Here is a 72,089-nt window from a genome sequence, read left to right on the forward strand (position 1 = left end):
ACCTGCAGTTATGTCGCGGAAATGAGAAACATGATTGTTAATGCATACTTGATGCTTGCGGTGTTTTAGATACAATTGTAATAATTCACGAAAAACTCTTTGAAAACCGTAATGGATCAGTTTTTTACACAAGGTAGTGCGATCAATTCGGTCGAATGCTTTGGAATAGTAAACAAACACACCCAGAGTGCACTGCTCACGCTCAAAAAGTTCTAATATTTCTTCTTTCTGTAGAAAAGTGCATGTTCTGTACAGAGGCCTTTCATGAATCCTAACTGAGCGCCTGTAATTATATGGCGTATACTGATAAAAGAAGTCATGCGTGTACGTATCAGCTTTTCGAAACCTTTTCAAAATACGGGAAGTATGGATATTGGTCGATAATTGGAAAATATATTTTTATCACCACCTTTATGTATTACAGTCACTTTCGCCTCTTGCATTCTTTTCGGAAAAATTCCTTCAATGAAAGAAAGGTTAAAAATGAATGTTAAGACTGGAAAAATTACGTCTATAACTTGTTTGACTGGTTCAATTTACAAATCATCAATATCACGCCAATAAGTATTGTTTAGCGATCTAAACACACTCACTACCTCTCCTTCAGTGGTAGGAGCTAAGAACGCACTTTCACGCGTCTGAGCCCTGTATGCAATCTTCGTTATGATTGCTGGTGCCACACAGAGATGTAAAATAATCGTTAAAAGAGTCAGTGTTCAGTAATGTCACGGAAGTGTTCAGTAATGTCGTTAAAAGAAAGGAGAGGGCTGTGATCTGGGTTGAGGTCCTCCCAAGGGACGCCTGGTGCCCGGTGAGTAAGGGCGCGGGCTGCCTCCAGGAGCCCATATGATTAGCAATGAGTTGGATCGCTGTCGCGAGTAAGGTGGCGAAGAATTTCGTTAACGAGTGGGGTGATCCAATCGAACTCAGTCACGACAGGCTCCGCGAGAGTCTGTGAGTATGATTAATTAGAGTCAGGTATGGGAGGGTGCGAGGGCGATCGCCATCTACTCCGAATGCTTTGAGCTGGGCTCTCTGAAAGAGAGGCCGCCCACCTGTTTTCCCTCCTGTATGAGAGCAGCCGTGTACCATTCCCCCTGGCGCGGTAGGGGCCTGCAATATCAACGCAGAAGATGTGTTTCTTTGAGCCATAGCGGTTGTGCTTGTACACACTTTTAAATAAATGAACTAACTGGCCCAAACAAAATTCAGCAATTAAAGTTTTGCAGTCGTCAACGCCAGAACATAGAACGGTAGTTTTGCGTCCCACTAAATAGATTTTTATTGCTGCATGCATTAGGGCTTGCATTTTGTAGCGGCGCATACACCGTTGCGATATTCACGTGTGAAAATAACGCACTGCTATTTATCAATTTTGTCGCAGAACCTTCTTATGACCCGAGGAACTCAGTTGGTCACCCACTTAGAATTCTGAACGAAGCTTCCAGTAAAATTAATATTGATCACAAGAAGATACCAGTATTACGGGCCTCAAATACATGTCGGTATGACAATTTGTAAAATTTCTTCGGAGCCTGCAAACCCGGCATCAAACCTGACCACGTGGCCGCGTTTTGATGAAGCTGAATAGCAAAGGCATCGACGTGCTATTCGATGTCAGTGCACGTTAAAATCAAATCAAATCAAATCAAATCAAGCTTTATCTTAACATCGTGATGTTGGGTGGGCACATACAAAAAGCCAAAAAGAGGCTTTCCACAAATTTCCAAAAAATTCCACATGTAGTCGAAATTATTCCTGAGCCCTCCACTCCGGCCTTTCTTTCTCTCTTTTTCTTTCATTGCCACGTCTTCCTCTGCCTTACGGCCCAATTGAGGTGTCCACCGAGATGAGAGACAGTTACTGCGTCTTTCATTTCTTCAAAATCAATTTTCTAGTCATTACGCAACAGTCAGCGCAAAATGAGCGCGGCCCCTCTCGCCTGCCCCGCCATGCCTTCCTGCTCCACTTTCCATCTCACTCTTACCCTTTTCTATTTTCCACCTCCGCCCCCTCCTCCGTCTGTTAATTCTCGCCCTCCCTTCGTCATCACCCTACTTTACCCTTCGCAATGCTCTTCTCTTTGCTGTAGCTCTGCCAGTTTGCCGTGTCCTTCGACGACAACGCGCTATACAGGAACGGGCGCCTGAGAGCTTCGCTGTAAAGTAAATGGCGACGGGAACCGAACGTACGTAACTCCAAACCAGACTTTTCTACCAGACCAAACTTTTCGCTCACAACGCCACCGCCGCCGACCACAACACCGAGGTAAGAGGAGGAGGTTGAAGAGGAAAGTGGAAGAATAATTGTCACCAAAACCAGAGTTTTAACGCTGTAGCATTAAATTGCCGCTTTCGGTGCACCGATCAAATCGCTGCTATCAAACTCACAATTAGCAGCACTCAAGTTCTCTTAACTTCCCCGTGAAACTTTGCATCGCCGAGAATAATTCAAATTCACTTGCTACACGCGATCACTGCTGTGAAAATGGGCTTGGCTACAGCTTATTTTATTCCTTGGTGTCCTTGTGGGCTCAAGCCTTGAGGAGGGGAGTGGAAAAGTAACAACAAATTCAAAAGCGGCTCACCACAGCACTATTCAATTTCTGGTTATACACTTCCAGGTGAAGCAATTGGAAAAGTATGCCGATTCATGCTTGCAGGAACGCGGTACCATTCGTTTGATTTCCGACGAACAAAGAACGTGCAGGAAATACAGCTTTCATTAAAAGAACACCAACCTTATGGGAAAGACAAACTTAGGAAGAGACATATCGATAGAGTGTCTACAAAACCGGGGCATAATTTCAAGATAGGAATACTGCACTGCAGAACCACCGTTTGTTTTACATAATCTGTTCCTGCTACTCTAAATGACTGGAACCATCTCCCTGTGTTAATCGCTGCCATCACCGCCAGAGAGAAATTCAAGGAAATCGCCGCCTATTCTGTATGCCTCACCTCTTTGTAAATCCCCCGGGTCCTAGCAGTATTGAAAAGAAATAAATAATAAACGGCTGTGATGGACTACTTTTTAAAATATAAAAGACTGACAGAATTCACAACTTGAAGGAAAAGACATTGTCAGTAATGCGTTCTTCACTGAAGTCGCCGTTGCAGCGATGTTTGAATTTTGAAGGACGAAGGAAGCACAGTTGTTTTAGAGTAGCTGGACTGCGCCAAAGAAGTTTATCTGGGCCGGGTAGCAATAAAATATTTATCTCACTGGGGGGCTAGTTACTTCAACAACCTGCATTGAGATAGCAAGAAAATCAAAGTTACGGAGACAACATTGCGCCCGTTGGTCTTTTAATAATTCTGATTAAGTAATTAAGTGATACCATGACCATTACCATTCAACTGACCGACGGCATGTTACCGCAGTGCAAGTCGTGCCAACCCAACATGTTATCCTCAGTGCAATCAAGATATCCCGAAATAATGTGACGACATCTGCAAATAGATGTCAGTTAGGTACACGGCAAGAGAAAAATTATTGAAAGAAGAAAAGAGAGATTAAAGTGGCCGCTTCGGGAAGTCCATTATGGACGAAGCTGGAGGAGATAAGGAAGTTGGTGTAACTGCTAGAGTTGCCAGCGGTGGCTAGGAAAATGTTCTAGCCATTTGGTAGATTGTAGGGATGAGAGGGACTAGACTTGAGAAAAGGGACTAGAAGGGACTTGCCGAGCTTGAGGTGGAGCTGTGTGTGGCATATTTTCAAACAGTTTTGAGAACCGAAGGGAGATGGTGTTAAGCTGATGGGTGAAGGAGTCCAGTCCCTTTTCACAAGAGGTTGCTCGAGAAAATAGTGCTGAGCTTTACTTCGAAAGACACTTCGAAGAATTGCTAAGGAAGCATGACCGCTTAGGCGAACACATGGGTGAATGAGCGGTAGCGCTCGCCTAAAATAGAGAAAAAATATTTTATTAAGGCGGAAGCCTTTAATGCCTCATCGTTGTAAGCAGGAGTTGTCGACAGAAATGTCACGCTTTTCAATTGGTCGAAACGGTCGTGACGTCACAGTGCGCGAATTTCAAACGGGGCCAATTGTACTTTGGCTAGTAAGCATGCAACCAATTAAAGGGATCGTATAGCGATGCGCCAAATATGTGGGACTGAGTTTAGTTAATTGCTTAATTACCCAATTAGCCAATTAAGCTTTCTAGTCAGGCCTGATAAATAAATAAAACCGAGTAGGAAATTGGTCGAGCTCGGGAATCGAACCCCGGTCTCCGGAGTGCGAGACGAGCACGCTAACAACTTCGCCATGCCAGCTTTTTTTTTTCTTTATTGCCTGTCTTTGGCTCATGACATTGCACAACGAAAATACACATAACGCTATATACGAGGGGGTACCCAAAAGAAACCGGACTTATTTTTGTTTGAACTTATTTGTTCACATTTTAAGCACAGACCTTCAATCTCCTTCAAAGTATTCCCCACTTGCAATGATACGCTTGTCGAATCTTTCATTCCATTTTTCAAAACATTATTTAAAGTCATCTTTTGTGATGCTTGACAGTGCCTCCGTCGTTTTTTTCTTCACCTCAGCTACATCAGCGAAACGCTTTCCATTCACCTATTTTTTCATTCTAGGAAACAAATAAAGTAGCACGGGGCAAGGTCGGGAGAGTATATGGGTTGAGGAATAGGGGTTATGCCATTTTTGGTCCAAAATTGTCGTAAAGACAGGGCTGTGTGAGCAGGGGCATTGCCATGATGGAACAACCAGTCATCCGACCGCCACAAATCTGGCCGCTTCCACCGCACACTGTTGTCCAATCTTTTCAAAACATCCAAGTAGAAAGCCTGGCTAACTGTCTGACCCTGCGGAACAAATTCTCAAGGGATACTCCTCTCACGTCGAAAAAACAAATCAGCATTTTTTTGAGGTTTGGTTTCACCTGACGAGCTTTCTTGAGGCGAGGTGAATTTGAAGTTTTCCATTGGCATGATTGTTGCTTTGATTCAGGATTCGATTCAGGAACACTTGAGTTGTCCGCATAGCAACGTCCTTGTACGTCTTTCTTAATATTTCAAGAGTTTCCATTCAACTTTTTCCGAGCAAAAATCAGAATTTCACCGGCGCACGCTGTTCACGAAAATCAGCCATTACAAAAACGACATTCACACAAAAGAGTCGTCACTCTAAAACTCTGCCTAAACTAGTCTGACCTCCTTCAACGACGGCACTCGGCCTACTGACTCTGGAATGTTCGTTCTATGCGCTCCTAGTGGCAAAACGCGGTACTACAGAAGCTTTGCCGAACAAAAAATTTAGTCCGGTTTCTTTTGGGTACCCCCTCGTACATACGACACTGTCGTGGTCAGCCAGCACGAGACTGGCTTCGTCAGCTTAAAATTCCCGCAACATACACAACGGCTCTAGTCTTGAGAGCCACTCGGGAGGCTAGCATGGACTGGTTTCTTGCAATCCAAAAATTCGCCATGCCAGCTCGATGGTTTGGAATGAACAAAGGCGCGTCAAGTGAATACGGTGTCTTCGCTCACTCCCATCTTCCGCCCTTCCCGTTACGGCGAGGTTCAGAGGGGAAGCCCTGCAGAAGAAATGGGACAAGCAAACTAACACCCTTTATGTGGACGCAGTAGGACCAATGAGTGGAGTCATGACTATTGCAGTCTCAACGCCTTCAGGGTCGATGGTGAACTGCGCCTCGGTAAAAACATCTAACCCCACTCACGCAGAGGAGGAAGCTATTGCATTAGCTGTAGCATCTAACCCCAACGACGTTGTGCTCACTGATTCCCAGAACGCCTGTCGCAACTTCACTTACGGATTAATTCATAAGTCAGGGTTGTCATTGCTGACTAAGCATCCACCCAACCAAGCCTCAGTCACCTGGTTTCCCGGTCACCTGGAACTACCAGGAGGAAACGAAGCCGCTCACAGGCATGCCCCAGCTCTTCTATACCGGGCGTCTCCCCCTGATGACCATGAAGGGCGCCGTGACCTGATAGGTTTAGCAGTGTATGCTGACATTCTCGCGCCATACAGAACAGCCAGAAAGGAGCACCCAACACCACACAAATCCCTCAATAAGTTAGAAGAGAACAAACACCCTTAGGAGACTACAAGCCAACACATACCCAACACCAGCTAAATTACACCAGTGGTACTCTACGCTGTACTCTCCACAGTACCCTAACTGTGGAGAGGTAGCTAACCTCTACCATATGGTGTGTGCATGCCAATTTAATCCCTTAGTCGACCCCATTCCCAACTCCTCGGAGGAGCAGTGGGAGGCTATTCTGCTCAGCGATGATCCTGACCGTCACCACCTCCCCCCTTCCCCTACCCCTTCCAGAGAGGCATGGGAGACTGCCCTTCTCAACTGCTCCTCGCTTGAGTCCCAAAGGGCTCTGGTGAAACGGGCTAGAGACGGGGCATTGTCATGCGGTGTCCCGGACTAGGGACGCCGACCATGTAGCGTGGCCACTCTGTGGCTCCCAAACTCTATTTCAGAAATTAAAAGTTTTCACCACCACCACCAGCACTGGCTGGTGGGGAGGGCTAGCGCAGCAGCAGCAGCCAATAGATTACCGGACTAGGCGGCCCACCTACATGTTGTGAGAATACTGAACAAATAAAGATGTTTTTTAATCAGGTGTCCACCGAGATATGCGAGACAGATACATTTCCTTTCCTCAAAAACCAATTTACCGACGAGCAAGGCATAGAACCGAACGGGCGATGGCGTTCTATGGACTCCCTGGCAGCGTTGCAAGACGCTGTCGCGTTCCACTCTTAGAGGCGAAGCTTATCATCTTAACCACACATCAGTGGCACAAGCAGCAATATCACGCTTAAGGCTTTCGCCTCACCGCACTTAAGGTCAACAAGGTGTACCCAACAGAAAAAACAACTAACTGAATATGTATCTCAAGAGAAAGCACAGAGAAACCCTGTGGCTGCGTAGAATTCCGAGCACGCCTGAATGAAAACTCGTTAAAAAGCGCGCGGCACCAGCGTTAACAAAGCGCACTTCATACTCTATCCTTACTGCACGCTTTTGTCTCTCCCCGTCTGCGTCGAAGTGGCAACGGCACTCTGTAAATATCTAGCCGGGGTAGGCACGGCGGTCACCTCTGTGCACGAGTAAGGAGCTTATAGTTTAGATACTTTCTAGAGGAGCGATGCCTTCAAGCAGGCTGGGACGAAGAATGCGGGGAGATGTTTAGACCGCCTCCGTACCACAGAGAGCTGGCGATTGCCTGTCTACGCGAAGTCGCTCTTTCCAGTAACAGGTTTTTCTCCGCCAGCCGCGTTGACAATCCGCGGAATCGATTAGTGCGGCCTTACAGATTGCGCAACGCGACGACTTTCCTCGCTACCGAGTTGGCAGCAAGTGGGCAGAGGGAAGCCGGAAGGAGTGGGATATAGGTTTTGTAAATTTTTTCTTTTTTAATTTTCTCGCAAAAGGAACAAGACACAGTTGTAAAACGTGGGAAAGTGCGATGGCCTCTGCATATTAACAATAGGGTGCCTTCAAATTCAGATAAATACTTTTAAAAGTTACTTTTCGAAAGAAACACTCCGATTTCGCCCTCCCATTTATTAGGAGCGGAGACCAAATGGGAAGAAAAGCTGAACTGTGAAAATTGCGATAAATATTTTTTGAATTATAATTTTAGGCACCAATGTTTGTTCAATGCGAAGCACGATTCTAGTTGTCTTCTTTCCCCATATTTTTTCCCGTTGCGGCAGCTAGAGCGCGAACTTTATGTTCTGTATGGTACTCACGTTTCACTGTTATGAGAGTACATGTTCGGAATCTCTTCTCTCTTTCCAACTCCACAGGTGCTTCAAAATCATTAGCACCTTCGACTGGGGCCTCAGATAGCCTAATTAGCTTTCTCTGTCATGCTTCACTGTTCATTGCGAACCAACAGGCACAATTTTTACTATCAAGGTATTCGTGGGTTTCACTTTTAAAAATTCATTTTTCTTTTCGCTAGGCCAAAAATTGTTTTGCAGTTTCTTTCGAATTCTTCCTCTGGAAAGAAAAAACACCTCTAAATATTCTTCGCACATGTGAACGCTTCGTGAACAGCTGTTTTCAACGAGCCAAAATATCTACCAGCAAAATGCGCGATGAAAATGACAGAATGCAAGAGGCACGTGCATCTCGCAATGTTTCTTTTCGCCTTATACCCCAAGATATTGCGCCAACTCTACCATTACATTGCGATTAAAGACATATGGCAGGGCTTGTACAATCACAAATGCTTAAACCAGTTTTTCTTTTGTGCAAACTATCCAATGTTTCACGTGCAGTCCTGTATTTACATGCTTAATGAATATTGTTTTTCAACAAAAAAATCTTTGAAAATTTAGTGGGCGTATTCATACGCGGGGTGAAATATTACGGAAGAAAAAAACTCAGCAGGTAAAAACCTGATTAAAGTAGGCTAGCGAAACAAATTCTTCATCCAGTATACAACTAAGCTTACAGATAAAAGGAAAACCACTTTCCAGCACAGTTTCCTAGTTAGACACCATAATCAACCTCTTCTATGCTGCTGCGCACGCATAACACGCCTAGCGGCCATAACTTCTCTTTCATTTCCGCCAGCTGCAGCTCGGCTGCTTAAGATATTAGATAGCAATTGCCGGGGCCGGCAACACTCTTTTGCTTCACTTTTTTATTTTTTAAATAAACCACTACCACCACCACCAGCACGCAGAACTAGACTCCACTCCAGCCCACCTCACGGTATCCAGCGCGAAGCCCCATCGTAACAAATTGCTACAATTCCTAACATGGCAGTTGGAAAAGAAATCTGACCAGGGGTGGTTTTTATTGATTCTCAGAAGCCTTGCGGGGCATTATTCGTCGTTTGTCACGAAATGTGAGGTCGAGGTCTTAACATTCAAGCGATGGCTCTTCATAGTACTGCGTACTAGATTCGGCGCGGAGCGTGCTCAGAGATTGCCAGTTTTCAACCACGATTTTCTGGCGAGGTACCGCTTTCGAAGCCTGCCTCTGCACCGCTACCTGACGGACGAGGCTGCCCCGTGCCGGCGCTGCTGCGACTGCTTACTGCTTATACGGTGCGGGAACCGTCCAAGTTGTCACCGGCTACCTTGTCAGTGTATCCTCGTCAGTGGTATCGACTGTACGCGACGTCATCGCAGCAACATTGTTTCCGGGACTGGTGAAGTTTACCTAAGCCGAAGACATGCCCAAACAAAAGGAGGAGACTCCACCGGCGCGCCGCACGCGTCGCCGCTTGCAAACGGGCACACACCCAGGGACGCACACCCAGCAGCAAGCATCGATGCGCCGTTCGACTCAGGCTTCGCCCACAGCCGGTGTCGTGCTTTGGTGTACTTGAAGTCCGCATCAGAAAAGCAAAACAGCCATGTTATCAGAAGGACAGTTTGAGCAGCGACAAAGCATGTCTGTGCAAGTAGCGAGCTTTTGGCTACAGCACCGCCGGTGAGGGCGCCGCACGACTTACTGCACCTGATTTCCATGGTCGTCGCTAGGCCCACTGCTCGTTTCGCATCGAAGCCGCAGCAGACGGCGCTTCGGACGTCGCCTGCGTATTATAAAAGGCCCACTCTTGAGATGACTTTGCTGTCAACAGCATCATCCAACAATAATCTAAAAATATGGTGCATTTCCGCGACACCTTCGGCACCGGGGCTGGTGGACGCCAGGCGATCATGACCGCAAGGGTGGGCAAGCGGCAGCTGCGAGGCGGTTCTCGCCAGAAATTTGCGCGTTATCACAGTTGTCACTTTTACCAGCAACTAGGCATTGTCCAGTGCTCCGCAAAAAATGATATATTTTTCATATTCCTCTCTACAAGGGTTTATTTACACCAAAATAAATCTTCACCTCATATTTATCACGCCGGCGCACGGGATCCAGGGTGGCCTGCCCGCCTGCTGGCTTAGTATACTTCACGTTCGTACCAGAAAAGACAAAACATCCACGCTATCGGAAAAGCTGCCTTCTATTTTCGAGCAGCAACAGCATGCCGGCGCAACAGGCCAGCTCTCGACAGCGATGTCGCCTGCGTGCGCGCCGGGCGACGTACAGCTCTGCTTCCTGGCTGCCCTGGTCGTCGCTAAGTCCAGCTGCTTTCGCATAGATGCCGCACCTGAGGGTTCTTCGGAACCGGTCAGCGCTACATATAATAAAAAATATTGCTCTCAACACCCTTTTGCTTTGAACCCATTTGATAATAAAATAAGATATGCCCACTTTCAAACACGCCTTCAGCTGTGGATCTAGCAGAAGCCAGGCGAGCCGCACCAGGCAGCAGCAGCAAAGCGGCTATGGGGTGAAATTTCCTTGTGTCGTAGTTTCCACTTCTACCAGCCACTCGGTATAGTCCAAGAATGCTTAGAAAAGATACATTTATGACGTTAGGCTCAAAACAACAACAGAAGAACGCGCACAAGCACAACACACCACGATCGAAGCAGACGAAAATAAAGAAAAACCGACGTCGACTCAACAAAGCTTCTTGTAGCGACGCTTATCTATTATGGTAACTAGACCAAGAGGAAACGTGTCTCATTATTAGAGCCAGCATAATTAATTTTCTCTAATGAATGATAATGGGCGCTCCGGTATATATTTAACTGCTTTCTATAATACACAAACAAGTTATCAGTACTAGAGCACTGCATGGGCCTCAGTCTGAGGCCCAAGCCCGGGCCGGGCCCAAGACCTGAAGCCCGAGCCCGGCCCAGGCCCACGGCTTCAAGCCCGGGCCCAGCCCGGGCCCGCTAAATTATCGCTCTAGAGAGCCCGGCCCCGCCCGTGAATCCCGGAGTGAAGCCGACCACGGGCCCGGCCCGGCCCGTTTCACAGTAACGGTGGAGGTATACTGCTCACTCTGAGCAAGTAGACTGCTACTAGACCGATAAGAAACTGGCCGACAAAGGTTCTGAAACCACAGTTTGGCTTGCAGAAAGGTTGTTCTTTTTAACCCAGAAGGAAGTAAATAAGAGCAGTGCTCGCCAGGCCCGTCTTTTGGACTGTGATCTCGTGTAGGTGCGCACAGATAAACTAGGATGTTCCGAGAGCCTAATAGAAAGGGCTGCATACACGCGTAATAGACTCCTTTGCATCCCCTCATGATTTGAATAAGTTATATTTTGCCGCCCGCGAAGTACAAATATTAAGGGTGCCTAGCAAGCAGTGGGATGACATTTTTTTAGTGAACGCGATCTCACAGGTTGTACTCATAGCCGAAGTGGTCGCCTTTCAGCAGAAACAAAAAGTTAAAAGGCTTGAGTATTTCACGGTGTGTGTTTGAAGACTATAAGCGTCCTAAACTAATATGTTCTTCCCGAATGCATTTCTAATAGTGTATCCGTATGTTTTGGGATGACGAACGATCAATGGCCAAATAAGACCGGCTGAATTTTACTCTTACTGACGGAGGAGAAGATGACGCATGAACCACGTGACTACTTACAGGGAAAAACACTCGTCATGACAACCAGGCTGAAAAAGCGAGGAGGGATAGAATAGATGTGGTTATGACATGGTATTTACAAACTCTCGCGAGCTTTTTGTGGATATTTCATTTACGAGGCGTTTCGGTCAGCTGATCAAAAAGAAAACCAAACGCGATTTAGTTTGTAAATATTCTCATATGAGAAAAATATAGTGTAATGTGGGGAGTCGCACAGGTAGTGTGGACGGCCACAGTCCTTGTTCCAGCAGTGCTGTTCAGCCGGCCGGCGTTCGCAAGCGCGCACCAGAGCTTGTTGGAGCTTCGTCAACTTCGTCTCCTGTCTTCTTCCTCTCCTTCATCGGCGCTAGCCGCTGGGGCAGCAACCCCCACCTCTCTTTCTTACAATACCCCCGGGATGAAAAGGCGCCATTCTGGCGGCCTAAGGGCACGAGACGATGGCTGGGTCGTAGTACGGCTTCAGGCGGTCTAAGTGCACAATTTCACGGCCGCGGCGGCGATGATCAGACGAAGGCGTGATGGGCTCCACGAGATAGTTAACTGGCGATGTCTGCTGCACAACGCGACAGGGGCCCTGGTATTATTTGCTCAGCAGTTTTGTAGACTGTACTGGGGCTGGAGGAGGGCACCCAAAGCCAAACCAAGGATTCAGGAAGATAGGGCGGTGGCAGACCGGGAGAAGCGGCGCGGGAGCTTTTCTGACGGTGCTGGTCGTGTGAAGTAAAAGAACGGGCGAGTTGACGGCATTCTTTGGCATGCGCAGCGGCCTGAGAAACGGTTGTAAATTCGGACGAATCGTGGCGGTAAGGAAGTACAGTGTCCATGATGGAGGAAGCCTCGCGTCCGTACAGAAGAAAATACGGGGAAAAACCAGTAGTGGCTTGCGTTGCAGAGTTGTAGGCATATGTAACGAAAGGTAGAACGCGGTCCCAGTCTGAGTGATCGGCAGAAATGTACTTGGCCATCATGTCGCCGAGTGTCCGGTTAAAGCGCTCGGTCATGCCGTTTGTCTGCGGATGGTACGAAGACGTCGTGCGGTGAACGATATGACACTCCCGAAGGAGGGCTTCCACGACGCCGGACAAGAAGACGCGACCCCGGTCGCTGAGCAATTCCTGAGGCGCACCGTGACGAAGAATGATGTGCTGAAGTATGAAACCGGCTACGTCAGAGGCCGTCGTCGTATTTTATAGGCCGTCGCCTACAAAATAAAAGCTATGTTTATGGGGCTTAAGGGCCCAAGGGAAGTCAGGCTGTGAGAGACACCGAAGCAGAGGGCTCCGAATCATTTCGACCAACTGGGTTTCTTCAACGAGCAATGATACTACAAAGTACATGGTTGTCATGCTTGCCGCCTAAATAGAAGTGCGGCTGCCGAGGCTAGGAGCAAACCCTGGTTTCCCGGCTCAGTAATCAAGCGCCTTCAGCACTAAGCCACCGCGACGTGGAAATAAGAAAATAGATAAGTCAATGAATAAAGCTCAGATTTTTCTCTGCGCGTACTATAACCAATATCTCATCCGTGTCGCAGCTCCAGTAACGCAGTTGTGTACTTCACTCTGCAATAGTGAATGAATAGTCGGACACCAGCCGTTTCTGTACTGACCAAAGCCCGGCCGGGCCCGCAACTTCAGACCCGGGCCCGGCCTAGGCCCGGCAAAACAAACCATGTCCCGGCTCGGACTGGCCCGCGGGCCGGGCCGGGCCCGGGCTTTCGGGCCGGCCCAAGCCCGTGCAGTGCACTAATCAGTACATCCGCTGATGAGGGAAGTATTAATATTTCTTTAGCCTCGTTACCATACATCTTATTTCTGCGGGTAAGGGCACTTTCCGTAAGGCTATCGAAAGGTGCATTTCTGAAACGCGGCTTGATCTTTCCATTACCTTTCACTTTCAGTAACCTTTCTGAAAGCCGCCCTTCGAGTTAAATAAAGTAACGGTAACGCCAGTTTGTGAATGCTTAGGAGGGTCAAGTGAATGTTTAGGTAGCCGTAGAGTAAACGCCATTGATGACGCGACCTGTACAGCGATCAGTGCAAAGTATGGCTAAAATTACGTGCCATGTACGATGAGTGCTATACATCACTGCTGTGCGTATAAAGCATAGTGCTCTTGTCCTATTTTAGAAACTTGTAGGACCTGGCGGTACCCCAACCACGAGTGAGCTGGAGCCACAAAATATCAACATTTTTACTTTATTCTGTTCCAGCGGCCAGCACTCAGGCAGCTGCCGGCATTCCACAGTGACGAGGAAGAATTACAGTGGCTCTGCTTGAAAGTGTGCTTTACGACAATTTTTGTCAGTGTCTCTACGATTTTAAACATGGCACAAGAGTTTATTCTAATATACTGGCAACTAATACACAGAATGTTTCACCTAAATCTTTACATAATTTTAAAAATAGGCTTTTGAGTCAGAAGAGCGCTTTTTTTGGCATAACATTGTCAGTGGTACCAGAATACAGCTAATACCTGCTAAGTAGCAGGCTGGCTAACTAATATTGAATAGTTAACTTTTTAACTAACACTACTAGACTCCTTAACTATTCAGAGGCGTGAAGCCCACCTCAAGTACTTTTCGTATCAATTTTTAAAATTGCGTTAAGGCGGTTACTGTCGGTGCTGTGGCCAATCAAATTTCGGCTACATCGCGCCAAAGTACACCATTTTCGAGAAACCTGCACGCAAAGCAACTCTTCCAGTTCAAGTAACTCGCCGAAATATCCAATATTCGTTGGGTCAGAGCGTCGAGGGCAACCGCATTTTCGAAATTATGAAAACTGATATGAATATTAGTAGTGGTGGTCTGCACACCGCTCAATAATAGAGGTACCTAACAGCAATAGTTAAAACGTTCAGTATTCACTATAAATTAACCAGCCTACTAGTTAGCACGGCTTAGCTGTATTATGATGTACTACACCACTGAAAATGCTATGAAGAAAAAAGCGCTCTCTTAACAAAAAATGCCTATTTCAAATATTATGCAAAGTCTTAGGTGAAACACCCTGTATAATGTAGCGCTGCGAACGGCGGCGCGAATGCACACCGGTTACCATTGACACCATCACATAGCGTCACTGCACAAGATCATTTTTTAAAAGATTAAGCGGGATTGCAACCGCGTTCACACAAGCAAGCAAGCTGACCGGCTGTTGTTACTGCATTGTAAAGACACAGCGCAAGCCGTGAGGACAAAGGGTGACAAAAATTACAGACTACACTGACCTTTGTTTCAGCGCACAAATAAATGTATAATTCATTACCACCTTCGCTTAGGCTATATGTTTTTGTTCTATTAAGGCGAAAGCCTTTAATGCCCCATTGTTGTCGACAGAAGGTTGTCAGCAGAGGTGTCACGCTTTTCGGTTGGTCGAAATAGTTATGACGTCAGAGTGCGCGAATTCGAAGCAATGAGGTGACCCACCGATAACTGACGTCCCCTTTTGGAGCACACGACAACTAATAAAATCATTGTCGTCCGCTACGACAGGGGCGCAGGGCATCCGTGGGTGACCACATTACACACCTCATTACAGCGAACAGAGCCATGGATACAACTGAACTCATCGAAGCAAAGAGAGAGTCGTGCTAAAGAAGCTAAGTCGGCAGTCAAAGTGTGTGGTTAAAATGTGTAGTCGAAGTGCGTAGTCAAGTAAAGCACTAGTACAGCACAAACAGTCTCGCAGTCAATGCCGAACAGTGCTCAAGGAAAGCCTTTCGCCTTGCAGCACTTTAGAGTGCCAAAGTGTCCTCTGAATTTTTTTTCTTTTTACTTACATTATATTGCGACACCCATGAAGAGGCCACGCCTCTTCTGCGTGGTCGGCATCATCGCTTTCTGTGCCCATGATGTCCCTGGACGGCGACGCTCCGAGGTCCGTCCCTAGCAATCTGTGGCAGGATTATAGGGAGCCACGGTCCTTCGCGGGCTCTACCAGCGACGGCGTCGATAAATGGATTCCACACTACCAAAGGGTGGGCCGCTACAACAAGTGGCTCTCCTTTGCTCTTCATCTTCACCGTAGTGGCACACTCGGGTTACAAACCTCGTCTTTTACTTTACTGATACTGCCCTACGGTGGCATGACAGCCACGAGGATTCTATCACGACGTGGAACAGCTTGTAGAGGAGCTCAAGTTGTGCGTCAGCGACTCTGTAGCGAAGGAGCGGGGTAAATAAGCACTTATGCAAAATGCTTAGCTTCCCGGTGAGACATGTGCGAAGTACATTGAGGAATTATTGAAATTATGCAATGTAGTTTGTCCTCGCATGATATAAGGGGACAAAGTAGGCCACTTGATTAAAGGATTTGCCGAAGAAAGCAAAAATTTGCTTATCGGCAAAGAAAGTTTCGAGTCCGTGCCTGAAGTCATACAGCATTGTCGCACGAAAGTGCGGGGTATTACTCCGCATTTTTGTAGCAACGCATTTTGCTAGCCGCGGTACGCGTGCCCAACTGCACTCAGTGTCAGCGATACAAGCGACCCACTAGCTTTGCATACGGACAGCTTCACCCTGTAACACCATTTGGAGGAACTTTTAAGCAAATGGGCACACATCTAAGAAGTGGGCACATATAAGAAAACCGCTGAAAAGTGGTTTGTGCAGAATTCCTTGCTCGGTATTGGGAAACAGCCGCCCTACCCTCAGCTACAGCCTACCTTGTGTCCTGGTTTATACTGCGATCCATTTTTCTCCGCCATGGACCTTCAAGAGTTATCAGTGACCTTTGTCGACAGTTCTCCGCCAAAGTCATGGAGCAGCTTCTCCCTTCCTGCGCTTCGAATTTTCGCCATTCATCAGCTTACCATCTCCCAACGAAGGGGTTAACTAAGCGCACAAGCAACAGTATGTTCTTTTTGCGTCTACTCGCCTCTGCTTATGCATTGCTCCACCCTGGGCCTTTAAGGTATATTTAATGATGACGGTGAGAACATAGCGCTATATCAAGAAAAGGCGCCTAGGTTGCCTGATTTCAGTGTAGTCGTTTCTATGAATAGAGCATGAAGATCAAAGGAATGAAGGGCGGGATGTGTATATGGCGATTCCGCGAAAAGAAGTAAAACCGGTAAATTCTTAAAGTTGGACGAAAACGTTGGTAAACGTGAAAATCTAAATTGGTATAAAAACAACAAAACATTTGTGATTGAAGACTTCATAGGAAGGGTCGAATATGGATTGATAAAAGTACTGAGTGACACCACAAGTGTTGAGTATGATGATCGCACACATGTCGCGTGCAGAAATTTCGGTACAATAACCAGCAAATATAAAGGAAATCGCAAAAAAATGCATGTGCTCTTAAGTAACATAAAATTTTAGTCAATCCTCGAGTGTGTCACGTACCTGTGATCACCTTTCGTCCTTGTGCCTTGTGTTGTGTTTTCACAAAGTTTGCAGATATAATAATCAGTACGGAACAAGTCCATACCGGTATCAATATCGAGATGCGGCTATCCAAGGGTGGAAGTAAACACATTTTCCATTTTACATTCATTACTTACTACATGGGCACGAATGTCCGCACTTGCCTGATCACTAGTAGCTACTAGAACTTAACTGCGACCCGACTGCTGGCAAATCGCAAATAAACCGTGGGTACATGCATTGATCTTGCACCCTTTAGTAAGCACTCCTGTCCCAGGCGATATTTCAGAGTTCCGATTGCTGGCTGTGTACTGAAGACAGGCGCCGACTACCCACAACAGCGCAACTCGTCTCGCGGCCCTGCGATCGTCAGTAATACACCCAGAGATGCCAGGAGAGGGCATGAGGTGCCGCGTCGTCTGGTTAAATACAGTTGCACCTTTACGTCGGCGACCTGGTGGCTTTCACCGCCGCAGCTGTGGAGCTCTTGGTGCAGTCTCGGAGCGCTGTTCTGCCAGAAGTCTCGGCTGGCGGCTGTGGAATTCTGGGATAGCACCGCGGATATGCAAGCGAGGCCCGACACCGAAAGAGTAATGAGAGAGATGCAGCTAGCGGTTCTCTTCAACGATCGTCACCGAGCGAGCGCCTTCTAGAGAAGGAGCAATGCTGTCGGCCCCGTGCCAATTTCTTGTACAGAGGGCATGACACTTGTCTAGAGCGCCCAGGCTGCGCGTTCCGCATGGTGAAAGGAGCTGCCAAGGCCGCGTGCGGTGACCAGGAATGCAAAAAATTAGAATTAAGTCGTGTGAGTTTAACTCGACATGCTTACCTCCTGACCGCTTTGAACCAAGAGTTACAGGTAGATATAGCGTGTTCAGCATGAAGCGCGCCAAGAGCACTAGCTCCGATGTTCCTGACAAGCGTTTTGCTCTCGCTACGATGGCGATGACCACCTGATCATTCGAAAACCGCAATAATAGCTGTCGGTGTAAAAAAAAAAAGAGAAATTCAATGAGAGGCATGAATTAAGTTGTGGATTTAAGATCGCCTTTTATCTGAAATTTTTGGTGGTGACTGCAGCGGTACATGCGGCTCCGTGCTGTTCTTTTGGCGCTTCGCGGTTTTCGTGCGGCCTGCTTCGGTTTCCTGTTGGGTTCTCGACGCCAAAGCTTTGCGGCATACTCTTCCTGCTTGTGTATGACGCGTCAGAACGCATAGTCTTGCCTGTGTCAAAACCTTAGAGCAGAAAGGCTTTGCTTTGGCGTATAAAAGCTTGTCTTGTTCGAGGGTTGCAAGTTTCTTTGGTTACAGGAACTTGAGTACTGTTCTTTATTTTATTCTACTATTTTTTCTTTTTCTTTTTGCAGCATGACACAAAATAATTCCCTTTACCCTAGCCGTTGGGACGTTCCGCAATTGTGCAGGAGTAACGTTACTGCCTCACAAACCAAAGGACAGTGGTTGGAATCTCAGCTAGATCATTTTGCTTTCCAGAGCACATTCATTTCTTCAAAGGAACTGCGTATTTGTGGCGGAATGATGTCACAACCCTGTAGACCAGTAAGGAATTGCGTAGCGACGTCATTACTATTGTACTTTGTGATCGATGTGGGGTGTAGGACAGGTGGTTTGACGGCACGACCCCCCTCGACCCATCCTGATTTCCTTGACACGGCAACAACAACACACGGTACTTCCTCAGCTTGCAGCATATAATCAAAACCGGCAAGGCTGTATTTCGCGTGCATTGTTTTACGGCGGAAACTTTCACGTGACACAGATTTTGTCTATTGAAACTGTGTACGTTAACCAACAGGAGGAGAAAGAAAAGGCAACAACAGAACCCTCCTGTATAAACCAATGGCTTTCAATGTCATTCAGTACGAAGCCAATCCGTTGTTCGGTCTGACAGGGAACACGCGGCCCTTGGAAAGATTCGCTGCAACTGCTCTGGAAATAATTTGGTTGCGCTCGCATCATGACGGACCACGGTGCAATTTTCTTGACATTGCTGCACAAGCATCTGGAAGCATTGAAAGGCATTGAAAAAAAACGCAGTACGCGCTTCAAAAAGGTAACTTCACCGTATGGGATAAGTCAAGATGTGCCAAGAATTCAGGAAAGCACTTCAGAAAGCCCGAAAGACAGATCCTCATGAATGCAAAAGTAAAAAAAAAAGAAACGCACACATGTCATGTAGCCAGGTTACTTAACATCTTTTTAACTTCGCGAAAACCAGCTTTGCAAGAAGTTCTTGTCTACTTTTCCTGCGACAATGTAGACGAGCTACGGAATAGCGAAATACGTTGGCACATCGCATGAAGTGGCAAGGATTTGGACAGAGGTGGTGATCTGTCAGGATTTCTTGACGCGGCCAGAATTCATCGGTTGCAACGAGGATACGTTGCTTGTGCATTTTGCAACAGCTCACTCGTCGCACTGGGAAGCCGTGCGACCATTTCAGCTTGCAACTAGCGGTCAGAAGAGTTGCTGGGACGGGTGAGTAGAAAACGAATCAGAAAGCTGTATAATTAGCCCTTGGTTAGACGCCCCTACTGCTGAGGAAAAAATCGCAATTACGTGCAGTTATGTGTGGTAGTGAAGTGACGGCTGGAAGACACAGCACCTACACGCAAATGTCACTGTTTGCGCGTCCTCCAGACATTTGTTCCCGGTAGTACAGCCCCCGTCAAAACTATACCGTCCACCGCGCATGGCCGCAGTGCGGCTGCAGGTCCGAGTGGTGGCATCTCCGTCTCCCAAGCGCGCTGGGTGCGAGGGTATAGAGGGGGAGGGTGAAAGGCTCTCTTGCTCTCAGGCGGGCGAGGGAGAGCAAGACAGTTTTCACCCTCACTCTCTATACCCTCGCACCAGGCGCGCTTGGGAGACGGGAACGCCACCACACGGCCCAGCAGCCGCTCCGTGGTCATGCGCGGTGGACGGTATATTTTTGACGGGGGCTGTACATGACGCACTGCATCTTTGTACGTGTGGATGGCGATAGGTGAGAGCTAGTTAATGTTATCCGCCCTCCATTTCAGACATTATATGACAAAAAATTGCTGGCGTTTTAGCATTGCTGAAGACCAAATATTGTGCGAAAGCACAGCTTTCTTTAGGTGGACACCAGTGCCACGTACCGTCTTTGTCAAAAGTAACCAGGCTGCATGGTTTGCTTCTAGCTTTTATAGTGGAGCCCTTGTGGCTTTCCTAAAAATCAAAAGGCGTTGTAAGGTAAGAAGACCCCCAGTCCTAACCTTTAACGACTATTTCAGCTTGAGGGAAGCTGTAAGGGCTCCACTCTACGAGCTAGAAGCAAACCATGCAGCCTGGTTACTTTTGACAAAGACTGTACATACCTGAAAACGCAATTGAGGCTTCCACTGCCTCAGGAAGCCAGTTATGCGCGTCCTCAACTTTTTCATCATTAATGCCGGTTTACCTGATGTACGCGGGCGGCTTATGCTCCAGTGCCGCGTTTCTGTAGCAGTGTTGCCAACGCCAATGCGTATTTCACTAGTGCAGTGTTTCTGCCACAACTTTGTTCACGCCAACGCATGCAGCGCACGTCTCTCCGTCACTGCCGCCACTTAGCTCAAAGCTCGAATGTTAGTTTGGTAGTAGTATTATCAGCGTCCTCCAAAGATTATCTGTTCACGGGTTCGAATCCCACTCGTGGATATTTATTTGTTTTATTATTTTTTACTTTGACTTGGCACAATTCCACAAACACCGCCAGAACGCAATCAAGGCAAGCATTCAAACATGCCGGATCTTCTTCGGGGCTGACACATCGGAATATTGCTTTCGCACGAATAGCTACTACGTTAGCGATTCCCGCGACTTCGGAGGTCCTGGGTTCGGCAGTCGTTGGTTCAGATGCCACCGGCGCCATGTTGTTTTTTTTCTTCTGTTTTCCTGAAAATTATCTTTAAACCATGAAATAAATCACTACTAATCTTCCACTGATCAACACCAAAAATAAAAAAAACGTCCACTATGCTCTTTGACTGTTTTTTTTTTTCATGTGTATCATAACAAGCCGCACATTTTCCATCACTTGTCTGCTCATTTCTTGAACAGTCGCATCGGACATATTGTGTCCTTTGTGATCAAAAACAAAAAAAAAACGAAGTTGCAGAAAGCCTGAATTCTCTGTGCAGCGTTTATTGAATAAAGCTTTTATCCTCAGCGGAGGAAAAGACATCTTGGCTAGCCAAAAATCGTTGCACTAAAAGGTAAGTCTGAGTACATAATTTAGTTAACTCGTCCTTTTAATCTACTCTGCAGTGGCTGAACCCATTAAGGGCTTTTTTCTCTCTATCTGTGCTGGTGAAAATCAACACACTAAATGTCTTGTGAAACTTGCCTCCACACGGGTTGTTTAAAAATTGTTTTTTGAGGAGAGGATGGGGCAGTATCTGTCTCAGTATCTGTCCTGCGAAGGGGATGAGTAAGGCGAAGGAGTGCACTCTGCGGCGCCTGCAGAAGACAGGAACTCTTCTCTGTCCTGCTGTCGCCAAACACTTCGATCCGAACGTAGATGGACGCTGTCCGCACTGTGGAGAGATCTGCCATATCGTTCACATGGTGTGGGCATGTACTCACCTTCACCCCCCCCCCCCCCCCCCCCCCCCGGAGGCATGCGAGACTACCCTCCTCAACTCCTTAACTGCTCTAAGTGGACTCCCAAAGGGTTCTAGTAAAGCGGTCGCTAGACGGGGCCTCGTCGTGCGGGTTCCAGGACTAAGGATACCGACCATGTAGCGGGGTCTTCTGACCCCCAAACTCTCTGAATATTAAAACAGTTTTTCACCACCACCACCACGGGCGCTTTTTACGTTCCGCCTCCATTGAAACGAGGCCGCCGCGGTCGGGTTCGAACCCGGGTACTCAGGCTCGGTAGACGAGCGCATTAACCACTGAGCCACCGCGGCGGCCAGGTGTTGTTTCCGCCCTCATTTCTCGGCGAAGCCGTACACGTAGCGACTGAATGGCAAGGGCAAATCCAGGTGAACTTCCTTCATGAGCAGCCTCTGAAAACCGCCGTCATTGAAGATACGCCATGTCTCAAGGTTCTGGCGGCAGCCACACGCGACACGTCTCGAGAAGAAGCTCGTCAGGTCTTGGAGCCGTCTTGCGAAGGTTCCATACGGATGGGCCACATGCTCGGCGAATATCAGCCGTCCGCCCTGCAATGCAGTAGACAGGTGAAATCTTAGAAACACCTTATAAGGCTCTCGCGCTTTGTGCAAACTGGGCGCCTGGATTATAAATATTCGACCGATCGTCGCAGCGATTAAGTCAATTGCCGGGGATATACTATAAGGCGACATGTTGTGCCATAATGAGTGATGTTATGGACGCCGCCTAGGAAGCAACCTCGGTCACATTTATTAAGAAACTGGGTGACGTAGAGATACGCGAGGCAGCTTCAGCGTCCGGCCGAGGCCACAGTCACCGGCCTTCTCTCTAGCGCGTGCTGGGCAGACTTGTTCACCATCGGTCTTTCGCTGCTGCTGGCCGCCCGAATCTCTGCAGTGTTTTTCGCTTTCGAGTCTCGGCTGAAACGACTTTGTTTAGCTGCCTGTTCTTGCACTCCATCGCTTGTTTTGTTTCTCACCTCAGTTTTTACCTCTTTCCTAGACCAGCGTCGTAAATTATGAAACCGAAATGCGAAATTATACGTTTTTAAGCGAATGTCATTCATTTACGATTAATCACATATTTATACGACCCTTCTTTTCACAGCTTATTATATTTGAAATGCGAGCGATAGCATTCAAGTTCTATTTTTAAGTTTGAAAAGTTTCAATCATATTACAAACAAGTTTAATTGAGAAAAGTTTAAATGTACGACTTTTGCTCGGGTTATTTCGCATAGAGAATATAATCAATTTTCATAAATACTTTTGTGCTGTTCACTCATAGATCAGGTCTGGAGTGCGGCCTGATCTCGGTGACCAGAACCGACAAAGCACTTGCCCACCAGAACATGATTTGGTCACCCTGGTGCAGTACTTCGTCGCAACCTTCAATGAAGAAAAGAATTAGCTCTTTGCCCTGAGGCCCCAGCGGGTGCGGACAAACTGACCAAGTCGGCGGTCATAACTGTGACGCAGCAGAGGGTGCTAAGAATCTCTGGCTCCGGACAGGCCGCCATTGGAAACTGAACCTGGCAACGTTTAACGCTAGAACCTGATCCAGTCAGACTAGCTTAGCAGTGGTGTTGGAGGAATTAGCGGGCATTAAATGGTATGTTGTAGGTCTTAGTGAGGTTTAGGAGGGCAGATGAGGCGTATACAGTCCTAAAGGGCGGGCCCGTAGTGTGTTATCGTGGATTAGCCGGCAGACGAGAACTATGTGTAAGATTCTTCATGAATTAAAATATAGCTGGCAACATAGAGGAGTTTTATTGTATTAAAAAGAGGTTGGCAGCTGTCATAGTTAGGCTTAATAAGAGGTACAAGCTGAAGGTGGTGCAGGCCTAAGCGCCTACATCAAGTCATGATGAGCAGGTTCTTGAATGCTTCTATGAAGATGTGCAATCGGCAATGAACAAAGTACAATCACAGTACACTGTACTGATGGGCGACTTCAATGTGAAGGTAGGCAAGAAGCAGGCTGGAGACCAGGCGGTAGGCGACTATGGAATAGGTTCTAGGAATGGCAGGAAAGAGTTAGCAGATAGAAATAATTTACGGATCATCAATACCGTTTTCCGCAAACGAGCAAACAAGAAGTGGACGTGGAAGAGCCCCAATGGTGAGACTAAAAATGAAATAGACTTCGTACTGTGGGCTCACTCTGGCATCGTAGAGGATGAGGAAGAACTCGAAAACGTCCGTTGTAGCGACCACAGTATGGTAAGGTCTCATATAACCTTAGATTTGAAGAGGGAACGGAGGGAATTAGCGATGGGGAAGGCTATTAACGAGGCAGCCTTAAGAGGGAAAGTAGAGAAATTCAGAATTTCCCTGCAGAACAGATTTTCCGCTTTAACTGAAGAAGACGACCGCAGTGTTGAAACAATGAATGATAATCTCACAGCTATCGTTACAGAGTGCGCCGCAGAAGTAGGTGGTAGGATGGTTCGACAGGATATACAGCAAGCTATCTCAGGGGACTAAAGATCTGATTAAGAAACGCCAAAGCATGAGGACGTCTAACTCCACAGACAGGATGGAACTAGCAGAGCTATCGAAGTTTATAAATAAGCGCTAGGTAGCCGACATAAGAAAGTTTAACATGGAGAAAATCGAGCATGCTCTAAGGAATGGAGGTAGCATAAAATCAGTGAGGAGAAAACTGGGCATAGGTAAAAGGAGGAAGTAAAGGAAGCCTTAGGAGCAATGCAAAGCGGAAAAGCAGCTGGTAAAAACCAGATGTATGCGTTAAAAGACAAACAGGGCAATGTCATCAGCAATATGGATAAGATAGTTGAATTAGCCGAAGAGTTCTACACAAATCTATACAGTAGCGAATGTAATCATCAAGTTACTGAGGGAGGCAGTCGAGCACAGCAATGGGACATTCCGCGAGTAACGAAGGAGGAAGTAAAGGAAGCCTTAGGAGCAATGCAAAGCGGAAAAGCAGCTGGTGAGGATCAGATAACGGCGGATTTGTTGAAGGACGCACGAAAGATTGTGCTAGAAAAACTTGCCACCCTGTATACTCAATGCCTTGTAGCCTTGAGCGTACCAGTATCTTGGAAAAACGCTAACATTATCTTGATTCGTAAGAAAGGAGACATCAAGGACTCGAAGAATTACAGACCGATTAGCTTACTGTCAGTGGCCTACAAGGTATTTACTAAGGTAACCGCTAATAGAGTAAGGACAACCCTAGACTGAGATCAACCAAATGATCAGGCAGGCTTTAGTAAAGGGTACTCGACAATAGGCCATATCCACGCTATTAATCAGGTGATAGAGAAATGTGGAGAATATAACCAACACCTAAGTATAGCCTTTATTGATTATGAGGAAGCAATTGACTCCGTGGAAACCTCGCGTATCGTACAGGCATTGCGGAATCAGGGTGTAGAAGAGTGTTATGTGAAAATATTGGAAGATATTTACAACCATTGCCCAGCTGCCAGAGTCCTCCATAAAGTAAGCAATAAAATTCCAATAAGGAAAGGTGTCAGAAGGCAGACAAAATCTCGCGAATGCTATTCACCGCCTGTTTGCAGGAAGTATTGAGTGGCCTGATATGGCAAGAGTTGGGGATAAGTGTTAATGCAGAATACCTAAGTAATTCACAATACGCCAATCACATTGCCTTGCTATGTAACTCAGGACTTGGACTGCAAAACATGATCAATGAGCTAGACAGGCAGAGTAGGACGGTGGGGCTAAAAATTAACATGGACAAACCCATAGTAATGTCGAACAGTCTAGGATGCGAACCGCAGTTCGCAGTTGGTGGTGACCTGCTGGAAGTACAAGGAAAATATGTCTACGTAGGGCAGGTAGTGAGCGCTGATCATGAGAGAGAAATAGCTAGAACAAGAATGGGGTGGAGCGCATATGGCAGGTTCTCTCAGATCAGGAATAGCAGTTCGCCAATATCCCTCAAGAGAAAAGTCCACAACGGCTGTATCTAACTGCTACTCTCATATGGGGCAGAAACGTTGATGCTAACAAAGAGGTTTCAGCTTAAGTTAGGAAAATGCAGCGACCCATGGAAAGAAAAATGACTGGTGTACGTTAAGAGATCGGAAGAGGGCGGAGTGGGTGAGGGAACAAACGCGGCTTAATGACATATTAGTTAAAATCAAGAGGAAGAAATGAGCTTGGGCAGGGCATGTAATACGAAGGACAGATAACCGCTGGTCCTTAAGGGTAACGGAGTGGATTCCAAGAGAAGGCAAGTGTAGCAAGGTGGGGCAGAAAGTTAGGCGGGCGGATGAGTTTAAGAAGTTTCTGGGGATAGGGTGGCCGCAAAATGGCAAAAGACAGGGTTGATTGGAGAGACAAAGGAGAGGCCTTTGCCCTGTAGTGGGCGTAGTCAGGCTCATGATGATGATAATTGTCTTAAGCAGCATAGAAGTGAGCTGTTGTATCAAGAAACTTTTTACCCTATTCTACAGTTCTCTATTCTGTTTTCAGTACAGTTCTTATTACCATACTCATGCCTAGCACCACTTCGTCTGTGCAAGACCTACTTTTTCTCTTGATCTGCAAACATTTATTCAATCTCAAAGCGGCCATTTTAAGCTGACAGCAACTTCGAACAACTTCTCTAAATTTGTTCTTGCTGTCTCGCTCTCTCCTCAGTCTTGAAGCAGGGCATCGCTAATGAAGGCAGCGCTGAAAACTATTGCCAGCAAGATGTCCATAAATTACACCTGTCTTCTGAAGAATTGCTTCTAAGACGTACAGAGGGCAAAACGCATGTGTAAGACACGTTCTGGGCGTGGTTCGGGCTGAACACGCGGTACCTATGAAAAACATTTGGATAAAAATGGTCTAGATGTAAGCATGTGCACTTAAACTTATAGGATTTCGTAATCATTTTTTGACTTCCTGGTCGCAGCGGCTTTGGGAGGTGCGGAATGCACAATTCACTTGTTCTAGACATGCGTTTTGCCCTCTGTACCTTGTTCTGCTGTTACGAATAATATCAAGCACAGATAAGAATTTTGGCCAAAGCTAAGTTAGGGGTATTAAATTGAAAACAGTGCCCTGATGTGAATGGAAGACTTCCGCTATTTCTCGATGGTGCGTTCGGCTGTAAGATTTCGAAGATTATATTTCGTTGAACTCGAATTTACAGGAAGTAATCAATGCTAAGCCGATTTTTCAGTAATACACCCAGAGTGAACGAATTGCATGAAGCCCAACTTTAACCGCGAAGAAAAAGATTTATACAGATGGCACTGTATTATCGGTCAATATTTCGCGCAGGTACTTCTCGTTTAACTCCGATCTGATGCATTTCAGGTGCGTAATGAATACCTGAAATAAATGAACTAGGGCGTATTAATAAAGTGGGAACTGGTGGTCTTAAAAATGACCATAAATAGCAATAATCGCAGCTGTCTAGTCGAAATATCTCTCAGTGTGTACTCGAAAGCAAGAAACACATTTGTGTGACGCAGACTTTTGAGCAGTAGGCAACACAAATATTTGGCGTAACTTTGGATAAAACGTGAATACTGCTTCTGCAATAAAACATTATACGCTTGTTTCCGAGTATTCTGGAGAAAAGGTGCTTTTTTAAGTCAATGTTCACTTTCAAATGAGCAAAAAGCTTTCAGAGGAAAGTATTGAAAACCTTCAACAGCTGCTTATGACGTTTACATAAATAAAATCATGCTGGGAAATATCAGATTAACGAGTGCGGCTTTCACATTATCACTCCTGCATAAAACAAGGAACTGGTAGGAAGTAACCAGGTAGAAAAACAGACAAAAATCGTTCTCGGCTTGTTACTAGCTTGAGAACTGGTGATAACGGTGCATTTAAACAGCTAAATTACGTAATAAATATCGCATATAAGAATATGGTAAAAACGAAAGGTTAGTAGCACCTGGAGCCACTCGTGGCCGTTTCCAAACGTTTATCAATCTTTACAGGTATTCACAACAAAGCGAATTGCTAGGCTTTGTTGTAATTAGATAGCAGCGCACCTGAAAGACACAGGGACACAGAGAAAAGGACCAGCACTTTTAACAACGCTTTTATAGCCCTTGTCCCTTGCTTTGTTTCCCTGAGTCTTTCTGGTGGACTGATCAAACAAAAGCAGGTTTTCGCAGCAATAGTAATGCAGTAATACCAAGATTTACATAGCAGGGTGATTTGAAAAACCCATCAATAACTTCAGGACCCCTCCAGCAAGTGTAGTGTACTTCAGTCGAGATTCGCACAGAATATACGGTAACTGAAAAACAAATTTCCAAAAAAGTGTTAAAAACTTAGTTACACTATGGAATGCACTGATAACCTGATAATTAGAAAGCATGCCAAAATCCTTCACCAGTGTTCCACTCTGATACAAAATCAGAAAGGGACGCTACCTTAGTGACAAATAAAAGCAATTATGAACGCGCGAAAATTCGCAGTAACTAAAATCAGTACTGTCTCAGTTCTGCAAAGATCATTCCTCAGTGTGAAACAGCCCAAAATGTCTTCAGTGATATATAAACAAAAGTAATTAAGAGTAGTAAAGGCTTACAAAGCGGTAAAAATATTTCTCTTGAGTACACTGATCTGCCGAAGGCTTCATAGTTAAAAAACGGTTATATTTTGGTAACATTCGCTCAACTGAGCTGATGGCAAACAAAAAATCCACAAGCTTAGAATGGCATTGGGAGGCTTCTTCCTGAGGCCGCCGCGGTGGCTGAGTGGCTATGGTGCTCGGCTGCTGTCCCGAAAGACGCGGGTTCGATCCCGGCCTCGGCGGTTGAATTTCTTTGGAGGAGAAATTCTAGAGGCCCGTGTACTGTGCGATGTCAGTGCACGTTAAAGAACCCCAGGTGGTCGAAATTTTCGGAGCCCTCCACTACGGCGTCTCTCATAGCCTTAGTCGCTTTGGGACGTTAAACCCCATAAGTCAATCAATCAATCTTCCTGTAAAATATGCATACTTATCCTTAATGCTGTGGGGCGTAGCTTTCTCTATACAAGCCTATTCATCTTCAGCATCATCAGTCTGATTGTTCTCACTACAGGGCAAAGGTCTCTCCCATGCCTCTCCCTGCATGATGACAGCTGCAGCCACCCTATAACAGCCGAATTCTTAATCTCATCCCCGCACCTAACTTTCTGCCGCCCCCAGCTGCGTTTGTCTCCTTTTCAAAAGCAGTCCGTTACCCCTAACGACCATAGGTGTAATGCATTCGCATTACATGCCCCGCCGAGGGACACTTCTTGCTCTTGATTTCGACTAGGTTGGAATTCTTTGTTCCCTGATCCAGCCTGCCTTTCTCCTGGCTCTTAATGTTGCACCTGTAGGAGTGCGTTTATCAGGCGTCCTCAAGAGACCGAACCGCCGTGCAGGATCTGGCAGCGTAGACGGGCGTAGCCAGCAGCAAGAGAGCGGGGCAACTTCGCCGTCGTTAGGCGCAGCGTAGTGTCGGCGCACGGCGGTAGCGGAACCTGTCACTGTTGGCACACTACAGTTTCCCCCGGGTGAAAAGTAGCCAGCCTGGCGTCTTATGGGGAAGGAAGAACAGAGGGGTCGTAGTACGGCTTCAGTCGGTTGACGTGGACGGTTTCGCGGCCACGGCGACGCAAGTCCGCAGCGGGTGCAACGGGCTCACCAATATATTTGACCGGAGAGGTTTGCTTGAGAACCCGGTAGGGACCATGATACCGATGCCGCAGTTTCCGCGAAAGGCCGGGGGTTGTAGAAGGTACCCAGAGCCACACAAGGGAGTCGGCAGGGTAAGAGGTAGAGGCCGCGGAAGTGTCGCGGTCATGTTTTTGCTGCCACTGGGTCTGCGTGGTAAACGAGCGAGCAAGCTGACGGCATTCTTCGGCGTACCTGGCAGCGTCGGAGAGTGGCGTGGACTCGGAAATGTCGGGCCGGTAGCGAAGAAGAGTATCCATCGTACAGGGGGGGCTCGCGGCCGTACATAAGAAAGAAGGGAGAGAATACAGTAGTGGTTTGTGTCGCAGTGTTATATACGTAGGTGACGAAGGGAAGAACTTGGTCCCAGTTGGAGTGGTTGGCGTCGACGTACATGGACAGCATGTCACTGAGGGTTCGGTTGAAACGCTCGGTCAGGCTGTTGGTCTGAGGGTGGTAAGACGAAGCGGTTCGATGGATAATGCGGCATTCCTTGAGGAGGGCCTCAAGAGCGTCAGACAGGAATACGCATCCACGGTCGCTGAGGAGCACCATGGCGAAGAATCAGGTTCTTTAGAAGAAAGGAAGCTACGTCGCGGGCGGAGGCGGATGGTAATGGAGACGTTTCAGCATAACGTTGAGATGATCCACGGCCACGATAATCCAGCGGTGACCAGCGGGAGTGGGAGGGAGGGAGCCGTAGAGGTCTATGCCAACGCGGTCAGACGGGTGGGCAGGGCAGGGTAACGGCTGCAGTGGAGCAGGCGAGGTGTGAGGCGGACATTTACGCCGTTGACAGGATGGGCAAGATCACACAAAGTGGCGAACAAAGCGGTACATTCCACGCCAGTAGAATCGGAGACGCAGACGCGTGTAGGTTTTCAACACGCCGCCGTGGGCACACTGGGGGTCCGCATGGAAAGCGGCGCAAATGTCGGTGCGTAGATGGCGGGGGATCACTAGGAACCATTTGCGTCCGTCGAACAGGCAACTGCGACGATAGAGGAGACCGTCCCGAATATAAAAGTGACGGGCTTGACGTAAGAGGGAACGGGACGGATTATCAGTCGTAGGACTCGAAAGGAAGTTAATAAGAGTGGCCATTCAAGGGTCTTTCCGCTGCTCGGTGGACATGTCGACAGTGGCAAGCGGGGACAAGTCGTAAGGGGACGCAGGAGCAAGCGATGAAGCACTAGGTAGCGGCGAGCGGTAAAGAGCGTCCGCGTCATGATGCTTGAGGCCAGAGCAGTAAATGACATGAATGTCATACTCCTGCAATCGCAGAGCCAAGCGAGCTAGGCGGCCTGACGGGTCTTTGAGAGAGGCCAGCCAGCACAGGGCATGGTGGTCGGTTACTATACAGAACGAGCGACCGTAGACATAGGGACGAAATTTTCCAATGGCCCAAATGATGGCCAAACATTCTCGTTCGGTAACAGAATAGTTGGCCTCCGCTTTGCTCAAGGTCCGACTGGCGTAGGCGACCACATATTCACGGAAGCCAGGTTTGCGTTGGGTGAGAACGGCACCCAGTCCAATACCGCTGGCGTCAGTGTGGATCTCAGTAAGCGCAGTCGGGTCAAAGTGGCGCAAGATAGGAGGCGAAACCAAAAGGCGGCGCAAGGTGTCAAAGGCGTCACCGCAAGCAGGCGTCCACGCGGAGAGGTTCGAGCTGCCTGCGAGTAGCTGGGTCAGAGGAGCGATGATCGAGGCGAAATTCAAGATGAAGCGACGGAAGTACGAGCAAAGGCCAACGAAGCTACGGAGCTGCTTCAGTGAGGTGGGCTTCGGAGATTGGGCAACTGCACGAAGTTTGGCGGGGTCCGAAAGAATGCCGTCTTTAGAGACTACATGTCCTAAAATGGTCAGTTGTAGGGCAGCAAAGCGGCACTTTTTCAAATTCATCTGGAGCCCAGCGTCAGTAAGACAAGTCAGAACGCGCTCCAGGCGGATGAGATGAGAAGGAAAGTCCGCAGAAAAGACGACGATGTCATCGAGAGAGCAAAGACAACTCTCCCACTTGAGTCCACTAAGGATAGTGTCCATCAGGCGTTACAAAGTGCCGGGGCGTTGCAAAGGCCAAACGGCATGACGTTGAACTCATATAAGCCGTCAGGTGTTATGACGGCAGTTTTTGAGCGATCAGCGGCAGCCATGGGCACCTGCCAGTAGCCTGACCTCAAATCCAGCGAGGAGAAATACTCAGCTCCCTGCAAGCAGTCCAGGGCGTCATGGATTCATGGCAGGGGATAGACGTCCTTGCGTGTGATGTTGTTGAGCCGGCGGTAACCAACACAGAACCTGATGGAACCATCTTTCCTTTTTCCCAACACAACAGGAGACGCCCAGGGACTGTGGGAGGGCTGTATATTACCCAGACGGAGCATGTTGTCCACGTGATCAGAAATGACGCGGCGCTCAGAAGCCGAGACACGATAGGGGCGCTGGCGAAGAGGGGCGTGTGTACCGGTGTCGATGGTGTGCGCAACGACAGACGTACGGCCCAAGGCAGTCTGAGGATGATCTAAAGAAGAACTGAAGCGCTGGAGGAGGGCGGCGAGTTGATCACGTAGCGCGGGTGGAAGGTCGGCGTCAATGGCACGGTGGAAGACGTCGGAGGGCGGTGGATCATTCTTAACATCACAAGAGCTGAGCACATCGACATCGAAGGAAGCGGTGGTATCAAGAATAGGGTAGAGAAGGCAGGAATCAAGTTCTTCAATTCGCCCGAGGCATTCACCTCGGAGCACTGCTGACGGGCACGAAGATGGGTTCGAGACGTAAATTGCACTTTGTCCATGGTCGATCGTCAGAACAGCAAAGGGAAGCAGGAGGCAGGGATGGCGGGAAGCGGTTTCGGAAGCCGTGCAGAAAACAGTTGAATGAGTGACGCCGACACAGGAGAGGGGTACGAGGCCAGCAGAAAACGGAGGAATGTCGGTATCAGTCGCTACCACAAGTTTGGCAGACTGCGTAGGTACGTCGCAAGAGGGAGCGTCACACAGCGGAGAAAAGGCAATTTCAGCTCGAGCGCAGTCAATAACGGCACGATGTGTCGAAAGGAAGTCACATCCCTGGATGATGTCGTGTGAGGAGTGAGACAGCACAATAAACTCGATGGTGTACAAAACATCTTGAATGAGGACACGGGCCGAACATGCGGCTGAGGGATGAATGAGCTGTGATGAGGCGGTGCGAAGCGAAAAGTCAGAAAGTGGGGTAGTCACTTTTCGGAGTCAGCGGCAGAGAGCTTCACTTATAACAGATACTGCAGCGCCCATGTCAACGAGGGCGGGAACCTTGGCACCTTCCACGAACACTACGATTACATTAGCGGGACGACATGGAGGACTTGAGGAGTTCGAAACAAGCGCAGTTCTTGCCCCCGGAACTGCGGCTGTTAGTTTCCCTCAAGCGCGGAGCTAGAACGTCGCAGCATCGGAGAAGGGGAACGGCGTCGAGGGGAAGGCGATCGGCGAGCGGTGTAAATTTGGCGATCAGGGGAAACAAAGGGGGGACCAGGTGGCCTTCTCGGCGAGGATAGTTCGGCATCGTACGGGTAGGAGCGCAGATCAGGTCGAGAAGGCGGAAGGCGGAAGGCGCTGACGGCAAAGCCGCGCGACATGGCCGGGCAGACCACAGGCGTAACAGCTGGGTCGGTTGTCCCCAGTATGCCAGGGATTCGTAGGATGTGGGCGAACCGTTGAGAACGGAGCTTGAGACGGGGTTCAGACGGCGGCGGAGGACGGAGAGAAGGGCCGGCCTGGTAGGAATCGGATGCCGGCGTATGTCGTGGCCTGGCCACGGCTTGTGCGTACGTCAGGGGTGCTGTCACAGGCGGGATCACAGGGCTGGATGGTAGCAGATCAGCGACTTGGTCTTGCGCGACACGGCGAATGGTAGGAGCCAAAGACGGGGACGAGTCAAAAACTTGGCGGGCGGGGTCTTGAATATGTGATATGAGGGACAGCTGGCGAGCGACCTCTTCACGAGCGAAGGCTTTGATTTGGTTGAGGAGAGGGGAGTCCTCAGGAGTAGTACCGCCCAGGGCCAGTATGGAGAGGGCCTCGTCGCAGACACCGGCACGCCGTGTAGAAGCGCGCTGCTTGCGGAGCTCGTCGTAGCTCTGGCAAAGCTTAATAACCTCACTGACGGTGGTGGGATTTTTCGCGAGGAGCATCTGAAATGCGTCGTCAGCGATGCCTTTGAGGATGTGGTGGATCTTGTCCGCTTCTGTCATGGCGGCGTTGACACGTTTGCAGAGGTCAACGATGTCCTCAATGTAACTTGTGAAGGTCTCGACGGTGTGTTGAGCGCGGTCCCGTAAGCGCTGTTCGGCACGGAGCTTGCGCACCGCAGGGCGGCCGAACACTTCCGCAAAACTCTTCTTAAATACGGGCCAAGTGGGTAGGTCCGCCTCATGGTTTCGAAACCAGAGGTTCGCCACGTCCGTGATATAAAAGATGACGTTACTCAGCTTGATAGTGTCATCCCACTTGTTATAGCTGCTCACTCGCTGATACGATGAGAACCAGTTGTCAACATCTTGGTCGGCAGTGCCACTGAAGAGGGCAGGGTCACGCTGCCGGATGGCGCCAGAACAAATGACGGTGGTTGAACTGGCCGCCGGTGTTGGGGCAGTCTCATCTGGCATGGTTGACACAGGCGGCAGCGTACGGCTCCGGAGTTCCAGGTTGGTAGGGGACGCACCGCGCACCTCCACCAATTGTAGGGGTGCGTTTATTAGGCATCCTCAAGAGACCGAACCACCGTGCAGGATCTGGCAGCGTAGACGGGCGTAGCCAGCACCAAGAGAGCGGGGCAACCTCGTCGTCGTCAGGCGCAGCGTAGTGTCAGCGCACGGCGGTAGCGGAACCTGTCACAGTTGGCACACTACACACCTATTATTTTTTTCATAGCTCACTGCGTTGTAGTCTCTTTTTCTACCCTCTTCATTAGCCTCCACTTTTCTTCTCATAGGTGGATACCTGTAAGATACAGCTGTTATATACTATTCTCTTCAGGAACATTATTACACTGTCATTCATGATATGAGAGAACCTGCCAAAAGCGTTCCACTCTTATCTTATTCTTGTATTACACTCTCGTGTCCCGAATCTTGGTCACTAACTGCTCTAAACGGAGGTATTCTCTTACCACTTCCAGCACCTTGCTGGAAGTGGTGCTAAAAAACCTCTGCTTTGCTCTGTTATGCTCTGCTCGCCACTCATTGATCATGCTCTGCAATTCATCCTCGTCAGTTATTCGTTCCTGTGCTGCCTGTGTAGGTGGGTGTGTGGTCAGTGGCGTCTATGGAAGATACAGTTCGGTGGATGGGCAGAAAGGGGGGGGGGGGGGGTTGCGGGGGACGGATCGAGGATTGCGATGGCTGAGCAGGCATCCCTTAGATAAAGGGATCGAAAGGGGGGGAGGGGTAGACTTGGCTGGCGGATGGTGCGTCTTAAGTCTGAAGGCTTCACTCTCCGAGGCTAAGGACAGACACCTGAATTTTCACACTGTGTACTTGCTGGTGTTTTCACACTTAATGTGGCAGGTTCGCGAAGGTAACGCCAGCTAGAATATTCGCGCAACCTGCATACAGTGACAGTGTGGGTGATTGCAATGGGAATACGCACTTTCAAGAAACCTTAGGAGAGAAAGCTCAGTGCACTTTATTTAGGGACTTTGAACAGTTATGAAATTATTCGAAGAACTATGGCAGCTTCTCAGTTTTCCTAAACAAGCTAAAGATGTTACAAAGGGATCGTTAAGAAATAAGACGCATGCAAGTGCATAGAATCTGTGAGCCCCGGTTCACCAGCCTCGGAACTGGAGCTAGTATTGCCACGTTTCCACAAGCAGCCGCTGGGCGGCTGCTCTTCGCAAGTCGCGTGCACCGGCGAGTGAAAGAAGAAGAAGACCGTTTCCGGTCTCCTCTGGGTGCTCTTGGCTTGTTCTCCGGTGCCGTCCAGGTCAACCCCCCATTAAAGCCTTTCGGTTACGAGCCCCAACGGCTACGTAACACTGGTGGAGGTGCATTCAAGATCCCTTGACCCGGACCTCTTCTTGCAGCGGTTCATCGAGTCCCGACCGTCTCCCGCTGGTGTCTACGCCCGTACATCGCAGCAGCCGCCGCATTCACGCCCTCTACCCAGAGTTCGGTCTGCTTCCCCACCGCCGCCCCGTTGAGCTTCATCCCATGGCGCAGGCGAGTTCCCCTCATCTAACCCTCCAGCAGCCCCGTGTGCCGACCAGTTTCTATGGCGCTTCTGCTGAAGACATCGAGAACTGGCTTGAGCAGTTTGAACGAGTGGCCAACTTTAATCAGTGGAGTTCTGCCATGAAGCCGCGCAACGTATACTTCGCGCTGGAAGACGTCGCCAAAACCTGGTGCGAGAACCGGGAGACCGAGCTTCAAAGCTGGGATGCCTTCCGCCAGCTGCTGCGCGATGCGTTTGCCAGCCCCGACCACCGCGATCGAGCGCACCGCCTCCTGGAAGCCCGTATCCAAAAGCCCAACGAGAGCGTCGCCATGTGTGCTGAGGACGTGACCCGTCTTTGTCGGCGGATGATCCCGACATGACGGAGGCCGCGAAGTTGCACCACCTGATGCAGGGGGTAAAACAACATCTTTTCGCTGGTTTGGTCCGGAATCCCCCCCCCCCCCCCCCCCCCCCCCCCCCCAGACCGTTGCCGACTTCATCAGCAAAGCATCCCTTATTGAGCAAGCCCTGCAGCAACGTTCCCGACGTAACGAGACTACGCGCGTTCGGCCCTTCAGCTCAGTGGCCGCTTCGTGCAGCGATAGCGAACATTCCTTTTTGCGAGAGTTGATCCCCGACGTAGTTCGCGAGGAGCTCCGGAAACTCCACATCATGTCGCCTGATCCGACAGCCGCTGCCGTCACTGAAGTCGTGCGCGAGGAGATCCGGCAAGCGTTTGCGCCGCCTCAGTTGCTGCCAGAACCACGCCGTCTGAGTCATGCAGCAGCTGTCCGTCAGCCCGCGGTGCCTCCCGCGCAGCCTCTGCCATTCGACTCGCAGCCGCCGTCCGTTCTGCCGCCACCCTCCTACCAGCGGCCATCGCAGCCGGGACTCGCCATGCAACCACCGGTCCGGAAGGCAGACATCTGGCGCACTCCTCGTCAGCGGCCGCTCTGCTTCCACTGTGGGGAAGCCGGCCACCTGTATCAGCGCTGCCCCTACCGCGAACTAGGGCTTCAGGGACTTTCACGTGACGCCCCGCGCCCACGGTTCGGTACGGGACCTCGGGAAATCGAGGAATACCTTGCTGCCCGGCAGACTTCACCGAACGGCCGCCAACGGTCACCTTCTCCCGGCGGCTACTCGTCACCTAGCCGTCGTACTTTCAGCGATGCGCTGAGGGGGCGGTCGCCAAACCCACGCTGGGGAAAATGAAGGCGGTGACCTCAGGGGGGCGGATTGCTGACAAACGAAACCGACGTCCCGAATACTCCCCCGTGACGACGCAGCGTGAGTCCGTGACTCCGAGCTTCCCGCATACCGATGACAAAGCTAGCGCCGACCTTCCAATGCTTGTTGACGGGCACGCAGTGACTGCTTTAGTAGATACTGGAGCAGACTTCTCAATAATCAGCAAGAAATTCGCGGATCGGCTCGCAAAAGTTAGGACTGAATGGCCTGAATCCCAAATTCGTACTGCTGGTGGCCACCTTATGACACCGTTAGGGCGTTGCACTGCACGAGTTACCATTGCTGACTCCGTGTTTGTTGCGGTTTTCGTTATTCTGCCCAAATGTTGCAAGGACCTCATCCTCGGCCTTGACTTTTTACGACAGCATGGTGCCGTCATTAAGGTTCCTCTCCGTTTGGTCACGTTTTCACCGCCTGCACCGACTTCCTCAGACGCCGAACGACGGCACGCACCTTTGCGCATCCTTGACGCGGTTGTAAGCATGCCGCCGCGCTCATGTACCCTCGTTACCGTCAGGTGCGATGACCAGTTCAGTGTTGCAGTGGTGGCCGAACAGAACACTGAACTCCTGGTCCATCAAGGCATCTGTGTTGCCTGCGGTATCGTCCATCTGACCAACGGCCTCGCGGGTGTACTTCTGACAAACTTCGGCAATGAACAACAACGCATCGCTAAAGGGACCGCGGTCTCCTACTTGGAAGATATCGCTGAAACTTCTGATTGCATCGCATTCCAGGCCGGGACATCCGCCAGCCGAACGGCCCAATTCGCCCTCGATGTGAACCCCGCTCTATCACCAACCGAGAGGGATCTACTCGTCGGGCTGCTCTGTCAGTTTCAGGACTGTGTTGTGTTGTGTTGGGTTTATTGGCGCATAAGCAGCTAAGGCTATCATGTGCCAAGAACACTGTTTCAGGACTGTTTCTCGTCTGCCTCCGTGGTCAAGCAGACGCCCCTCACCAAGCACCGCATAAGAACCGACGAACGTATCCGACCAGTCCGACAGAACCCATACCGAGTGTCACCGCGGGAACGCGAAGTCATCGCTCAGCAGGTAGATGAAATGCTGAATGACGGTGTCATACAGCCATCGAGGAGTCCCTGGGCTTCACCTGTCGTCTTGGTTAAGAAGAAAGACGGCAGTCTGAGATTCTGTGTTGAGTACCGCAAACTTAACCAGGTCACAAAAAAATGACGTCTACCCGCTACCACGCATTGATGACTCTGTTGAGGATTTTGCGGGGTCGCAGCGGAGCACCAGAGAGAGACGACCAGCGTGGCAGGCTTCTAGTTCCGAACTGCCTGTGCCGGGCGTGCGCTCCGAGCACGCGCTGTAACGCCGATCTCAGCGCCGGCGCTTTATAACGTCGCCGGGCGCTATAGGGCCCCCCGCCTAGACGGAACGGTGAAATTTGCGCGCCGACGGGGCAGAGATAGAGTAGCCAGAGATGGAGAGTCCGGTAAGTTCATGTATGGTGCCGGGAAGAGCCGTCGGGTGGAGTGCGCGGGCTCATGTGGACGAGCCTGGCTGCTTCGCAACGGGCAAATGGTGCTGGGTGCCGAGTTGACAAAGGACATGGGGCAGGGAAGGCCAAGGTCGGGCCGTCACCGACTGTGGTGCTGCCCGCGGACACAAGTGTCGTCGGTGTTGGAACGTTGGAGCCGGTGTCGGTGGAAATCTGGCGCGCCCAGTACGTCGTCACAAGCGCTGGAGTGGGCGAAACGGCTCCGTGGACTGACAGCAGCTGTGTTTTGACCATCGACACAACGGTGACAGCTGTGACTATGCCGGAGGAAGTTGCTGGGCTCAATGCAAGGTGCTTGGGTGAAGCTGGAGTGACAGTCCGGAGCGACTGGCCAGTGCTGATTCGCGGGTGGGCATGGTCGGCTGTGGGTGGCTGCAGCCGTATAGCTGAGATTGCTACGTCAGACGGCTGGCTGACAGAAAGAGACACAGCTGGTGGTTGGAGAGTTACCACACTACTCGGTGGGTGTAGCTCTACCATTCGTTGCCGAAGGGGGCTCAAGTCAGGCACCAAAAACGCTTGCTGCGGCAGTGTCGAGCTGCCAGGGTCAGACTCCGAGAACCGTTTGAGCGTAATGAGGGCTTGGGGTGGGGCCTCTTGGGCAGGCGGTGTGGCCGCCGAGGTAGTGGGGCTGGTATGTGGCATATGCTGCGGTGGCGGCAAACTCACTTCGCCTCTAGCACGATCGCTCAGGTCAGTGACTGACGACTTTAGGGGAATGAGCGATGAGGCGGCAGGTGAGCGTTCGGCTGGCAGCGATGGTACGCAGTAAGGTACAGGCGTTGGCGGAGTGGGGCACTCGTTGAGGAAGAGCTCGACTGATGGCGGCACTATTGCAGATGAGAGAAGTTGCTCACCGGGCTGTGCCGTAGACGCTATATCGTCCTTTTGGGAGGCGGTATGGCCGGAGGCGTGCATTTGTCGGAGGAGGTGCATTTGTCGCTGAGTTCGCTGACGTGGCAAACCGCGGTGGGCCAGGCACCTCACCGAGCTGCTGAGGGAATGACTGCGGAGTTCGGGCCATGGAGTCGTCGCACAGCGCTGCTATTGTAACCGGGGTCACCACTGTTGAGGACTTTGCGGGGTCGCAGCGGAGCACCAGAGAGAGACGACCAGCGTGGCAGGCTTCTAGTTCCGAACTGCCCGTGCCGGGCGTGCGCTCCGAGCACGCGCGGTTCATCTTTATTTTTTTCTAGCGCGCGCTGTAACGCCGATCTCAGCGCCGGCGCTTTATAACGTCGCCGGGCGCTATAACTCCTTGTACCGGCTGCGCCATGCGCGCTACTTCTCCTCGCTCGATCTCAAAAGCGCTTATTGGCAGATCGAAGTAGATGAACGGGACGGTGAGAAGACCGCGTTTGTCACGCCGGATGGACTTTACGAGTTCAGGGTCCTACCGTTTGGATTGTGCTCCGCTCCAGCGACATTCCAGCGAATGATGCACGCAGTCTTATCCGGCCTTAAATGGCAAACTTGTTTAGTATATCTGTACGGCGTTATTGTGTTTTCCCCAACGTTCGAGGAACACCTCCAACCCCTTCCCACCGTGCTACGGGCTATACGATCTGCCGGCGTCACGTTAAAACCTGAAAAGGGCCACTTCGGTTATGAAGAGCTCCTGTTCCTGGGCCACGTCGTCAGCCGTCGAGGTGTTCCGCCCGATCCCACCAAAACTGCAGCCGTCGCCAACTTCCCTACTCTCTCCGACAAGAAAACAGTCCGGCGTTTTTTGGGACTCTGCGCCTATTACCGCCTATTCATTGCAAACTTTTCACGAATTGCTGCCCCGTTGACGCGTCTCACCCGAGAAGATGTCACCTTCGCCTGGACAGAGGAACAGCAAAAGGCATTCGATGAATTTCGGCACCGCTTGCAAACAACGCCTGTGCTTGCCCACTTCGATGCCCATGCCGAGACACTGGTTCACACGGATGCAAGCAATGTAGGCCTCGGCGCTGTGCTCGTACAGTGGCAGGACGGCGCTGAGCGAGTGATCGCGTACGCTAGCCGGACTTTGTCCCGTGCTGATTCCAATTATTCCACCACCGAGAAAGAATGCCTGGCTGTTGTCTGGGCAATGATGAAATTTCGCCCCTATCTTTATGGCCGCCGCTTCCAGGTCGTGAGCGACCATCATTCTCTTTGCTAGTTAACGAACTTGCGCGATCCCTCTGGGCGCCTTGCACGTTTCAGTTTACGTCTACAGGAGTTCGACATGACCATCGTGTATAAGTCCGGGCGTCAGCACGACGATGCCGACTGCTTGTCCCGTTCGCCTATCCAGTCGGCGAACGAAGACGAAGAGCCCCACTTTCCTTTTTGGTCTGCAAACTCTCCTTTTGTTTATTAAAAAGTTTTCACCACCACCACCACCCTCTTATCGCAACTGTCGGCGCAGTCGCTGTTTCGCAGCACCAATGTGAGTTCCCGGGGCTCGCACCATTCATCGACTTCCTGAAAGCCCGTACTACGGAAGTACCCGTCCCTTCGCCAGAACGCACTCCTCGTTTTGTCTCCTAAACGACGTGCTGTACAAGATCAACTTTTCTCCAACGGGAAGGGATTATCTCCTCGTCGTGCCAGGGAATCTCCGCGACGAAGTCTTGCAGGCATGTCATGATGAGCCCACCGCCGGTCACCTCGGCTATGTTCGAACTTTGGCTCGCATTCAAAAGAGTTTTTACTGGCCCAAACTTGCGGCGGCAGTGCGCCACTATGTACGAACGTGCCACGATTGCCAGGGACGGAAAATACCGTCTGTAAGGCCAGCTGGTTTACTGCAGCCTGTCGAAGTGCCCAGACTTCCATTCGAGCAGGTTGGCATGGACTTGTTGGGCCCTTGTACAACTTCCTCCTCGGGCAACCGTTGGATAATAGTCGCTACCGATTACCTCACGCGCTATGCTGAAACAAAGGCCCTCGAACGAGGCACGGCAGCCGAAGCAGCGAAATTTTTCGTCGAGCGCACCGTCCTCAGGCACGGCGCCCCGTCAGTTTTCATAACGGACAGAGGCACGGCTTTCACGGCCAAGCTGCTGGAATCAGTCATGCAGCTGAGTGGCACTACCGACCGTAAATCCACCGCCTACCATCCACAGACGAATGGCCTGACCGAACGTCTGAACAAAACTCTCGCCGACATGCTGTCTATGTACGTGGATGTTGAACATCGGTCTTGGGATGACATCCTATCGTACGTCACATTCGCGTACAATACGGCGCAACAAGAGACCACGCGCATGACGCCCTTCTCTCTGTTGTATGGCCGCGAAGTGTCCACCATGCTAGAAGCCATGTTGCCCCATCACGGCCATGCTCCCGAAATTGGAACCGATGAATTTACTCAGCGCGCAGAAGCAGCACGGCAGCTTGCGCGACTGCGCATCCGGAACCAGCAAGGCCGAGACGCTCGGCGTTACAATCACCGCCACCGAGTAGTGACCTTCGCACCGGACGACAGGGTGTGGGTGTGGACTTCGATTCGACGCCAAGGACTCTCCGAGAAACTGCTAAAGCAGTACTTCGGTCCCTACAGAGTGGTCCGTCAGCTGAGTGACGTCACACACGAACTTCTTCCCGACGGCTCTTCTACCACTCATCGCCGCCAGCAGAAACCCGAAGTCGTCCACGTCGTGCGAATGAAGCCGTACTTTTCGCGTGAGCTCCGCTAGCAGCCTACCGCCACGCCATCACCGCATGCTTCTTGTGACTGTTCATTTTCTCACCGTCCTTGCTTACGCACTGCTTATTTTCTTCCATGTTCTCGTGAACTGCTTTTCTTACCTTCTTTTCTTGCGCATGCATCGGGTTGATGTTTTTTTTTTTTTAGGGAGGGGGGTAATGCCACGTTTCCACAAGCAGCCGCTGGGCGGCTGTTCTTCGCAAGTCGCGTGCACCGGTGAGTGAAAGAAGAAGAAGATCGGTTCCGGCCTCCTCGGGGTGCTCTTGGCTTGTTCTCCGGTGCCGTCGAGGTCAACCCCCCATTAAAGCCTTTCGGTTACGAGCCCCAACGGCTACGTAACAGTATCTTAAACTTTAAGTGTTGACAGAATTTTAAACCTAGTTTTAAAAAGATATAGATGTTAAACATATTGCTGCTAAAATAAGCTTAAATTCTTTTCACATTCGGATGAATTTCTGGCTTATCAAAGTTTAGTTTCTTAGGTCAGATCCTTGGGCAAGCATGTACATTGTACCTTAGTAGAAAAACCGCGCGGAAACACGGGACGATAAAGAAGGCGACGTCACAGCGCGCTAACCAGCAACTCTTGTCTATTCCGCCAGCAGTTAAATATACATATAGCTAGGAAAACACCTAATACAACAGAAAAAAAACAATGTAAAACCCTGATAAAGCATCAATGACTGAAGATGCTTTGCATAAGTCACAAGAAAAGGTGAATTATTTCTTTCTCAAGTTGTCCAATGAATGGCTTGCTGACACATGATTCAGCGGAGAGACCAGAGAAACGTCAGTACGCCATTCATGAAACTGCTTGACAAAGAAATAAGTTATCTTTCGTTTTGACTGGTGCAAAGCACCAACTATTGCACCTTCTGTATCAGGGTTGCCTGTAAGTTCTTGTTTTGGTTGTTTAGCTGTTTTCGAGGAATATATATTTTTCTTGTGGCGAATTAAAAGAGTTGCTAGTTAGCGCAGCACGTTTTTCCGCCTTGTTCTTTCTCGTTTCGGGTTCCAGCGCTGTTTTTTTCTTCTTAAGCAAAGTCATTTAAGTCAGGTAATTCCAGTCGCTTTTTCCAGCGAATATAACTTACTATTAGTGCATGTTTCTTTGGGGAGCATGAAGTGCTGTATATATTGCTCATTTGTATTATAAACACTGTATAAATGGTAGCATGCACCAAGAAACTTCTCACTCAAGGCACTAGATACTTTACATGCGCGTCGTTTAGCGTTGAGGGCCCGGCATCTCTACGTTCGTAACTGTGCATTTCCTCTTCAAATTCAAACGATGCTTCAGTTATAAGCTCGGGGAACAGTTATGCCTGGAAGCGAGTTTTTCCCGACAACATTGGGCCCGAAGCACAGGCCTTGGTGAGGGTAAATGCAAAGTTGTTAAAAAGATTTAACCACTGCAAAAGAATCCCAGACTAGACAGTAGCTGAGATAAATTTATCCGTCAGTAGGCATGGGTCAAATACTCTCAGATTTGTTTTCGTGTTTGAGCTCTGTTAGCGCCCGGGTTCAGGAAAGAACGTCCCCGGAATAAAAATGTCCGGGTAAGAGATGTTCGGGGAAAAAAGCACCCGGAAAAAACGTCCTCATTTTTGAAGCAGTTAAAAAAGCCCGCAGACGGGTGGCACCAAATGTCCTGTAGCCCCCTGTGACTTGACCATCCGCTTTGCATGCGGGTAGTGGCCGCTGTGCCACCCTAGTCCTCGGCGGCCCTACTGCCGCCGAGGACCCATGGGGTTTTTAATGGGCGCAAGCTTTCCCCTTTTCTCGTGCTCAGCCTATCTTTCTGTTGTGTCCCCTTATTGCTTTTGTGTGTGTGCGCCCCCGCGTCCTCCTCCTAACGACAGTTCGCATCCTCCTCCTAACGACCACTCAATCCTCCTCCTAACGACCACTCGCATCCTCCTCCTAACGACCGCTTGCCCCTCGTCGCACGCTGTCGCCGGATGCCCCCCCACGGTGCGCCCCCGCACCCTCCTCCTGTTCTGGGAAGCCACTCCCTGCCGTGGACGCTTCTCCACTCCCTCCTTTCTTCGGGCGGCCAGTTCGGCTCCTGCCTCGGTCGACGCTGGTCGCACCCTCATCAGCTTTAAATAAACAAAGTCTTAAAGTACCGTGTGCGTCTTTCGCTGCATTCAACACAGCGACCGGACACGACAGTGGCGACGAGAAAGTGGATTCGACCCGCGCTACGCAACGCTATTGACAAGCCATGGCTACGCGAGGGTTTCCCAATCAGATACCAGAATTCAACGGCTCATCGTGGTCATCGTGGGTTGGACGCCTTCAGTTCTACTTTGAAGCTAACAACATCACAGACCCAGCCTTGAAGAGGGCCAACCTGCTGACGCTGTGCGGGGAGCAGACCTACGATACTGTCTGCGCCCTTATTCAGCCAAGCACACCAGCGGCAGTGTCTTACGACGACATCGTAAAAGCGCTGCAAAAGCACTACGACCCAAGGCCATCCGAGGTCTACAGCCGGGCTCGCTTCCAACGACGAGATCAACTGGGAGGAGAAACTGTGAGCGCCTACGTAGCCGCGCTCAAGAAGCTCGCTGCCGACTGCAATTTTGGAACGCTGTCGACAACAGCTACCGGGCAGGAGGGAGACGCAGCTTCTTCTGCTAACACCACCATGCTTCCCTTGGACGTGATGTTACGCGACAGATTTGTGTGCGGACTGAGTGACGAGTCACTGCAGCAGCGCCTGTTCGCTGAGAAGGACCTCACATTCAGCAAAGCTTACGACATCGCCGTTCGAGCGGAGAGCGCCGGTCACCAGCAGAGAGGGATTCGCCGGAACACCGAGCCGGTACACCAGACAAGCAACCAGGTGCGCAAGCCTTCTGTTGTTGTTAAATCGGTCAAAAAGGCACAACGCTGCTGGCGGTGTGACGACCAACACAACCCCCAAGGATGTCGATTCCAGTCAGCCACGTGTAATTTTTGCCACAAGCGAGGGCATATCGAAAGAGCATGCATTACGAAACGGAGACTTGCCAAGATAAAGTCACCTTCCCAGCCTAATCACAGCGTCAACGCCTCAGAGAATACGCCGCTATCTGATCTCCATGGAACAACATCAGCAACACCATCTGTGTTGTACGACCTGAACACCATGAATCTCGGCACGCGACCGAAGATTTTTACAGAAGTAAGCGTACATCACCAGCTGATTAAGTTCGAGGTGGACTCCGGCGCAGCCTGTACTCTGATCAGTGAGGACACGTTCCGAACTTCATGGCCATCTGACGCACCCGCCCTGCAACAAGACGACACGCACCTGCGAACGTGGTCAGGACAGAATCTGCCACTATTGGGCTCTGCCAACGTGCAGGTTAACTACAACGGCCAGACCCATACGCTACCTCTGCTTGTTGTGAAGGGCACAGGATCAAGCCTTCTAGGGAGAAATTGGTTTTCTCCACTAGGCGTGATGATATGCGGCATACACCAGACGCCGAGCCAGAACATGGTTGAGCAACTGCAAGAGAAATACGAAAGAGTATTCTCGGAAGAGATTCCAGGAAACGAAGGGCCCCCGGTCACACTGGAGTTGTTGGACAACGCGCAACCCAAATTTCTGAAGGCCAGGCCGGTGCCGTTTGCTCTCCGAGATTCAGTTGAAAAAGAGTTGGACAAACTGGAGCAGCAAGGTGTCATCGAGCCGACGCAGCATTCAAAATGGGCCACACCACTTGTCGTAGTTCGCAAGAAGAACGGAACCATACGCCTCTGCGGAGACTACCGGAGCACCGTCAATCTTGCGTCTAAAGCGTCCTCTTACCCGCTACCGACACCTGAAGAAGTATTCAGTGTACTACGTGGCGCAAGAGTCTTCAGCACATTAGACCTCACCCAGGCGTATCAGCAGCTGAAGGTGAGCGAGTCAACTGCTGAATTATTGGCAATTAACACACTGAAAGGCTTGTACAAAGTCAAGCGACTGCCTTTTGGCGTAGCTGCAGCCCCGGCCATATTTCAAAAATTCATGGAGACAGTGCTTCAGGGCATCCCAGGAGTTTGTGTCTACCTTGACGATGTCATCATCAGTGGCACTTCCACTGAAGAGCATGCAGTGCGCCTAGAGCTCGTTCTCGAAAGGCTAGCAAACGCTAATTTGTGCATAAGCAAATCGAAGTGCTGTTTTGCGGTGCCAGAGGTGCAATTTCTGGGACACCGAATTGATGCGGAAGGCATTCTCCCTACCGAGGACAAAGTGCGAGCGATCACAGAAGCACGAGCTCCAACAAACAAGCAGGAGCTACAGGCTTTTCTCGGACTCTTGACGTTCTACGACCGGTTCTTGGAACAAAGAGCTACCGTGGCCAACGACTTATACCAACTCCTTCGGAAAGATGTGACATGGACATGGTCGCCACGCCATCAGCAGTCATTCGATGCCCTGAAAGACCTGATTCAAAGATGTACAGTCCTCCGCCACTACGACGAAAGGAAGCCTCTGCTTTTGGCTTGCGACGCATCACCGTACGGAGTCGGCGCGGTTCTATCGCAAACTGACGAGCAAGGAAGGGAAGCTCCCATCGCCTTCGCCTCACGTACGTTGTCGCAAGCAGAACGCAACTACGCGCAACTTGACAAAGAAGGGCTAGCCATCGTCTACGCGGCGACACATTTTCACCAGTACATTGCCGGCCGGAAGGTGACCTTTATAACCGATCACCGACCGCTATTGGGCATTCTGGGACCACAAAGGCCTATGCCACCAACTTTGTCTCCGCGAATGACACGTTGGTGCATCAAACTCTCAGCGTACGACTACGCTCTGGTCTACCGCAATGGGAGTAAACATCAAAACGCCGATGCGCTAAGCCGTCTGCCACTAGACGCAACTGTTGACGAACCATTTCCACCAGGAGACGTTCTGATGTTCGAAGCACTGCCAGAACCTCCGCTTACAGCAGGCACAGTTGCAGCATCTACGCAGAAGTGCGCAGCTCTCCGGCTAGTTTACACAGCTGTTCAACAAGGCAACGTGCATAAACTCAAAGGGGACAACTTCGACGCTTACCGCAGGCGAGCTACAGAGTTGAGCACCCATCGCGGCTGCATCATATTTGGGTCCCGAGTTGTGATGCCGAGAGAACTACGCGCACAAGCTATGTCTCTCATCCACGCCGGACATCGGGGCATCGTTGCAATGAAAAAGTGTGCCAGAAGCTACATGTGGTGGCCTGGCATTGACAACGACATCGAAACAGTGGTGCGAGAATGCAAGCCTTGCCAGAGCAGCCGGAGCGCCCCGCCGAAAGCTCCTGTCCCAGAATGGGAAAAGCCAGACACACCATGGCACACACTGCACATTGATTTTGCAGGACCAATTGAGGGCTGCACCTTCCTTGTGGTCGTAGATGCCTACACAAAGTGGCTTGAGATAAGGCAAATGGGACAGACGACTTCGGCAGCAGTCATTGACAACCTCCGATCACTATTTGCAACGTTCGGCCTGCCGCGCAAGGTAGTGTCGGACAACGGAACACCGTTTGTGTCTGCGGAGATCCTCAAGTTTTATCGCGACAACGGGATCTCATCAGTTACATCGGCCCCCTACCACCCAGCGACAAACGGACAAGCCGAGCGCTACGTAGCCGAGCTAAAACGCGCCCTTGAAAGAGATCAGACAGGCTCGCTGCAGCGCCGCCTTGCGCGCTTTCTCTTCAAGCAGCACACGACGGTTCAGAGCACAACAGGCGAGACCCCCTCGAAAATGATGTTCGAGCGTGAAATGCGAACCCAGCTCACAGCCATCCTCCCCGAGCCAAAGGCAGAGACGTTCCGGAAAGAAAAAGCAATTCCGCGCTGCGGCACGCTTAATGAGGGGCAGCGCGTCCTCGCCCGACAGTTTCTGAAAAAGCCACGCTGGGAGGAAGCTACAATTGTCAGACGCATAGGCCTGCGCTCTTGGCTCGTCAACATACATGGCACAGTAGCACGCCGACATCTCAACCAGCTGCGTAGATTTACGACGCCGTCTGAGAGCTGTCCGCCAGCGGAGAGAACACGTGCACCATTTTCCCACATAGCCTGGCACCTCTTCCCGGAAGAAGAGACTTCGCCCAGGACAGACCCAGGAGACACAGCGAACAACAGCCAGCCTACAAGTGTTTCTCCCCCGAGCGCACAAAGCCAGCGCGCCTCCACGCGTGAGCGCCGACCCCCTGCACGATACCAGGCAACTTTCTAAGGGGGAAGGAAGTGTTGTGTCCCCTTATTGCTTTTGTGTGTGTGCGCCCCCGCGTCCTCCTCCTAACGACAGTTCGCATCCTCCTCCTAACGACCACTCAATCCTCCTCCTAACGACCACTCGCATCCTCCTCCTAACGACCGCTTGCCCCTCGTCGCACGCTGTCGCCGGATGCGCCCCCACGGTGCGCCCCCGCACCCTCCTCCTGTTCTGGGAAGCCACTCCCTGCCGTGGACGCTTCTCCACTCCCTCCTTTCTTCGGGCGGCCAGTTCGGCTCCTGCCTCGGTCGACGCTGGTCGCACCCTCATCAGCTTTAAATAAACAAAGTCTTAAAGTACCGTGTGCGTCTTTCGCTGCATTCAACACAGCGACCGGACACGACACTTTCATTACATGTAGTACGGATATGCAGTGCGATCTGAACTGGATATTTGTCTGCACTGGTTCTATGCTAATATCCGAGGTAGTGCTTTAATTGTGGACTGTTCCCCAAGAGACTAATACCAGAAGCTTCCAAAGAATGACTAGACTGCTTTGGTTCGTGACATGTTTCCGGTTACTACAGGCGGGCAAAGAGAGCTGGAACATGAAAACATTCTGCGAATACTTCCCCCTCATCCCCTTGTAATGTGAAGCGTCCACTCGGCCACTGCTGATGGACACAGGGCCAACAACCCAGCAACATTGTATGCCACAGCGATTGCACCCATCGGCTTGGAAGTGAGTAAACAACGAAAATATTCCTCGCGTTCATCGCCGACGCTGATGCTGTGACAAACGTAATGACTGTCATCTAATACCCCGAGACGTCCCGAACGGATCAGTGGTCAGTGTTACTAGCACTCTTAAAAATTTTAGAGAACACTGGCGGTATGAAATAGAGGTACAGCCACAATCATTTAAAACAGTGGCTCAGGCGTATAACAGGCCACTTTAATTCTAATCTAGCCTGCACATTCACACCACCATCCCCGTGCAACTGTGGGGTGTTCACAAAAAAATTAAGGCAGCGTAAACAGAGTGGCTGAGGCCAACTGTGTCTCTAGGTTGTTGGAGCCTCCAGCGAAGATACCGGAGGAAGCGCTTTGCTGTTTCGCTTTTCGGGGAATGACCTGCACTAATTCACCGTAGTGTGGTCTGGTACTTCAAGATACTTCATGCTTACATCAGTTGTCATAGTCAAAGAACAGTCCACTAAACAGAGCAACGTTATCCAAATAGGAACCCTAAAAGGTCATTCTATTGGTGACATTTCACCTGAGGACTCCTTTTGGGGTGATGTTTTTTTCGGGGACGAATGTGCCGGAAACATTTTTTTCCTTCACCAGGTAGCGACCACTGCGCGCTATCTCACCCATGACCGACAGTTTTCTGTGTATTAGGGCATTACAATAAAATGGCGCGCTTTAATAGGTGCTAACCCGCATGAACAGTACTTTTAATTTTTGCTGATCAATTATTAGTTTAATGCCTAACTACACCAACTGCAGGACAAGTGACCATTTTATATCCCTCCAATAAACCGTACCCTGTGCCAGCTACGGCCGCGTTATCTGCATAAACTTCGTGATTACATCCCGTCACCTGACTTTCTGCCATCCCCTGATGCACATGCCGCCTATTGAAATCAATTACGTTACACTTAGGTGTTGTTATACTAATAAGATCTGCCACCCAGTGCCAGTTTTCTAACTTATTGCAACTTATTTTCGTTAAACAATTTTTTCACATCAGTTTTCACGAATATATCAATAAAAACATCTCATGTGAACGAGTTATTTCTTGTTTTAGAGCTACATACGGCAAATTCAGATCTATCTTCACAAGTTTAATATCGGAGTTATTCACGTGCCTATAACGCAGTACTCGCACCCATGGCCTGTGAAATCCCCATGACAGAGAGACTGAGGGACAAAGGCGGGTGCCAAGCTTCAGAGGTGACAAGAAACCGGCGCACTCTTTATCGAGAGTGGGAGAGACTCACCTTGGCCAGAACTCTCTTGACCTCCTGGAGAAGCAGGCGGCCGTCATCGGCGGAGCACAGCACGAATGTCATGAGAACTGCATCGAAGTGGTCGTCCGGAAGACCGCGCATGTCTTCGCCATGACCGCAGATGGAATGCTCCAAGTTCACCTGGAAGCCAGGAGGGAACAAGGTTGAATGTGTGAAACGATATATCTTTCAATGGTCACTTTCCCAACTAAGGCCTCAATCATGCTACTCAGTAATCTATCAGTGGTTAATAATTCAAACACACCATTACACACTAGTGACGAGTTCGGTCTTATTGCTAGGGATAGCACAGACAGTAGTCTGTGCTGCATAGAAGTCCCGACCTAGCTTGTACGGCAGGCTTTTTAAGGCGGAAGCCTTTAATGCCTCATCGTTGTAAGCACGAGTTGTCGACAGAAATGTCACGCTTTTCAGTTGGTCGAAACGGTCGTCACGTCACAGTGCGCGAATTTCAATCGGGGCCAATTGTACTTTGGCTACTAACCAAGCAACCAATTAAAGGGGTTGTATAGTGATGCTCCAAGTAAGTTTGAGTTTAGTTGACTGCTTACTTAACCAATTAGTATAATTAACCTTTCTAGTCCGACTAGATAAATAAATAAAACCAAATAAGAAATTTGCCGAGCTTGGGAATCGAACCCCGGTCTCCGGAGTGGGAGTCGAACACGCTACCACTCCGCCATGCCAGTACGATGGTTTGGAATGAACAAAGGTGCGTCTAGTGAACACGGTGTCTTCGTTCACTCCCATCTTCCTCCCTTGCCGTTAAGGTGAGGTTTAGGTGTCCACTGAGATATGAGAGACAGATACATTTCCTTTCCTCAGAAACCAATTTACCGACGAGCAAGGCGTAATTGTCCGCGTTTCAGATTGGTCCAAATTGTCGTGACGTCACCGCGCGCGAATTTTGACGGGTGTCCACCGAAATATGTGAGACAGTTACTGCGCAACTTCCTTTCCTCAAATACAATTTTCGACTAGTGGTGGTGGTGGTGAAAAACTTTAATCAAAGAGAGCTTGAGGGTTAAAAAAAAATAAAAATAAATAACCCTGCTGCATGGTCGGTATCCTTAGTCCGGGACACCGCATGACGAGGCCCCGTCTCGCGCCCGCTTGACCAGAGCCCTTTGGGACTCCAGTGTGGAGCAGTTGAGGAGGGCAGTCTCCCATGCCTCTCGGGTGGGGGTGGGGGAGGGGGGAAGGTCAGGATTCTGAGTACATGCCCACACCATGTGTAAGATATCGCAGATCTCTCCACAGTGCGGGCAGCGCCCATCTGTGTTCGGATCGAAGTGTTTTGCTATTGCAGGACAGAGAAGGGTTCCTGTCTGCAGGCGCCGCAGAGTTCGCTCCTCCGCCTTACTCAGCCGACTAGTGTCTACTGAGATATGTGAGACAGTTAATGCGTAATTTCCTTTCCTCAAATACAATTTTCATTTTCTTCATTACGGCCCCTCTTTCTTCTTTCACTCACACTTCCTCCCTTCCTGTACGGTGCGGCTCAGGTGTCCATTGAGATGACAGAGAATTACAGCCCCATTTCCTTTCCTCAAAAAGCGTTGTGTTCAAAGGGCAACGCATCGCGCCGAACGGGTGGTGGCGTTCCTTGGACTCCGTGGCAGCGCTACAACACGCTGTCGCATTCCACTCCTAAAGGCGAAGCTTAAGCGTTATTAATTGACAGTTAATTAATGCACCAACAAAATGTGCAGTGAATAATCACGTAGCAGAATGCAGCACTCAGGCTTTCGCCTTTCAGCACTTTCGCCGCTAAAGTTCCTCGAATTTTTGTAGTTGTCACAGATCATCACGCGTTGCGCTGGCTTGACAGTCTGAAAGACGCTTCCGGCCACCTCGCGCGATGGAGCATAGGCTTCAAGAATTTAACGTCAGCGTAGTTTACAAGTCTGGGCGCAAGAACTCCGACACGGAATTCTTTACTCATTATATATTCTTTTGAACGTCATCTTTACCTTAGGGAAATATGCTAATACAGAAACCTTCCAGAAATGTGTATATAATCTATGCCTATGTAGTGTATCATATACTGCAGAAGAATGAAAGCCTGGGCGAGTTGGTACTCAGTTGCCTCAATCCACAGTTGCCTTGACGGGTCAGAGATAAGTACCGCCGTCAAGCCCCCCTGAATCCTCCTCGCGCGGTAGAAGCCCAACTTGTGGTCAAGACCCTTTTCCCAAGCATTTCACCGTAGACGAGCCAAGCACCAGGCCGGGGGAAACCTTGTACCCATTAGAAAAACAGATGGATACCCGGCGGCATTGGAGATCGAACCCAGCACCACCCGAATGCGAGGCGGATGCTCTTCCCCAGGGCCATCGCTGGTATCACATAAATAAATATATGATATACATTATATGATATATTGATATATATGATATGTATCATATATATCACACATATTTATTTATGCAATTATTCTCGTTATGTACGCTTATATTGCAATCCCTTCTTTATATTCTTATTAGCCATTATGTATTCATTTCATGTATTCTTGCCGCCTAAAGCCTGTATAAATCACAATATATACGACGAGGTGCTGACCCGTTCCAGGGGAAGAATTCCTGTATTTCTACAAAGTAAAATTCTTTGTTAGAGCAATCCCGCTTCATTTAGCATCTTACTGGCTTAATCCCGTTATATCCAGCTGCAAAGGCCGGGGTGTTTTATTTTAGCACGCTAGCGTGTGCAGTGGCCATTTCCCGCATTTAGTCGTTGTGTGTTGGTTTGAGCAGGTTTTGTGGCATGCTGCTCATCTACCCACAGGGTGGTGGGCATGTATACATTATACTCAGATACCTGCCCACCGTGTCAGGCTGCAGCCCATTTAATCATGAGAAGTAGCTCGGGAAGAGCAACCTGGGTTGCGGCTCAACGCAAGCAACCCTAGTCCCACGGATGGCAACACAGGCCATTGCAGGGCAGTGGCGCATCGCTTGACCGCTGCGCCACTGCGCCAGGAGTGGTAGGAAGTCTCCCTAGTATCTACAAATGGAGAGAATGACCACTAGCTCATATATAGACATTAACCTATTATTGCTATCCGATTGGTGAACTTCAGTCACCAACTAGCACGCCAGAAAACGCTTCTATCGATATTCGAACTACAGTAATCAATGAACATTGGATTTAAACACTGGACCTGCAAGGAAAACCGAAGTGCTCGCGCACTTGATTCGCATTTGGCATGACTACTCAAATCGGCAATCATTTTTTTAAATCGTCTTAGAGTCCCACCTCACCCTTTTTATTTGCCTGTCACCCTTTGCGTGCTCGGAAATATTAATCATTTTTTTACTGCCCAGACTAATATGTGTCTGTAAGGTAGGACAATGATATTTATATTTCTGTTTGTCTGTCCGCACTAATTTATGTATTTATTTATTTATTTGTTTCTTTATTTATTTATGACGACACCTTCCTTGCACCTATCAGGAGTAGTATATTCCCACAGCAGCAACGTTCGGACCCCCATGTCAATTGACCCTGGACGTCGTCCTTGCCAAAACCAATCAGATGATTTATTGACTAATCACTCCATGTTTTGCTGCCGCGTTACTTGATAAGCGAGGCGACAGTGGCGCGTGAGTTGCCCTCTTTACGTAACCGCGAATAGCAGAATACAGGTCCTGTGACGCCCTGCATCAGCGCGGCCAGTAGCATCGATAATCTCCACACCTCACCCTACACACCTACCCATGTGGGCACACCGCAATTCTCCGTTCTTTCCTCTCTTGTGTTCAACATCACACTTAAACCCTTAGCTACAGAATTACAGAAAATCCCCCATCTTGGTCATATTTTATACGCCGATGACATCACACTCCGGACAACATACGGATGAGACGGTCAAATCGAGGACACGCTATAAGCGGCAGCAGACACCATTACTAAACTCCACTCAAGAATCGAACTAGCGTGCTCGTGAGAAAATTCAGAATTACTTGTCATACCTTCTAAGCAATGGAAATACCAAACCTCCATAGAAACCCGAATTCAGCGCAGACAGGTACCCCAGGTCTATACCATCCGCATTCAAGAATTTTACCTATAACACGATGGAAAAAAACGGAGAGACAATTATGCTACTGAAAAGGCCGTCGCAGCCACCAAGCAACTCATAAAAAGAGTGACTGAACGCGCACTTGGGCAGACGGAGGCGGTCACCCATCGCATACTGCACGCCTATACTCTAAACCGGATTCTTTTTGCTACGCCATACCTCAGGCTAACAACCCGTGAGGTCCAGAAAATAGACTGTGTATTTCGGGAAGCAACAAATGCAGCACTTAAATTATCAAAACAGACTAGAATAGCCAAAGTGCTCGAACTGGAATTACATAACACCCTGCAAAAACTTCGCAAGGCCCACTTACAAGCAGAGTTTAATGACTAGCCGCTACAGCTGCCGGACTAGACATACTCAGACAGCTAGGCATCACTATCCCGGCCAACGATTCATCACTAAGAACACTTCCAACCGATATTCACACTTCAATACATGCCAAACCATTACCTAGGAACATGCACCCGCACCGTGACCAAGGTCGCAGAAAGGCGCGCGCGGCAGCGCTGCACAATTAGTACGGGCATGAACCCGTACATTATCAGTGACTCAAAGACCGTCACTCGAAATTTTACCAGGGTCAGGGTTCAGCCCCCTGCAAATGCCTGCTGCACATTTCCTACCCCTCTCCCCCCACCCTCTCCCGACGCGCAGAGCTCATCTGGGTGCCTGTTCACTCGGGACATCCCGGCAACGAGGCCGCTGACTCCTTCGCCCGAGGGTGTAGGAACCGGGCGCAGGCGGACCTCGTGTGTGATTTCTCGAAGGAGCGTATGCACTCGTTTGCTGAACCCACCGCAAACTCGCACGCTGAGCGCCCAATATAGCCGCCACCCATCCACCCCTAACTACCAGATAACACTCAATCTGGCGTCGCCTGAAGACGCGAAGACTGCCTACTGCAGGCAATCTTTCTCAATTTATGCCGGTACCTCCCCATATGCATCCTGTTCACACAGCCCAAGACCACCCTTACCCACATCTTCCTATCATGCCGGGCGTCCCCTACCTCGCCGGGCTGGTTCCTCTCCGAACCAGGGAGGACTGGGAAACCTCATTGCGGGCAGCGGACCTGGCCAGGCAGAAGAGCGCCATCAGCCGGGCCGCATACGCCATGGACCAACACCACATGAACGTCTAGACCATGAGTGGGGTTCTACGGAGTCCCAGGAGGCCTGCGGGCCTCGAATTCTCTTGCTAAATAGAGTGCCCCCCCCCCCCTTCCCTCAGTAACCAGCTCTGATTAGTGGTTTCAGTAACCAGCTCTGATTTGGCCTGGTGGGAGTCCGGCCGCGGCGAATATCCCAGCGTTCTGTGCAGCGCATTCTGGCATCGTTGCCTCTTTAGCACGTCCCAGCTTTGCTCGCGCGTGTCACCATGCATAAAAAAAAGACATGTAAAGTCGGCGCGATGGGAGGGCACCGGGGTATATTGCCTTGAGACCGGCGTGGGTGTTTCGGCGGACGCGGCCTTTGCATGCGCGTCTCTTGTTTCAAGGTTTCCTCTGTCTGCACGTGGCGGTGATTGTTGCTCAGCTCGAGCCGGAGAGCAGGGACGTGAGACTCTTTTTGTGTTCTTCCTTTAGTCACCGCAACAAGAAAAACGGCGCGCTGTTGCTCGTGCCGAGAAGCAAAGAAAGTAAAAGTGGCTAATGAGGAAAGCGCTCCAAGACTCGTGTGCGGCAACCAGTATGTATGAGCCGTCCTGGAATACGTTAAGCCTTTCTGGCAGTGCATTTCATTTTCGATTTACTATCGACCAAGCAAAAGTTTTTTGATTTTGGTCTCTCTATCATGAAGTATCTCAAAATATGTATTTTGTTTTACATTTGACCATATACTGGGAAAACAGTGGCCGGTAGGATATTTATGTTGCCAAGCTCTATATTCAAAAAAGTTTATAGTGTAATGTATATATCTATGAAGTATTCATTTTTCTTGAAAAATATTGTTATTAATGGCGATAAAGTTATTTAGTCCATAAAAAACGCACAAGCTTGAAGTTAGACACGAACACCAATCCTAGTTAGTTTAGAAGGTAACCAATCGATGAAAAAATTTATACAAACTCGAACGGCCTATGTCTAGAACCTTCTGAGAAAATCGGTCGTGAATATGCCTGTAAAGAAGCAACTTTATGCCCTACCACTGGCATTAGGCCGCCATATGCAACCGGGAGGTGGCGAAGTTTTCTCCTCAAGAGCTCCAGACGTTCTTTTGAGTGGGCTGATGGCCGCATTGGTCGGCATTAATGAGAACTGCAGAACCGTATGAGTGATTGTTTTTTACGCTATGAAAGAGTCCAGCTATACTGTATCTCTGAATAGGATGTTGTGAAACCATTTTCTTTAGTCGAAGGGCAGTGTGCTTTAAATGGCGAAATTGCTTGTTTATGAAAACAGCAAAATATTCACTGATCCACTTTTAATCGCCCCCCCCCCCCCCCCCGGTTCACCAAAGGTTCGCCAAATTATTTTATGAATAGTTCTGTATTCGCTCAAAATAGTGCAACTACCGCCTGAAATAAAACTTCGAGCAGGAGCGTTGCCTGGAAGCGTAAAAGATTTCCCAGCCCTGCACAAGTGTGCTCTGTACAACTGCGGTGTTCCGATGATTATTAGCAGGGAGCCACAATTGCGATACGAGGGACTTATTACATCCAAGTGCTGGTTGAGTTAGGTTAAGCGATGGAAATAAGACAGAGCGAAATTGAGCAAGCACATTTTGTGCCTATTATGGAGCCTCAGACCACAAAAGCATTTTACGTTGGGGTGGGTGGTTGAAGCTTGCAACATAATACCTATTGATCGGACTTTGACGCCAGTCACACATTTTCTATTCAGGTTTCATAGAACATTTTCAAAAGTTACTCGTTTTTCCTATTCATCCATCTGTGTAGGAGTCTGACTCCCGTTGTGAGAAGACCGACAATGTTTTCTCATTTTTCTTGGTCACAGCGGCCTACAGAAATCAAATTGTGAATCATCTCTGCAGCACATTAATGCCTGCTTCGCCTGTTTCTAAACGGCAAAATGGTTATTCGCGCCTGCTATATTCGCTTCTATGCGCTATCTAGAACCGTTGACCACCACTATAACGAGCAGGGAGTCCCCTAGACAGTCTATTATGACAGGCACAGACCGCAGGCAATGGCAGCTTGATAATATAACTTACATTTTTGCACTTCGCCACCTCCTGCATGTGCAAGGTGTCGAACTCCTTGTTCGGGTCAACGTTCGAATATTTGATCTTCCTCCGGATATAAGGCAAGTTGGCCCCGTACCCAGCGCCGATCTCCAGCACCCTAAGCTGTCCTTCCTTGTGAAGGCAGTCGTCGCACGATTTCATGTCGTCCATGTACGAGATCACCTGTTTGCGAACCGGGACCAAGTCGTCAGCCATAACGTGCATGATGAGGGAGTAGAGACGGACAAAAAAGGCTTCTCGCAGCCATTGACTATGAGCGAGCGGCACCCACAACACAATGCCGAGAATAACCGCAGCGGTAATACTTGCGTAGCCAAGCCAGCGGCGTGCAATGAGATGCATGTCTGATGGCGAAAGCAATTGTGGCCTTGCGCTGTTTCATACGAGGCTGGTTAGCAGCCAGTTCTGACTGGCAGATGCGCTGGACAGCTGTGTGGCAAGCCGATTCTCGTCGTTCGGAAGAACGAAAGAGTTTATCAATATTTATTTTTCCTCCTGCGTTTTCTGTCGATGCCGCCGGCCGGAATGAGATCCTTCTGTTGCAGTTCAGTTTCCTGCTTGTAGACGGTACGACGCCGCAACCCTGTGTGATTAAATTTTTTCGAGATGACTTTCTCTTGAAGGAGCTGTAAGCATATGAATTCATGAAATGGGTTATAACTTCCGCTTTATGACACAAATCTGCCAGTTGAAGCAGCATCTACGAGCTCTGCCCCATTTTCATGAAGAAAGGGCGTAGAGTTGTCTGTCGCTATACTATGTTGCATATAAAAGGTGCAACACTGTGAAAGGTATGGAAGTAGTCCACACAGGAATTTAATGAAAGGTATGGAAGTTGTCCTCACCGGAAATTAAAGGAAGGGGTGTCACTCCGCGCGTGTTCTGTGGTCGCCTTCTGTAAGGCTCGAGAAAGCGACCGCGTGTGTTCAGCATTAAGACTCCATTTAATTTAGCTCATAACACACGTGTGTCGTGTAGTATGCCTGCAGGCAAAGCATTTACTATGTTTCACTCACCACAAAGAACGCACTACGTTTTGGGCGCGTATGCAGGCAGCGCGAACAAGAGCGGTAGCTTTGGCACCGTTGCACGTGATGTATGAAACCGAGTATAGTTAAACCCATCTCTCGCCTTGGCCACGCTTTAAAGGATCTCCCTTTCATGCTTTTTCACAGCCCGAAATTGCTTAACGAACAGCCTGTATAAAGTTCAGTGAACAACCACTCAGCTTGACTGGCAATTTGAAGAAATTGAAGTGCAAGAAGAATTCATGAGCTTAAAAACACGGCTTCTGAGAGTAAATTTAAGGTACCATGTAGACTTATTTGGCGTAAATGGTGTTGCGTTATTACTATACTATGAATTATGAGGCAATGTCAACATACATTCCTCTTCATTCAAGTTCATTCCTAAAAATGCACAAAATAACCTTGAACAAGTTTTTGTCTCAAACAGAGATGTTTTCTGGTGCTGCCACTGGAAATTGGAGCTACCAACACAGTGAAAACGGGGCACGTGTTAGTTAGGTGTTACAACACATACGAGCGTCACGAAGCCAGTAATAATATTTCGGTAGTGCGATGACTTGAGCGGGATCTCATTCCTGAATCTCAGGTGCGACAGATAGTTGCCGAGCGAAGCTGGTAATATTCTGTCGTTCGGGGCACTTTAGTGCAGCGCAGCATCGCATGACACTAGAGTCGCTGCACAGCTGTACTGTATTTGTCCAACTAGTCTATCCTTCTTAGACATCGCGGATTATTGAAACACACTGTTATGAACACATTGAAAGGAATGGGCTAACACTCCGCTGCGTTGGAAAATATTTTTAAACCTTGTTTAGTGCAAAAATCTGCGAGTTTTTTAGTTTCGTGGGTCGATTAATATGCGAAAAAACTGCGCTCAGAAATCTCCCCTGTGAAAAAATGTGCTGCTCTAGAATTTGTCGATATGGTGCTCTGGCAATTGGACGGTGTGGCATTGATCTTCACGCAATGAAATCACTGTGAACAAACCCTGCCAAGCGTAGAAGAAACGTCAGCCTATGAAGATAATTGTTCTTAATGCAAGAAGTTTCGTTCTGAGTATAACTGGTCACACGTTACGGCGCCTTAATTGTACTTCATATGAAATGAATTTATAACGGCGCTTACTGTGTGGTTCTCATTAGAGCCCGGAATGAGGAAATGACCCAGAAGGGCGTAGCGAGCTTGAAAATACCAGTGAGGCCACATGGAACCCAGCTGATAATTTTAGCTGTTTTCTGTTGAAATATATTCAATCGCTGGCCCTCTACTTTGTTTCTTTGTCATAGTGCCACATCTTGAAAACTAACTCCACTTATTTCGCTTTGTTTGTTCCGAACGTCAAAAACATTTCCAGCACGGATGGAGGCTTTGATGTACGCACGGTAGCAGTACTCCTTCATTCCAGGTGTTCATTGGAAAAGTGCTACTTTTACATTTTTGAAACACCCATGATATTTTCTGCATTATGAAGCCGGGATCTTGCTGTCTAAGATTGGGTTTTTGAATTGTATTTTCAGTCTTTTTTAGTATGTATTTGTGTTTGTATATTTTTGCTTTCGTTTGCTTGATGGAATTTAACGTCCCAAAGCGACTGAAGCTATGAGGGACGCCGTAGTGAACGGCTCCAGAAATTTCGACCACCTGGGGTTCCTTAACGTGCACTGACATCGCGCAAAACACGGACATCTAGAATTTCGCCTGCATCGAAATTCGACCGCCGCGGCCGTGATCGAACCCGCGTGTTTCGGGACAGTAGCAGAGTGCCATAACCACTAAGCCACCGCAGCGGAGTTTGCATATTATGCATTTAGGTAACATTTACTGTTAGTGGAGAATTTTTAAGGAGTTGTTTACATTGGAATTCTATGGTTTGGAAGTTCTATGGGCAGCATTGTAAATAAATAAATTAATATATTTTCTTAAAATCAAGAGAGTTAGCCCTTGATTTCGTTGCTTTACAGTGCATTGTGGCGAAATAGAGATTTTTTTGCGATATCTTGTGCGGCTATCACCACCAAATATTTTGGGCTCTCTTCGTACGCTCAATTCATTCCGGCGCAGGCAAAGAATTCAAGTTTATAAACAATGAACAGAATTATCCGGACGGGAGCCAAAGAAGGTGGGATTTTTTTCGCTACAAACCCTGAAGCTACATTTAATTAATTCACAGAGTTAGCCTTGGTCAATTGCTATTACAAGAGTTCATGTTCTACAGAAAAAAAACAATAAAATATAGAGCCAACCTTGAAACCAACAATGAATTGCGTAAAGCGTTCGCCACATATACAGAAAAAAATGATGGGACAGAAAGAGAGTGCAAAATAAAACAGTGTTCGCCTCATTTAAATGAGACCTTACTGACTGACATGTGACAACCGACTTTGTAATCAAGTTTCATCCCATAAACGTTTTCTAGAGGAATAAATTTGTCGGCGTTAGGACGTACAAGCTGTGAATGTGGCGTGATGCTTCTGTTGTTTTGTTTCCGAAGTAATTTCATTTAATGAATTGGAACTCATTGCTGCCAGACTGGAAGATACAAGCATCTTGGTGAATCAGTATGCCTGTAACTATGACATATAAGCATTGCTTCGAGACGCGGATTGCTTTCCAGGTTAAAAAGAGTGCAAGCAGCGTGTAGGTCCCACATTATTTTTTTTTTTGTGCAAGTAGCTTTTAGTGTTCGTGACACCAAGCCGCAATCGATGGAGCAGAATTCCTCGGCGTCGCAAAACATTTGATGGCAGGTGATGTCGAGAACCAGCATCAAGGCCAGAGATGCGGTTCTGCTGGTGGTTCATTGCAGGACAACGTGCATTGACGGTGCCAGTAAGGATCAGAGGGGTGCGTTTTGGACACCTAATACCAAAAATAGAAAAATATGCCCATGAGGAATCTGCTGATTTACTCATTTTTGCTGCGCGATCAATATACAAAAAAATGCGCTCATAAACTTCCCTGCGAGAAAAATGCGCTTCTCTAGAATTTCTCGGTCTGGTGCTCTTGAAATTGGACGGGGTGGCATCTATCTTCACTCAATGAAATCCCTGTGAACAGAACCCTGCCAAGTGTAAAAGAAACATCAGTTTGTAATAATGATTGTTCGTAATTCAAGAACATTTGTTCTAAGTATGACTGGTCACGCGCGTTACAGCGCATCAATTGTGCTTCAGATAAAATTAATTCGTAACGGTGCTTACTCCATGGCTTCCAGTGCAGCACGGAATCAGGCACGGCCCCAGTGGAGCGTAACGAGCCTTAAAGAAGCCCTGAGGCCACACATAGGGCAGATAATAATTTCTGCCATTTTCTGTCAGAATATATTAAATCGCTGGCCCTATGCCTTGTTTCGTTGTCATAAGGAGACGTCTTGAAATCTCCGTTTATTTAGCTTGTTTCGTTCCGAACGTCGAAAACATTTCCATGAGGGATAGAGCCTCTCTAGGACAAACGGTAGCAGTAGCCGTTCCCGCCAGGTGTTCATTAGAAAAGTGCCACTTGCACATTTTCGTAACTTGCATGATGTTTTCTGTATTGTGAAGCGGGACCTCTTCCTGTCAAAGATTGGGGTTTTAGTCTTTGTTGTTTGTTTCTTTTACTGCGAATTTCTCTCGTTAGCACAGTATTTATTAAGCGGGTATTTACCGCTCGTGGAAAATTTTCATGAACTTCTGTCCAATGGCATTCTATGAACTACCATCTGATATGGTTTGCCAGTAATCCTGGCAGCACTGTAAATAAATAAATTAATATATGACCTGAAAATCAAGAGATTTAGCCCTCGATTTCGTTCCTTTACAACACATTGTGCGAAAATAGAGATTATTGTTTTACGACAACTTGTGCGGCTATCATCAATGAATACCTTGTGTTCTCTTCATACGCTCAATTTGTTCAGGCGCAGGAAACGACTTTAGGCTTAAAAAATTGTAAACGGAATGATCCGGAGGGGAGCCGGAGGAGGTCTTGTTGCTTCGCTACAAACCATAATGATTGATTTAATTTATTCATACTGTTAGTCTTGGTCATGTGCCACTACAGGAAATAATGTTCTAACGAAAAAAAACGTCTAAATATATAGCCAACACTGAAACCAACCTTAACTTTCAGACAGAGTTCGCTACATGAACTGAAAAAAAATTAATGAGACAGAAACGAAGTGCAAAATAAAACAGTGTCCACCTCATTTCAATATTTCCTCAGTGATTGACATGTGATAACCGAGGCTATTTGCAAGTCCCATCTCATAAGCGTTTTATAAAAAAACATAAATTTAGAGGAATAATTTAGTCGGCATCAGGACGTACAAGCTGTCGCGGTGGCGTGATGCTTCTGTTGTTTTGTTTTCAAAGTAATTTCATTTACTGATTTGCAAGATGTGGTTGCCAGTCTGAAAAAAGACATTTCGAGTGGTCCCGTTTGGTTGTGACTCCAAACATGGCCAAACCAAAAAAAAAAACTGCAAGGAAAAAAATAACATATAAGCATTGCTCCGAGACGCGGATTGGTTTCCAGGTCCTAACAAGTTCGAGCAGTGTTTAGGCCACAGATTATTTTTTTTTAATATTCGACGATTTGCCTCATTAGGCTTTTATAAGTCAGGAGTTTTATAAAAGGAGTTGCATTCCACATATTGCCACCTAGCATTGCCAGGTGGCGCATAGCTGCTGACGACGAAGAAGTAGGGCTCGCGCCGTGTGGATTCTGTCGCCGTGGCCTTGTCTGTCTTCGCACTTGTTATTAAAGCCCCCGTCGTCAACAAGTACGTTACAGTCTGGTGGAGGTGCTGGGTACCCGTGAGCCCATGCAAGAGACCCCTCCAGGAAGCCGTCGCGGCAGCCCTGTACCACTTGAAACCCCGGTAGATCGCTCCAGTCGGAGGATCCAGGGACTGCCTTCGGAGGTAGGCGGCGCCATGGAGACAGCCACTCTTCCTCCTCTGCAAACTGCCGCTGCCACGCCATCCCACTACACCTTGCAGACTCCGCGGATTCCCAAGACGTTCCGTGGGGAACTTTTTGAGGATGTGGAGTACTGGCTCCTTCATTTTGAGCGCGTAGCTGCGTTTAACCAATGGGACGACGCAGCCAAACTCCGGAACGTTTACTTCAGCCTCGAGGATGGCGCTCGCACCTGGTTTGAAAACCGAGAGGACGTTTTAATCACGTGGCATGAGTTCCGTCGTCGGGTGCTGGAGGCCTACACAAGCGTGGATCGTCGTGAACGAGCTGAGCGTGCACTACAATCTCGCATCCAGCTGCCGAACGAAAGTGCCCAGATGTACGTCGAGGACATGACGCGCCTCTTCAGAAGAGCTGACCCGGCCATGCCGAAAGAAAAGAAACTCCGGCATTTGATGCGTGGCGTCAAAGAGCAGCTTTTCGCAGGCCTCGTGCGCAGCCCACCATCGACCGTTGCTGCATTCCTTACAGAGGCCACAACGATGGAAAAGTTGCTGCAACAACGTTCTGCGACCTACGACCGCCCCGTGCATGCTGCTGCTGTCACCGCATCGTTTGCTACCTCCGGGAGCCACCCTGACGATCTGCGTGAACTGATTCGCACCATCGTGCGTGAAGAGGTCCTGAAATTCTGCAGCCCTTCGCAGCCAGCGCTAGGTTCGATTTTTGCTCTTGTTCGCGAGGAGGTGCAACAGGCGTTCAGGGCTCCTGCTGTCGAAACACCTCCTCTACCAGGAGACTGCTACCGCCCCACCTATGCTGAAATTGCGAGGCGCCCGGCTGCGGTTTCGCCGCCACCATTTCCGGTAACGCCACCTGAGCCGCGGTCCTCAGTTCCACCAGTGCAGTATTTCGACGATCGCCGAGCGCCCTTGCGGAAGGCCGATGTCTGGCGCACACCTGATAACCGGCCACTCTGCTTTCACTGCGGAGAACCAGGACATCTCTACCGTAACTGCTCTTATCGCCGCCTCGGTCTGCAGGGCTTTCGAGCCGATTCGCCCAGACCCCGGTTTGGCCATCGGCCCCCTGCCATTGAAGACTTCCTAGCGGAACAGCGAATTTCAGCCCGCACGCCGCATCAGCCGCGCTCATCGTCTCCGAGGCGGTCTTCCCCGAACCCCCACAGCCCCTCGCGAGCAGCACAGGGTCGCTCGCCCAGCCCTCACCGGGAAAACTGAGACCAGCGACCTTCGGGGGCGAGGTCGCTGGGAGTCGCTGCGCTGAAGACCTCCCGTCGCCGCCGCTACGTTCCGACCGTGAACAGATGGCACCGTCATCCGACCTAGACAGCCCCGTTTCTTTGGACATACCTGTTATTCTCGACGGTCACAGAGTCAGTGCATTAGTGGACACCGGGGCCGACTATTCAATTATGGGTGATAAATTGGCGACTCTTCTGAAAAAAGTGCTTACTCCATGTTCTGTGGTGCATCTTCGTACAGCCGGTGGTCATCTCGTTACTTCAAAGGGCATTTGCACGGCTCGCGTTCAGATTCACGCATCTACGTTCGTCATCAGTTGTGTAATTGTGCAATTGCTCCCGCGATCTCATTATCGGCATTGACTTTCTGCGGGAGTATGGTGCTGTTATCGACCTCCGGCAACGAATCATAACCTTTTCGACCAGTCAAGCCACCCACCTCGCCGACTCTTGCCACCGCAGTGCCGCCCTTCGTGTTTCTGCTGACAGTGTCACGTTGCCGCCACGGAGCAGTGTTTTGGTTGAAGTCACCTGCAACGACTTGCATGACGCAGAAGCAGTCGCCGAGGCTAACTGTTCACTCCTGCTTACTCAAGGAATCTGTGCCGCTCGCAGTCTACTGACGCTTCGTGGTGGCCGGTCTGCGGTCCTGGTCACTAATTTTTGTAATGAATACCGACACCTTTTCAAGGAACCGCTATTGCTTCTGCCGAACCTGTTGTCGATACTCCTGTTTGTTTTGCATCCGCGGCAGCCGGCACTGACGAGCCCTCCCTTGAAAACGTCGACATAAACTGCCACCTGCCTCGGGAACAACGACTGGCTTTGGAGCAGCTGCTGAAGGAATACAAGCCGTGCTTCGCTTTTTGCTCGAAGGTTCGTCAAACACCCATCACGCAGCACCGCATCATCAGCTATGACGACGCTCGCCCTATACGACAGCAGCCTTACCGTGTTTCTGCTAAAGAACGGGCAGTTATTCAAACCCAGGTTCAGGAAGTGCTTGATGATGGCGTTGTTCAACCTTCCCGAAGCCCGTGGTCTTCGCCTGTCGTCCTCGTTAGGAAGAAGGACGGCACTCTCCGGTTTTGTGTCGACTATCGCAAACTGAACAGTGTGACCAAAAAGGACGTCTACCCGTTGCCGCGCATTGACGATTCGCTGGATAGATTACGGCGCGCTAAGTACTTCTCATCTATTGACTTGAACAGCGGCTATTGGCAAATTGAAGTAGATGAACGGGACCGCGAAAAAACCGCTTTTGTGACTCCAGATGGCCTCTATGAATTCAAAGTGCTCCCTTTCGGTTTGTGCTCCGCACCGGCTACGTTTCAAAGGATGATGGACACCGTCCTCACAGGCCTCAAGTGGCAAAGCTGTCTTGTCTACTTGGACGACGTCGTCGTTTTTTCGGAAACGTTTGATCAACATCTCCAGCGTCTGCGGGCTGTCCTCGACGCTCTCCGCTCGGCTGACCTTACCCTGAAGCCTCAGAAGTGTCATTTCGGTTACGAAGAGCTCAAATTTCTGGGCCACGTTGTGAGCGCTGAGGGAGTGCGGCTGGACCCCGAAAAGACTGCCGCCGTCACGCGGTTTCCCGTTCCAACCGACAAGAAAGCTGTCCAGCGCTTCCTGGGTCTCTGTGCGTACTATCGGCGCTTTATTGCGGACTTTTCCACGATTGCCGAGCCGTTGACGCGTCTCACCAGGAATACCACCTCCTTTGTCTGGACCTCTGAGCAACAGACCGCTTTCTCTACGCTCCGCCAGCGGCTTCAAACACCTCCCGTTCTTGCGCACTTCGACGAAGATGCCGATACCGAGGTCCACACCGACGCCAGTAACATCGGTCTTGGCGCTGTCCTTGTTCAATACCAAGAGGGCCTTGAGAGGGTTATCGCCTATGCTAGCCGTACTCTCTCCCGCGCCGAGAGCAATTACTCCACGTCTGAAAAAGAATGCTTTGCGATCGTGTGGGCCACCATGAAGTTTCGCCCTTATCTATACGGCCGCCCATTCAAAGTCGTAACCGATCACCACTGCCTATGCTGGCTGGCAAATTTGCGAGACCCATCTGGACGCCTGGCACGCTGGAGCTTACGGCTCCAGGAATTTGACATCACTATTGTGTACAAGTCCGGCCGCAGACACGAATACGCCGACACACTGTCGCGTGCACCAGCTGATACTGGCGACGCAGCGCCCGATGACGACAGCGGCTTCCTTGGTACGCTCACCGCCTCCGACCTACTGATTCGGCAGAGGGCGGACTCGGAATTTCGCCCTCTCATTGACGCCCTTGATGGTAGCGATACGGCTATACCTCGTCACTTCTCTCGACGTCTTGGCTCCTTCTGTTTGCGGCAAGGCCTCTTGTACAAGAAGAACTCCAGAGGCAACGATAGACCTTACCTTCTGGTCATTCCAGCTAATCTCCGAGCTGACGTTCTTTTTGCCTGCCACGATGAGCCCACATCTGGCCACTTGGGCTTTTCACGTACGCTCGCCAGAGTGCGGAACATGTACTACTGGCCTGGACTTCCTGCTGATGTCAAACGCTACGTTAAAAGCTGCCGAGAATGCCAGCGCCGGAAAACGCCACCACTTAAGCCGGCGGGTTTTCTCAAGCCCGTTACAGCCCCTCGCGCTCCGTTCGACCAGATTGGCATGGACCTCCTCGGCCCTTTCCCTTTGTCGCAGGCCGGCAATAAGTGGATCATAGTTGCTACCGACTATTTGACTCGCTACGCCGAGACCAAGGCGATCCCTCGTGGCACAGCTTCCGAAGTCGCGGAGTTTTTCATGCACAACATCGTCTTGCGACACGGCGCCCCATCGCACGTCATTACAGACAGAGGGACGGCGTTTACAGCGCAGCTAATCGACCACATCTTTCGGCTGAGTTGCACAACGCACCGCAAGACCACGGCCTACCATCCGCAGAGCAATGGCTTGACCGAACGATTGAACAGGACCCTTTCGGACATGTTGTCCATGTACGTAGATGTCCAGCACAAAACTTGGGATGAGGTCCTGCCGTATGTCACCTTCGCCTATAACACCGCCCTGCAGGAAACTACGCGCTTTACACCGTTCCGCCTTGTGTACGGACGCGAAGTTCAGAGCATGCTTGATGCCATGCTCCCGTGCCCAGAGGATGACCAACTCGACCCAGACGCTCAACAATTTGCCCAACGTGCTGAAGAAGCCCGTCAGCTGGCACGCGTGCACATCGGGCAACAGCAGAGCACCGATGCGCGCCGTTACAACCTTCGCCACCGACAGGTTGACTACAAATCCGGTGACCAAGTCTGGGTATGGACTCCTGTCCGTCGCCAAGGCTTGTGCGAGAAACTGCTCTGCCGCTATTTTGGCCCTTACAGAGTGATCCGGCGTGTGAGTGACGTAAACTATGAAGTGGTTCCGGACGGTGTTGCGCAACCCTGACGCCGACAGCCCAGCTCTGACATTGTGCACGTTGTACGGCTTAAACCGTACTATACTCGGTGACGAAAACGTGTTGATGTCTTGGAACGCTTTAGTTGCGGAACTTTGCTCGTGTTTTGTTTATTTTTTGTTACAATATAGAGCCTGAGACAGCACAGTACTTTTAGGCAACATAAAGCATGTATGCGCCGCTGCTGTGAATCACATTCTTAAAATGCCCACTTTACAAAGCAGTCGCTCTGCTCTCGACTTTTGACGTTTGGCCATTTGGCATTCTATAATCATTTAAGTCTGTGGTGGCCAGACCGTGAAATGCAAGCAGGGAATGCAGTGCACAAAAGCGATGCACTTGAGACTTGTCTTTTTTTCTTGATTTAGCAGCTCAAAAACGGTTAAATAGGTAATAGGAACCGAACATAAATGGCATCCACAAGGATTTAAAGTAATTTTCATGGCTGATATATCTCTTAGCTCCACCATCGTCAGAGTAATATCCATTTTCATAAAAAAATGACAAGGGTAAACACGCATGTTTATTAATATGCGAAACCTGACGCTTATTTTTAGAAGGATTAGAACTGTCACGAGAAGAGAAAAATTAAAGGCATAATGACAGTGTGCGAAAAATGACCAGAGCCAAGAAGCAGGTGGTCCACCTATGTCACATAACCTTCTGGCATGATCACAACTTGCCCACAAGATTTTCAACAAACTGCTCACCGTGGCAGGTAACGGTTCAATGAAATATTTGTTGCGATAGGTTGCTCGGGAAGAGCGGCGTCGGTCGCACAAGCCTAACCGGTGGCAGCACATGCCGTCACATAACCTCTTCAGCAGTGCAGCAGGAGCGGCAAGACTACCATCGATCTGTATATGTGAACTGTGGTGAACTGAGGTGAACTGTGGTATTGAAAGACGACGACGATCCTGAGGTGTGACGCTCGCTCGCAGCCCGAACGCTTGGCCTGCACCTTGGCTGAACGTTGCAAAGCGACCTAGGTTCTGCTGAGCCACAACCGCCTCCTACAGTATGAATATCAATAGCGGTGGCCTGCAAACCTCTCAGTAATTAAGGTGCCTAACAGTAATGGTTAAAATGTTCACTATTGAACATAAATTAACCGGCCTGCTTGTTAGCATGTCTTAGCTCTATTCTGATGTACTGCACCGCTGACACTGCTATGACGAAAAAAAGCGCTCTCCTAACTTAAAGGGCCTATTTAAAAAAAAACATTTGTGCGGTCTTATGTGACACACACTCCATAATGTAGCGCTGCAAACGGCGGCGCTAATGCGCAGCGGTAAGCACTGGACCGTCAGATAGCGCCACTGCCCCAGATCGTTGTTTAAATATTTAAGTGGTATTGCATCCGCGTTTACACAAACCTTCAAGCTGACCGGCTGTTGTTACTGCATTGTAAAGAGACAGCGCCAGCCGTAAGGACAAAGTGTGGCAAAGATTACTAGTACAGCAGGATACCAACTGGCCTTTGTTTAAGAGCACAAATAATTCTATAGTTCAATACTGGCAGCGGTTTAACTATCTATACTTATTCAATTTAATTTTATCTTATTTACGTTATATTGCACGCCCATTAAGAGGCCATGTCTCTTTTGCGTCATGGGCATCGCCGCCTTGTGCGTGCGTACAAGAGAACCATTCCGGCCTGCGTGCGGTGCGGCACTGTGGGCCACCGAGCAGACACCTGCCCCTGCCCGGATGGAAAGTGCGGCCTGTGTGGACAAACGCCGCCGACCGCAGACGGAGTGAAGGCGCCCCATAAATGTAAGCCCACGCTACCAACTCCCGCGACTGCACGGGAAAATTCCGGCAGCTCAAGGTGCATGGCCCCAAGGCTAAACGCCCAGAGGTGCCAAAAAACCAGTGACCTGGCAAGTAGCCAAGTCATTCAAAACCAGGTGCCGGTGGCGGAACGCCGCGTGGTGCTCACGGCACCGACCACAAGACATCGTCACCTTCTTCATCGTCGGTGAAGCCAGCGCCCGGGAAGAAGACGGCGCCTCCACCGCCCAGCGGCAGAGACACTGGCCACTTCCCGCCCCTCAAGACAATTGGCGTGCTGACGCCCGGGCATCAGCGCCTCAACACGACAAACAGGTGAGCAGCTGGGCTGAGATCGCCTCTTCTTCCTCCCATCCCTCACCCCCCCCCCCCCCCCCCCCCGCAACCGTCTCCGCACTCGACGTGGAATACAAAAAACAGATAGACGTGCTCTGGGCACAGAATTAGCTTTTGCTCAACAAAATTCAAAATTTAGAGTCAAAATTGGCGTCCGCCGCACCGAGCCCGCAGAACTCGGACGCAATGGAGAGCGACGCGGAGATCTCGCCTGCCCTCTTGACAGCCATCTCAGCGATGGAGGAGCGCTTAACCTCTAAATTGCGATATATGATCGAGACCGCCATGGACCAGATCTTGGCAGAGGTCAAATCTGCCGTCCCCGCGGTGGTCTCAAAATACATCTCGGACAACCCCCGCCTCCTCCGTCGGACGGGACCCATTAGGGACGTATCCCGCCCTTCAAAATTCAACCGTCTGATTATTGATTCGGACAATGAGGACAGCTGCCCCGCTCCTTCCGTCATCACCCCCTTGATGGCGCAAGTAGCTGGCCCTGAGGCAGCCAATCGCTCCTCCTCCCCCCCCCCCCCCCCAATAATTTTAAATCATGGCGAGACACCTTAATCAAAGGAGTTCCGCCTCCTCCAATTCTGCCATGTCAACTTCAATAACACTGTGGAAATGTAGACGCTTTAAGGACCGCACTAAGCGGGCCAATTTCCGTCTCTACCTTGAAACTTTCGAGTCCTTACCAGCCGTGGTTGCCCTCCAAGAGCCAGGCCTGGGCGCCACAATTTCAAATTACACGATGTTCCAACAGGACCCCGCGTCTTGTCTTCTCGTTCACAAAGACTACACAGCCAACCTAGTGGAGCTCGACCTCCATCTAGAGTAGTCTTGTGTAATGGTGACCCTCCTACGAGTCCGCAGCAGGGACCCACCCGTTGCATATACTCAACGTGTGCTGCTCTCCCAAACTAAAGCGAGTGACTTTTGCGGACCTATTTAGCAGCGCGCTAAGAGTAGCGGGCCGCGATACCCTGCTGTTTGTGCGCGACTTTAACGCTCCCAGTCAGCAGTGGGGGTATCGCAAGGAGGAGTCGCGCGGGCGTAAGCTGGCGGAGCTTGCGTCCACGTTGGGCCTCACCCTCCACACGGACCCTGTCCACCCAACCCGGCTAGGAAATTCCGTGACACGGGATACGTGTCCGGACTTAACCTTCACTCGCAACATACGATACGCAGACTGGCTGAACACCGAGGAGACCCTCGGTAGCGACCACTGCATCATTAATACTACACTACGCACACGCCCCCTCAAGCGTCCCAGAACACAAGCCCATATCCCAGATTGGACGAAATTCAGGCAAAATTTTAACTCATTTGATAATACACCCATTTCCGCGCAAGGCAACACAGCATGGTCCCAACAGCTGCTGGCACACCTTTCCTCGCATGAAACACACATCCAGCTCTTAGGGGCGGGCACGGACGTGGATAACGACCTTCTACACCCCTGGGAAGCCCGTCGCAGCCTCGTCCGCCGATGGCGACCCGAGAAACATAATAGAAAGCTTAAAGCTCGAATTGCCGAGCTTACCCAGAAAGCGGCAGAGTACGCGGCCCAACTCGCCGACTCCAACTGGGTAGATAGATGCAACACGGCTGCGCGGCAAATGTCCAGCCGAAACACGTGGCGTCTCTTTCGAGCCCTAATCGACCCAACCCAAACACGAACCGAAACACAAAAACATTTGCAGCGAGCATTGCACGCTTTTCCTGGCAACACGACTCGACTGGCACAGAAACTTCGGGACCAGTATCTGTGTACAGCCCAGGACCCCCGTGGATCTGCGTACTCTTATGCAGTCAGAGAGAACACGGAGCTGGATCAACCTTTCCAGCTCCATGATCTGCGGGCGGCTCTCGCCAAAATGAAACGGGGCACTGCGCCAGGACGCGATAAGGTAACCGTCAAGATTTTGACGAACCTGCCCGACTTAGCATACCAGTCCCTCCTCGCCTACATCAATGCTATTTGGCGCGGG

General features: G+C 49.6%; 1 protein-coding gene across 1 annotated transcript; it reads right to left on the bottom strand.

Annotated features, from left to right (window-relative positions):
* Window positions 1-21,788: 21,788 nt before the first annotated feature.
* On the bottom strand, window positions 21,789-57,660 carry LOC149325464 (thiol S-methyltransferase TMT1B-like). Its single transcript, XM_089564295.1, has 3 exons — window positions 57,286-57,660; window positions 49,999-50,148; window positions 21,789-22,022 (listed from the first exon to the last, which is right to left on the bottom strand). The coding sequence occupies exons 1-3, from the start codon at window positions 57,658-57,660 to the stop codon at window positions 21,789-21,791; spliced, it is 759 nt and encodes a 252-aa protein (XP_089420421.1).
* Between the last annotated feature and the right edge of the window lie 14,429 nt (window positions 57,661-72,089).

The sequence above is a fragment of the Amblyomma mixtum genome, chromosome 10 (genome assembly GCF_055824585.1).
Source record: "Amblyomma mixtum isolate Tamu chromosome 10, ASM5582458v1, whole genome shotgun sequence".
Classification (NCBI taxonomy): domain Eukaryota; kingdom Metazoa; phylum Arthropoda; class Arachnida; order Ixodida; family Ixodidae; genus Amblyomma; species Amblyomma mixtum.

Coding starts and splice junctions, on each gene's coding strand:
- LOC149325464 (XM_089564295.1), bottom strand. CDS start 57,660: ATGCATCTCATTGCACGCCGCTGGCTTGGCTACGCAAGTATTACCGCT. Junction 50,149..57,285: donor AGGTGGCGAAGTGCAAAAAT/GTAAGTTATATT, acceptor CCTGGCTTCCAG/GTGAACTTGGAGCATTCCAT. Junction 22,023..49,998: donor TCAAGAGAGTTCTGGCCAAG/GTGAGTCTCTCC, acceptor ACTGCATTGCAG/GGCGGACGGCTGATATTCGC.